This window comes from Miscanthus floridulus, chromosome 3, assembly GCF_019320115.1.
Source record: "Miscanthus floridulus cultivar M001 chromosome 3, ASM1932011v1, whole genome shotgun sequence".
Classification (NCBI taxonomy): Eukaryota; Viridiplantae; Streptophyta; class Magnoliopsida; order Poales; family Poaceae; genus Miscanthus; species Miscanthus floridulus.
In genome coordinates, this window is record NC_089582.1 from 93,725,643 (window position 1) to 93,797,731 (window position 72,089).

At 46.7% G+C, this 72,089-nt stretch overlaps 2 protein-coding genes and 1 pseudogene across 2 annotated transcripts; 2 read left to right on the forward strand and 1 right to left on the reverse strand.

Annotated features, from left to right (window-relative positions):
- Positions 1–10,522: 10,522 nt before the first annotated feature.
- On the forward strand, positions 10,523–11,939 carry LOC136546152 (uncharacterized). Its single transcript, XM_066538123.1, has 3 exons — positions 10,523–10,974; positions 11,097–11,215; positions 11,306–11,939. The coding sequence occupies exons 1-3, from the start codon at positions 10,677–10,679 to the stop codon at positions 11,426–11,428; spliced, it is 540 nt and encodes a 179-aa protein (XP_066394220.1). The 5' UTR covers positions 10,523–10,676; the 3' UTR covers positions 11,429–11,939.
- An 8,008-nt stretch (positions 11,940–19,947) lies between these two features.
- On the reverse strand, positions 19,948–23,300 carry LOC136546153 (zinc finger BED domain-containing protein RICESLEEPER 1-like; annotated as a pseudogene).
- A 41,160-nt stretch (positions 23,301–64,460) lies between these two features.
- LOC136544068 (uncharacterized) lies at positions 64,461–64,976 on the forward strand. The gene has a single exon (XM_066536343.1). The coding sequence runs from the start codon at positions 64,461–64,463 to the stop codon at positions 64,974–64,976; it is 516 nt and encodes a 171-aa protein (XP_066392440.1).
- Positions 64,977–72,089: the final 7,113 nt, after the last annotated feature.

Here is a 72,089-nt window from a genome sequence, read left to right on the forward strand (position 1 = left end):
GGTGAATCATGCAACCACTTATTATTGTTCAGATCAGAAAGTAACCCCTGTTTCGTTTCGACTTCCATTTTCTCAGGAAATTTGAGCTAAAAAAAGAATAAATGTCCTATTGAATGCAGAAATATCACAAGAGCAGTAGATCGACGTGCGCAGCAGCACAAGGATGTTGCCATCAGTTTGAAGTTTCAGCCACTTGTGCTCTCCTCGCAGAAGAGTACAAAAACGATTTCGCGCTCGTCTGGATCCTGCAAAGATGGCAACGCCACCGCCATGGCCGTTTCAGCGAAGAAAAGGCCTGGCCCCCCGGACCTGGGGAGAGAGAGAGGATAAGAGCCGTTGCCATCCATCTGGACATCTAGATAGATGGCTGTGTGTGTGAACCAAGCGCCCGAAATCTGCATGGAGTTGAGGCGCAACGGCAATGCTGATGGCAACTTGGTTTATCTCTATGCGGAAACCCGCAACAAACCGTGATGCTGCCAGATACGCATACGCAGGCACGCAGCAGGGGGCCTTGGCCTTGCTTCCAGAACAAAGCCTACAGCTACAGCTAGGTCAGCAGCTGCTCGTCAGGTAAGGGGGCACCGTAAAAAGGTCCACGGCCACGGTACAAAAGTCTCACAGTGCCTATGAACCACGCATCTGTCTCTTGATCTCGATTTGGTTTGGCTTACCCCCACAATCCTCGTGGACTTATTTACATACACCATCTAGAATTTCCTAGTGTTTAGTTTAGTCCACGGCACAAAATAAAGTCTCACAATGCCTGTAGATAAATCAACTGAAGCGAGCTGAGCTGCGTTCATGAAATTCTTAGTGTGTGCTGGGTGGGGTCTTACTTACTTACAAGATGGTATCCGTAGCCGTACATAAGGGAATTGACTGTTACTACTACAGACTCCAGCGTAGTGGATACATCACCTTTGTTAGTGATGAGCAATGGAAACTAATAACTTTCAGGATGTTGAGTTATGAGCAAAAATTCCACACTTTAGTTGTAGTTTATTAGTTCTGCTAGCACTTTGATGATGTCCTTCAAGTCCCTTCAACAGACATCTCGGGGTACGGTTAATTGATTAAACTTGTATGTCACAAAAGGTGTCTGAAAGTGATTCCCCAGTCAAACACTCTGATGGCTTCTCCTCCATGAGCAGACTTGCCATTTGCCGGGGCCAGGTTGTCAGTCACCGCTAAAAGGCGCCTGCAGCAGCGAGAGTCGATAGACAGGAAAACAAGAACTAGTGTTCCATGACAGCAGCCTCCTTTTTCCATGCCTCCTGAAACGATTCCCCTCGCCCCCCACCCACCCATCATTCCAATCCTACACACGGATAGGAATAGGATGGAGACAGACTGCATTGCAAAAGCCATCTTCCTTGCAACTGCAGTCCTTACTAGACTAGAAAGTGCCCGCAGGCTCTGCTGCCTCACTATTGTCCATCTATCCAGGAGACACTACACAAATAAAATTTGATCAAAGTTTGCATGCACGACACACATCGATGGAGAGGCAACTTTTGTCTCAGAGATTGCTTGTTGTTTGTCACACATGTGAGATGTGATCAGCTAGAGGAGAGTTGGAGCAAGCAACAGCTACGACTACTCATGGTCATGGCTTTGTTTCAAGTCGGCTGGCCGGCGGCCTTTCTCTCTTTCTTTCTTTGCTGGTCTTCTCATGTTCTCAATGATGCACTTCGTGCTTGCTGGTAGCACACCTCTCGCATGCTTTCCAACCTTTGCAACCTTTGTGTGTCTGTGGCTTGCTCCCCATGATTGCCCACATGAGAGGGCAATCCGTGGGACAACTGCACTTGGGCAGGATCTATGTCGGCTAATGAGACAAAGGCCCAACCACAAACCACACAAGATTGATGTGGCAATCCACTAGGGGCGGGGTAGCTAGCTGTGCTTCCTTGCACCTTGCAAGATTTATATATATGTTTGCTTCTTCTTGTCACAAGACAAGCATGCAAGTACACGGAAACAGATGAGAAACTTTAGTGGCTAACTAAATTGGATTGTGTGTACGTATGTCTAGGTATGGCATACACACAAGTAGGCCAAGTGTAGCAACTTCCGTTTAACAATCTGATTAAATACTTAGCTGCTGGTCCTAGTTGGAAGGTGAGATGAAGATCTCCCTTGGCCTGCATTGCTGTCTAGTGTATGTAAGGTGCAGCTGCTAGTTGATGTGTTAATAGGATACAGCAGGCGTCAAATAGCTTTCAAACTGTTAGCTTACCTGCTTGTCTTATTTTCGCTATTTCATCGTTATGTCACTTTCACAAAAATTGATTAATCCCTTCAATTTATATGTGGTAGTATATATTAGGGTCTATTGGGAACGCATGATCACCAAACAAGTTTCTGTGGGTGTATAATTTAGTGGCTATGTCATTTTACAGCTCGTTGCTGTCTTACATCATGGCATAATGGCCTTTCAAGTTCCAATCCTGACAGGCCTCTAGTATGACGAGGGAGAATCTTGAATTGCAATTAGACCTGGCAACTACATGCATAATCAATAGACTCCAACTTATGTCCCAATACATGACAGTCCTTGCATTATTACTTGCTGAATATATGTTATCCCATATATATATTGCATATATCCTTATCGTAATTTGGACAAGCATAAAAGGGATGCAGAGAAAAGAGGCCGGCTGATGGCACCAACTTGTCTTCAGCCAAAAGATGAGCTCAACATCATACGGAACAAGCTGCTTCTGTCATCCTAACCAACACCCAACAGTGCTTGTTGTGTCGTCTGTGATGATGCAAGGCCAAATGGCAGGTTAGGTATTGTTTGTCACTAGTGTTGAAGGTTTGAAGGCCGCGTTGGAGTTAGCTGTTGAGGGCACAAGAGCAAAGAAAAAGATTGGGAATGCCTTAGAAGACTGAAAATGCCATCGTTAGGCATGCAGGATTTGTCTCACAAAATAGTTTTATAATCAGAGGCGGATTTGGGTTAGGGCTATAGGGTTGCAGCTCCGGGGGCAACGCAAAAATTTTAGCAAGTGTATCCCAAAACAGCCCAAACAAATAGGCTTTCATCCCTACCCACACACCCACCATTGGCAAACCCTAGCGCCAGACTCTAGCTTGACTGTCTCGGCACCTCTAGCCCGCCCCGACACCCCCACAATACCCGACTGAGCGAGAGTGATGAGCTCCTTCTATCGCCCCTAAACCCCCGACTGAGCGATAGCTCTAGGTGCAAGGCTGAAGTCCCGTCTGTCGCCCTCGCCCCTCTGGTTTGAGCCTCCGCTTTTGTTCTCAACTTCTCCTAGTAGCCGTGAGAAAGGTTGCAATGACACCTTGGTCTTTGAGGTTTATTTAGAGTAAATAATTATAACGCTTGAATATGATTACACTCTTGAGGTTAGCACCGCTGCCCTATCTTAGATCCCACTTCATGCTCTAACATAAATCTAGAGTAGTGTGGTGTAGGTTGAAATGTTGCCGTATAGAATCTAAAATTTTAATAAAATATAAAAGATAAGTACTAGAGTTTAAACTTATTAACTTGAGCATAAAAAATGTAGCAACTAATAAGATCAAAACTTGGAAAATCTAAATCTAAATGCATGACATCATGATACATGTCCTGCTCAAAAGCCACCCTATTTAAGCTAAGATTTTAACTAATGCATGTACAAGAAAGAAACTATGGATGGATTAAAAAATATATAGACCAACAGTTGATAAGTTTATCGACAGCCTGTTCGCTGGTTGGTTTCTGGGCTGATAAGTCTGGCTGGTGCTGGTTTGTTGTGAGAGGAAAACACTGTATCATGACTGATAAGCCCTGGCTGAAACCAACAAGTGAACATGCTGCAAAACTAAAGAGAGATTATATAGTATTTATATGCATGTTGTGTTAGAAAATACACGAATGAGAAAAAAACTTGCAAATTAATAGATGTATTGCTTGGGTTGGTGGAGTAGTGCAGACCAATGCAAGCTGTGTAATAGTTGAACAACACTACTACCGAAAGTATTTTCTAAGACGGTAAAAAACTATTACCGGTGGCAGGCAGGCCGTCCACCTCTGCTTTGGCGACGCTGTAAATCAAGATTTACAGCAAAGAGCCCATCCATGAGGCCCCGCTGAGCCAATCAACGCGCCGCCGCCGCTCACTGGATTTGCGCGCGCGCCGCCGCCGCCGCTGCTCAGGTCCAAACCGCCACCGCCGAGCCTGTCATGGCCACCGCCGCCGTATCTAACTGCCTGTGCGTGTGAGAGAGGGTGTATCTGTTTATTTTGAGATCTGGACCTATTTAAGGTGTCCATCTATGTAAATAAATTTTGAGAGACGAGATAGATATATTTTGTAACCGCCTCTATTAATAAAATTAGTTCTCTCTTAAAATCTTTTTGTGTGTGTGTGTGTGTAAGTACATACTGACCATGCAATTGCACTGCCGCCTCGCTAGCTATTAGAAATCATAATTACCAAAATCCGGATTTTGTTTACCGCGGACGACCGTGCATGCTGATGATGTAAAAACGTCGCTGTTTTGTGATCGGAGGGAGTAAAATAAAGCTTGTGTTCCCGTGCTATCCCTTGCAGCAAGCGGAAGGAAGAAATGTCCTCGGCTGGCGCTCGCTGGCAAAAGCAAAAGCAAAAGCACCGCGGCCACACGGAGGGCCTCGTGAACGGCGTTCCGATCCGCTTCAATTCGGCGGCGCGGTTGGTTGCGTAGCGCGCCATGCACGCGTGCGTGTACAGGAATTTTGACCGCGCGCACGGGCGGCTGCTTCGGCCCTTCTCTTATAATCTGATTTCTTTGGCTTCTTTCTCCTATCAAAACAGTATTTTTTCCTCGTAATAAATTAGTTAAAATAGTATTTAGCTTCTTTTTCAACCGAAGCGAACGGAGCCTTCCTAGTGGTAGCCGACTCCCGACCTGCACGCTCGTGACATTGGATTTAATTGTTGATGACTACTGCTCTGTATATATTTCATAATTTTTCTTTTGGTGATGACGAAAGATGTGATGTGATATGACTTCATTATACTCTATATATGGCCCCGTTCAGCTTATCCCATATTCGGTTTGTTTTTTCAGCCGAAATAATGTTTTTCTCTCACAATAATTCAGGCGGAACAGTATTTTTCAGCTAGTTTTAGCCTCCGAACGGGGCCATAATCATCGAATCAAATCAATTTTGATCATCTTCAATACTGTATATAATTGTGCATTCGCTTGGCTTGTTTAGTTGACTTTGCGGTATGCTTTCTCGGTCGGTCGTATATATAGGCTACCCGCTCCCGATGAAGTGCTACATGCCAAAATCATGTGACACGAGTCGTTATCTTCTCCATTTGTCTAGACTGATTATACCCGTCCTTTATTTGCTTGATCCAATCCAGAGTTTTCTGCCAGATTAATACTAATATATATGAGTTAGTTTAAAAAAAATACTAATATGTGTTATATATTATAAGAAATACGAAAGCGAAAAGTGAAGGATCAATCAAACTTTATGTATATCGAGCTATTCGGCTGATGGTTTCTGCAGTTGATAAACCAGTTTTGTTGTGAGAGAAAAACACTTTACCATTGCTGATAAGCCGGGCTGATAAGTTCAAGCCATACATGTAGGCCCTGTAAATAACCATTAATCTATATATAGTATATGCTAACAGAATTAAGCCTAAGTAATAAGGACGACTAATAATGTACGCAATCACATCGTCTCAATTAATTTCCTGTGTTTGAAAAATGTTAATAAAGTAAGTTGGAATAGTATATTTCACCAGATGCCGGCCCTCGCGCGCGTCAAAATCCGCATCCCGTCAGGCAAAAAAAATACTGATCAATTGAGAAATTAATACTATATATATAGAATATATGTACTATATGTAGCGCTGATTATTTCTAGTGTATAATAATATCACGTAGTACGTCGACAGTTTGGTAGCGAGTCCTTGTACTATACCTACGTACGTGTCCGCCTTTCAATGTGCAAAAATACAACAAGTTTTGCAGTGATTGTATTGTGTATATACACATGGACGATTTCGCGCTAATCCGGCCAATTCGTCGATCGGCCGGACGGACATAAATAAACCACTTGACGATCAAGATCGACACATCTTCCTTGGTTTTCTAATCATTAGAGTACTAAGTCATGCAAGCGCTGCTAGTTAAATTAAAGCTCACATGATCCGCTAGATCTTTGCGCTAGATCTTTAGACACCCTTAATTTGGACGATGGATGCCATGATCCGCTAGATCTTTGCGCTACCTATATACTAATCCTTCGAAGCAAAGATAGTTAAGGAAAGCAAGAGAAGCACTGGGCGTATAGATTATCGTTAACAAATTGATGTTAAGTAGACTAATTAGTATGTGCAGATTCTCATCATAGTTTAATCAAACCAAGTCGGCCGTCGTAGATCATTTCTCGCTCTCAACATACAAGTGGTGCTGGTGGTGCTGCGCTACACAACAAATGCTATCCCTTTCTTTCTTTGGGGTCATGTGTGGGGTGGGAGGAGTGCTTTTATTACCTTCTCGCTTGCTCCATGTTGCTGGCATCATGGACCCGGGCGCGCATGAGCTACCTAGTCCTACTCATGAGTCAAAAAAAGCTCCAAATTTTCAACTCCATCCATCATTTTGTAGCTTTATTGTAGACCATCCAATCCAAGTGCTGCTTTATTTGCAATTCATGCATAACTTGAGACAATTTAATTTGCAAAAAAAAAAATATATAGAACAATTGGAGGTATAGTAGTTTGTCCCCCGAGCTAGCCAAGCACGCAACCCTTAGGCCCTATTTAGCAGAGCTCATAGAGCTGATTCTCTGCTGAAACCAGTAGCAGTTCTACCGAGAGAAGTGATTCTCTGAAATGAAGAGGCATGGAGCTGGAAAAATAGCTTCCTGATTCTGTGAAGTGATTCTCCATCGTAATTTTGAAAGTTTATGTTAAAGAATCAAAGAGAATCACTTTCAGCCACATAATCACTTCTCTCAAAGAATCAACTTTTACAGAGAAACACAGATAGAGCGCCACCAAACATGCCCTTAATAAGTTTTCGTGCCCACTTACAACTCTGTGAACCAAAAAAAAAATATATATATATATATATATATATATATATATATATATATATATATGGGAATATGGGCGATGTAAATGTATACGGCCTCTTTTTGGAATCAAAATTTTTTTTATGTGTGTTTTCCTATAAAAATAAATTAAATTCTATTATTTCCTGTAAAATTCCTGAATTTTAAAGGAGGCCAAAGAAAGACATGTTGTATTTCGTTAGAACAAGTCTTTGACCAATGCATGCATGATTGCAATCTTAGAGCAGCCATTTTGGCAACAACGTTGTATGCAAATGGCAATATTTGAGTTGTGTGCGGAGCAATGCATTCTTCTTGCAGGCATCAAGCAAGTTACACGAAGAGGCGCACACACAATTACACAAGGAGTTGTGTGGTCTGGGATTTTCGCACAAACATGAATGGAGCAATGCGTGCAGCAGTGGGCATGAACCAGCTGCCGTCTGCCGCATGCCTGCATCGCTCCAGAAAGTGGCTACTCTCATCCTCTCTGCCTCTGTCTGCATGCAAGTCGTTTCTTATACGCTTCAACTAAAGCCTCCGCGTGCCTGCAACCTACGGCCTCTACCTGACAAGAGAGAGGCCAGACAAGTTGCAGGTGGTATATCCATCTCCTGCACGTACGTACGTACGTACGTACGTACATGAATTATGAATACGTGTCTACACAAGCATCGTTCCGCCCTCGTGATTTCGCTACGAACCAAATGCGTACATGTACGCATACTTGTCTCTCGTTAAGCTATTCGCTTATGCTAAAATTTGTCTTATATTGATGTTTATACTGAAATAATTTTTAGAGAAAAATACTGCTCCATGCTGAAGAGTAGCTCAAGCGAATAGGTGATTGACTGGTGGTAGGCCCGCTGTACACATGCATCCTACATTTTCCCGGGTTCGGATAAAAAGCCAAAAAGGAGATCAATCAAAGAAGAGAAGGCTACGCGGCCTATGCATGCAACTGGATCATCATAAAACAAGAAGGAAGAATCGCAAAAATGTGTGACACAGCACAGTCACACCACGCGGTCACAGCAGGAGGACTCGTCGTGATGGAATGTTGTGAGAGAAAAACACTGCTTATGCTGGAATGGTGTGAGAGAAAAACATTGCTTTGGCTGAAAAAATAAGCCAAACATGTTGGAATTTAGTCCAGCCGAACACTCTGAATTCCGGCTTATTCGGCTTATTTTTCCAGCCGGAGCAATATTTTCCTCTCACAACATTCTAGTATAAACAATATTTTTTAGTATGAACAGTAAAAAATCTGTCAAGCCGAACACTCTCTTCAGCTCCCACTTGTATGCACATAACGCGGGGCCCGCGTGCAAGGACCTGAGACTGACTGCGGGGCCCGCCGCCGGTAGGTCACGTCACGGTGGTCACTCCCTTGCACCATCGGTCATGCTTCGTGCATGTGCTACAGCCATCAATGCCATGCATGGGTATGGCTCATCAATACGAACGATGGCTCGTGTCCAGCCGGCCACCAAACTGTACACGATACTTTTCCTTTATTTCTTTCGGTATATACTCAGTTTCAGCTGCTGGTACGAAGCTAGTACCTCTATATTCACTCATACCTTATTTGTGAAACAGAAACAAGGACGACAGGACCATACTGGCGACAGCTTAAATGAAAATAAAAAATGAATCTTGTTACAGAACTTTTAAAATAGTGATCCACATTAGCAATTGTCCTTTGACGGTTACCCACTAAATAGGCAGATACACGTTCGGCTTTGTTGGGATGTTGTCGGATTCGCATCAATCCACGTGTGTCGAAGTGGATTAGAGTGAAACTTAAACTAAATTACACTTCAACACTTGTGGATTGAAGTGAATCCAATAACATCCGAACAATGTCTTCAGAGGTGTCCTTACGTAGATATCCGAACAATGTCTTCAGAGGTGTCCTTACGTAGATATATCCTGAGATCAATATACAAGCCATCATTCGCTCTAAAACATCTACTTCTAACAAAGCTAAAACCGAAATGACACCGGTTCAGCTCCATTGAAATGGCGTCAGGCTTAGAAAAGATTAAAAGATGAATAATATTTTGTTACAAAATTATACAATGTCATCTCTGATTATATATGCCCATCTTCATGGGTTGACAATACCCAAACGGGCAGCCAATGATTGATCTTGCCTCATACGTTCTTCGTTCTTCCATGAGCTCTCACGTTCCTACCGTGGATGGAGTCCGGCTAGAATCATACACAACGTACATCAATAGAACCTTACCCAAGTCACTAAACTTAAATATGAGGAATGAATAAAAAAACATATATATAGCTCCAATAAAATCTCTATTAAAGCTTTTAAAATAGGGAGATCCTCAAATAATCCCGCTCGACTCTTGTTCGTGGGGTTCTCTATAAGGCCCCTATTTTTTTTTGTGTTGTTCGTTTTCTATTTAATTCCACGCATGCGCTCGCACATAATTGACACGCACGCAAAAGTAGAGATGTTAATTTGAGAACTAATATCAAAGTTGAGACCAAAAAAATCGCACCCTATAAAAGAGAATTCCTCAAATTTCAAGAGCCATGATCTGAGAGACGTTGCTGGAGTTGCTCGGTCCTCACATAAAACCCAACTCAAACTCTAACCTTATTGGAGACGACCTCACTAGGTTAGAGAAGTGAAGACAAGGTCAAAGCAACAAAATATTTTAGTTAGGGAAAGGATAAAACTGATTTTTTTTCTGTCCTTTTTGCGAAGGAGGGAAAGGATAAAAAGTTAAAAACGACTCTTAAGGTTCACAGAAAAAGAGAGCGAAACATATTTTTAGAGACATCAGGCAAGGATGATGAAAGGCCTTGCAGAAAAAGTAGAAAAGGGCGCCGGAAAGAAGAAAGGACGAGAATAAGCGTCAGCAATTTACTTTTTGCATATATAATAAATATATAAAAATGTGCAAGTGCGTTGTTGAAGTACGGTCACCGGCCAGGGAATACGGCAATGGCGAGCTCTCCGGCCGACCGTCTCCACCTGATGACCTTCGACGCTGACACATTGCTTGTCCAACATGCTAACACACAGCATCACTACTACTATTTCGTAATAACTTTAATATAATATAATATTATTATATCTAATCCAGTTAATAATCTACGACATCTATTCAGAAGTTGATAAAAAGTGACAAGACAACAACAAATCCTCCTTTCTTTGTCCTCGCTGCGCAAAAAAAAAAAAACAAATTCAGCTAACTGACGTGGCAGCAATTTCTAGGCTCTTGCATGAATTTCTACCCGAAACTTGAACGATTTTCCCGTGAATTTTTCTTGCAGTTTTGTCTGCCCAAGAATTACCGTGGCCGTAGTGGATTCAAATCCTCAACAGCCACCCGGACCCGGAACCCAAAACCCTCCAAGAGCAAAGCTCGTATCACCCACCCCTGCTCACATTTAACTCCCACCACCTCAAAAACTGCAAGCGCACGACCACCGTCTCCACTCTACACCACCATCACCGGTTCACCACCGCCTCCCTCTCCGCTCTCTTCCTCCCAACGACTCAAAGCGCCCACCACCAAACCAACGCTTCTGCAGCCTGCAGAGAGGGGCGCGGGCGGGCGCGATGGGCAACTGCCAGGCGGCAGAGGCGGCGGTGGTCATCATCCAGCACCCCGGCGGGAAGGTCGACCGCCTCTACTGGTCCACCACCGCCGCCGAGGTCATGCGGAACAACCCGGGACACTACGTTGCCCTCGTCATCCTCCGTGTTCCTGCCGATAACAAGCCCGCCGCCGCCGCCGCCGGGGACGCCGCGGCGTCTGCCGGCGGCGGTGGCGGGGCCAAGATCACCAGGGTCAAGCTGCTCAAGCCCAAGGACACGCTGCTCCTTGGCCAGGTCTACCGCCTCATCACCGCGCAAGGTTAGTTAGCACCCAGCTGTCCTGGGCATGGCCCATGGCGCGGTTCAATTTGTGCCTCGATTTCTTGTCTTCGGCTCCGGTAATCTTCAAATTCTCAATCCATGATTGTGCTCCGCGCGCAGAGGTGACGAAGGCGCTGCGGGCGAGGAAGAACGAGAAGATGCAGCGGTGCGAGGCCATCAGGCACCAGCACGAGCAGCTCCGGCGCGGCGACGGCGCGGACCAGAGCTCTTCCAACCAGGTCGGTCACCGATTCTCTGACACCATTTTTTTTCCTGCTGCAAGAAGCAGCAGTTACTGATTCTCGCCCCCACGCTGTCTGTCGCTTCAGGACGGGAGGCAGGACAAGGACCGGCACCGGGGAAGAGGCCGGCACTGGCAGCCGGCGCTGCAGAGCATCTCCGAGGCCGCGAGACAGAGCAGCAGCAGCTTCTCTGAATCCACCACCAGCTGAATGCTACTGACCGGACTCTGCCATCCGGCCGGCGCTCTCTTTCTTTCTTTCTTCTTTCTTTTTTTTGGGATTTCTGTTTGCTTGTTAGTAGTATAAAGTGCTTGAGCCTAGCCAGAAATGAAAAAAAAGAACTGTAAATCAGAGTGTCAGAGCAGGATCAATAGGAAGCTTGTTTCGTCTCTCATGTGATTTGGCATGGTGAAGCTGAAACTAGAACTGCGTATTCAGATCAATCGGGTGGTTTGCCAGCTGTAACTTCTCAGAGCATGAACACTGAGCAGAAAGAAAGAAAAAGGATGCAGTCCTTACTCTTCGATCCAGAAACTGAGTTCATGCTCTGAGAAAAAGGTTTAAGCACCGGACTCTTGTACCATACGGTATTATTAGTCTTCGCATCACTAGCAGAAACTGGGTTCAGATAACCTAGTGGTTTGGTAATTGTAACTTTGCAAAGCTTGAAGTCTGAGCACAAAGTGAAAAGGAAAAGAACACAAGTTTTACTATTCTCTCACTTCATTGTATCAATCTTTGGTCGACAGCAGAAATCATACAATCTGAGTATCTGACAGATAAACAAAACAAAAGAATTTCAATTTCAGACTGGAGATAAGTATATTTCGAAGCTGCTCGAGACTCGAGAGACATACCAAAACTGTAGCACAGACCATCATACATACATGTTGCAAATCTTGATTCTAGAGCACTGCTGGCGTCCAAATTACTCATAAACTAGGGACAGTACCATTCTTCATCTAGAATTCGCGATGTTCGAGGCGCCTTCGTTTTGAATTTCAGAATTAATCAGAGGCTTACCAGTTACCAGTGAGCGACTGACTGTCAGGTGCTAAGCACATGCTATTCAGTGTAAAATACTCGGCAGACGAGGGCAACACCACTGCTGCTGGTGATGAAGCAAGTGTTTAGGGGCGCTAAGCTCCATGAGACAACTTGGGGGAGACGCCGGCAGTGCCAGCCCGGACGGACGCCGTCCATGGTTGCCAGTGGAACTCCAGCCAGCCGCTGGCCGAGCCGAAACCGCCCGCGCACGTGTGGGCGTGTGGCGTGCTGCTGCCGCCCACCGCTGCGGTCTTGGGATTCAGTCCGGCTGTCCTGCAGCCTGCACGAGGGTCAGCTCAGCCTGCACTGCATTGGGAACAACTGAAACTGAGCTTCATATTGGTGGCTGGCTATACAGGGACCCAGATCCACATGCAACAGACAGTGCTTCATATTACGGAGGGCAGTGATCGTGTTCACTAAAGTGCAGTTGAGCATGCGAGTTCTGAGAGATGTTGGACAGAGATCAGACGCACCAAGATCGCCTCAGCATTTTATCGGTCCTCGCCTTTTAAGGTTTATTACGCGAGGCAATTACGGTATAATACAGCTGGGTGATTTGTGTGTCATGCACCTCTAGTGGTTCAGATCCAGATCTTAAGAGTATTGTGTTAATTTTCGTAGGACTCAATTGAGTCAAAATCCCAGTAATCAAAGATCCTAATACACGATCTACAGAGAAGCATAAAAGGGAGGAAAAGGGATAGGTAGAGTATGAAGTCGCAGACCATCGAAGGCCGTAGTGGTCGAAGCAGTCGGAGTGGTGGAAGCGCCGGCCGCGGCCTCGTTCGCGGATGCCATCTGCGCGCCGGCAGCGACGTTCGGTGGAGAGAGGAGGCGGTGCAGTGGCGTCCTTGGCGGCGGCGTGTGCGTCGGGGTGGCGTTGCCGGCGTCGGTGGTGCTTCCCGTCGCTAGCAGCGCCCCTTCTCAAGATCGGGTTAGGGTTAGGATGTCGGTGGGATGTCTAGCGGCGCGGTGAACCTCGTACTGCGAGCCTCGGCTCCCACCTTTCCTTTATAGCGCTGTGCGACGGGAGTCCACCAACCATGTAGGGTTGGGCGCCCCCGATCAGGACGCGAGAACAAGGCCCAAAGGTCGTTGGGCCTAATGGCGTGGGAGATCAATCCAACATTCTCCCCCTTAGATCTCTCATCACTTTCTTCGTTCTTTAATTCTTACTCAAAACTTTCGATTCATATTTTTCTTGCTTCCATCCTATTTCATCACAGATTAGTGCATAGAACTGTCCCGTCGTCACAGCAATTAGTGCCGTTAGACTAACAGCCACAATACACTTCTCCGTTTTGAAATGTAAACTTTCTTTGGGCCCTTCGTATGTTCGGAAATCATAGGCTTTCCCTTAAACCCATGCCGGCTACGTGTTCTCTGAACACGTTGGGTGGTAAGCCCTTTGTGAGTGGATCCGCGAGCATTTTCTCTGTACTTATATGCTCAAGATTTATTATATGATCCCGAACTTTATCTTTCACAACATAGTACTTTATGTCAATGTGTTTGGCAGCACCACTTGACCTATTGTTGTGAGCATACTGTACCGCTGGGTTGTTATCACAATATAACCTCAGTGGTTCATTTATATTATCAATCACTTTCAATCTGGGTATGAATTTCTTCAGCCAATTCACCTGCCCCGTTGCCTCATAGCATGCTACAAACTCGGCATACATTGTCGATGATGTAGTTACGGTTTGTTTGGAGCTTTTCCACGATATAGCCCCTCCTGCGAGAGTAAATACATACCCTGACATGGATTTTCTTTCTTCTCCCGCATAATCAGAATCTGAATAGCCCTCTATCTGCAGGGAATCAGATCTTCTATACGTAATCATGAGGCCTTTCGTACCCTGCAAATAACGCATGACTTTCTTCACTAATTTCCAATGTTCAATTCCTGGATTCTTTTGATATTTGCCAAGTAACCCGGTAACAAAAGCTAAGTCAGTGCGTGTACACACTTGAGCATATTGTAAACTTCCAACAGCTGAAGCATATGGTACCGCTTTCATTCGGTCAATTTCATATTGGTTCTTGGGACACTAATGTTCTCCAAATCTATCACCCTTGACTATAGGTGCAGGTGAAGGACTACACGCATGCATACTAAATTTCTTCAGGACTTTTTCTATGTATGCCTTTTGCGATAATCCTAGAACCCCCTTTCTTCTGTCTCGGTGAATCTCTATTCCCAAAACGAACGAGGCCTCACCGAGATCTTTCATATCAAAGTTTGAGGACAAGAATTTCTTCGTTTCCATTAGTAGATTGATATCACTACTAGCAAGCAAGATATCATCCACATACAAAACTAGGAATATGTACTTTCCATTCTTTAACTTTGCATAAACGCAATTGTCCTCAACATTTTCTTTAAACCCAAAACCTTTTATCGTTCTATCAAACTTCAAATACCACTGTCTTGAAGCTTGCTTCAATCCGTAGATTGATTTCTTCAGGCGGCATCCCATATTTTCCTTTCCTTTTACGACAAAACCTTTCGGTTGTACCATATAAACATTTTCTTCCAAATCCCCGTTTAGGAAAGCCGTCTTTACATCCATTTGATGTAACTCCAAATCATAGTGGGCTACAAGTGCTATTATAATTCTGAAGGAATCTTTACATGAGACTGGAGAAAACGTCTCATTGTAATCAATCCCTTCTCTTTGCGTGAAGTCTTTCGCCACAAGTCGCGCTTTAAATCTTTCTATATTCCCTTGGGAGTCATATTTCGTTTTGTAGACACATTTACAGCCTACTGTTTTGGCTCCTTTAGGAATATTTTCTAAGTCCCAAACTTTATTGGTACTCATTGATTTCAATTCATCTTCCATGGCCTTAAGCCACTTTGATGAGTGGTCGCTTCTCATGGCTTCTTCAAATGAGGTGGGATCATCCCTCATCTGAAATTCTTCTGTTTCATAAACTTTATAGTCATCAGTAATAACTGATCTTCTTATTCTTTGAGACCTCCTAGGTGCCTCTGGCACTTGTTCCACATTGGGCTGTTGTTGTTCTTCCTCATGTGCAACATTTGGTTCTATAGGTTCCTCAATGATAGGTTCCTCAAGGACTGGTTCCTCATGTTCATTCATTGTCGCCACAGGAGAACTTGTAACAGGTGTTGGCACTACAGTGTCCTGCACTGTTGGTGCAACAGCAGCATGTAGCGTGAAGAATGGTTCTTCAACCATCAGAGTGGGTACATGTACCCACTTTTCCTGTAGGCTGATTTCTCGTGCTACCATGCTCCCCCTGATCATGTTATCCTCCAAAAACACAGCGTGTCTTGTTTCTACAAACTTCGTATGTCTGTCAGGACAATAGAAACGATATCCTTTCGATCTTTCTGGATAGCCAATAAAATGACAGCTGACTGTCTTGGAGTATAACTTTCCTATGTTTGGGTTAAACACTTTTGCCTCGGCTGGACAGCCCCACACACGCAAATGGTTGAGTGAGGGTTCCCTTCCTGTCCACAATTCATATGGTGTTTTAGGCACCGACTTGCTTGGTACACGATTAAGTATATGAATGGCGGTTTTCAGCGCCTCCATCCATAAACTAATCGGTAATGTGGAGTAACTTATCATGCTTCTTACCATATCCATTAAGGTATGGTTACGTCTTTCAGCCACTCTATTTTGCTGAGGCTCCCCCGGTGTGGAGTACTGAGCAACTATGCCATTTTCCCGTAGGAACTTTGCAAACGGTCCAGGAATTTGGCCATATGGGGTATGTCGCCCATAGTACTCTCCATCTCGGTCTGATCGTACTATCTTGATTTTCTTATTGTGCTGATTTTCAACTTCAACTTTAAATATTTTGAATTTATCCAATGCTTCCAATCTTTCTTTAATTGGATAAATATTGCCATAACAAGAGTAGTCGTCTGTGAATGTTATAAACGAATCATAACCATCCACACTTTTCATAGGAAAAGAACCACATATGTCTGTATGGATTATTTCTAAAATTCCTGTGCTTCGTTTGACATCTTTCTTAATTTTCTTGACATACTTTCCTTTGATACAATCAACACGTTGTTCTAAATCTGAAAATTCTAAGTGCGGGAGAATTGATTCCTTAACCAATCGTTTTATTCTCCCCCTCGAAATATGGCCCAAGCGACAATGCCATAATTTCGAAGAGACATAATCAATTTTCTTCCGCTTCTTAGTTACATTCGCAGATGAGGAATCATTCACATTCTCATCACATACATTGTTCGCATTCTCAGCAAGAGATAATAAATAAAGCTTGTCTTGTCGAAAGGCAAGACCAACACATTTATTATAAACTAGTATCTTACACTTGCCACCACCAAAGTGGCAATCAATTCCATCATCATCAAGTTTCGAAACGCTTATCAAATTTCTATGCAAAGAGGGAACATAAAGTACTTCTTTAAGTCTAAGTACAAAACCATTATTCAATTCTAAAGAAAAAACTCCAATGGTTTCAACATTGGCTTGCACTCCATTGGCAACTTTAATCGTTCTTTCTCCTCTTTGCAAGGTTCTCGTCCCACTTAATCCCTGTAAGGAATTTGCAACATGAGTAGTTGCTCCTGAATCAACCCACCAAGTAGATTTATCATAACATAAATACAGGGATTCATCTATAAATGTAATAAATTCATCACCTTTCTTTAACAGAGATTTCAGGAAGTCTGGACAATCCCTCTTGTAGTGTCCCTTCTTGAAGCAGTGCTTGCACTGATCTTTTTCAGCTCCACCATACTGCTGATTCTCAGAATCCTGGGGTTTCTTTCCTTGTGAATTGGAGGAAGAGGCCTTATCCCACTTAGGTTTCCCTTGTGGTTTAGAATTCTTGCCATTAAAGTTCTTTCTTTTGTTGTCCTTCACAAAATGAGCGGATTCACCCTGTGAGTACTTTATCCTCTCTTCTTGAGCACACATTGAGATGAGTCTTTCTATGCCCCATCTTTTAGGCTGCATATTGTAATTCACAATGAATGTGTCATATTCTTTTGGCAAAGAAGCAAAAATCAAATGAATCAGGAAATCCTCCTCCTTCAAATTCATTTACTTTAGCTTAGATGCCGTAGTGTTCATCTTCAAAATATGCTCTCTTATGCTACCACCAGTGAATTTCTCATTCACAAGCTTCTTAATCAGTGAACTTGCTGTGGCCTTGGTAGACCTAGTAAACTGACTCTTGATTTTCTCAAGATATTCTTTGGCAGTAACACATTTAGGGATTGAGCCCCTTATCTGTTCTTCTATGGTGGCCTTGGCCACCAACAGGCACTTGCGGTTGGAGAGAGTCCATTGCCTATGTTCAAGGTCATATTTCATTCTTATTTCAGCATGATCACGCTTTCGAGCAGCGAAATCAACGTCAAATTCATTTTCACCTCCCACTGGGTCCTCTAGCTCAGTAGGACACGGTGAGGTGATGGAAAAATCGACCTCTCCCAACGCAAGTTCCAATTCATACTTCTCCCGCCACACACGGTGATTGGTCCCATTGAGTGTCGGGATGTTGGCAATGTTCACAATGCATTTGTCTCCTGAAATCACACCAGAGCAAGTAAGAAACATTTATACATAAAATTTCATGCTTTAACTCAACGTTGGTCAAATTAAAACTTATAATTCATCCATATAAACATTTTACATCACCGTTGGGCAGAAGTAAAATTAATGCATAATTTCTTATGAATCAAAATTATAATATTGTTATTAACAACGTTGGTCAGAAAATAACAACATCATAATCTCATAAAAAATTATCAGAAATTCATCACTTCTCTTAAAATTAAATTATCCCGTTGGTTTAAATTTAATCAAAAGAGAACAATAATTATCATGCACAGCGAAAACATTAATAATCTTTTCATATTATTATTTTTCTAGAAGCACTAAGTACTTTACTGTTTTCTGGCAAAATATCGTTGGATACAATTTGCACAGAAAATTATATCAAAATCATTCAAATTCATCAAAAATATGCATTAAAATTGCTCCTAGAAAAATAATAACAATTTTTTTTTCTTATCACTTCAGCCCAACGCGGCCCAGGACGGCAAAAAAACCGGCTCGGCCCAGTCCTCCGCGCGCGTGCAGGCCGCACCCAGGCCGCAACCTGGGCCTAGGCCGGCAAAGTCGCGCTGCCGCGCGCGCCCGCCTGGGTCAGCCGGCGGTCTAGTCGCGCTCCACCGTCGGATCAGATCGGACGGCCGAGCGTTCGTTTCGGTCGGATAAGAACTCCAACGCCGCGCGGGTGCCTCAAACCCTAGGTCATTCGGCCGCTGCTTCTCTCTCTCTTCTTCGCCGCTCTCTCCTCTCTCTACCTCATCTCTTCTCAGCGCAACAGCGACCGAGAGTGACGACGGCGAGCGAGCGTGCAGTGGGGCGGCCATAGCGCCGTCGCCGGCCCCCTCGCCGGCGCGCGTGCTCCCCAACACAGCACGCCGCCGTCGAGCGGCCTGGCCGCGGCGCTTCCTTGGCCGAGCCCGGCGAGCCAGCTCCCCGGCTCGGCTTCTTCTCCCGCGCCGGCGAAGGGACATCCCGACGCACGGCGAGGTAGACCTTCTTGTCCCTTCGGATTCGTTTTCTATCTTATTTCTTTTCTTTTTACTCGTTCACCCGAAAAGGGGATCTAGGGTTAGGGTTCGGTTGAGCCCGATTCATGTTTTTTTTTGTTTGATTCGAGTTCTCCAAGATTATCCCCTTTCCCCTCTTCGGATTTGGGTCTGCTTTTCTCTTCTCCGAACAAGGATTTAGATCTAGGGTTCGAAATCCGACCCTCCCCTTTTCCCCTTCTCTGATTTGATGTGGGGAATTAGGGTTAGGTCTTAGGGTTCGGCTTCGTGAGCCGAGGGCCCTATCTCTTCTCTGATCCGAATGGATCTGTTCTCTTTTCTTCTTTTACCCGGTTAGGGATACACAGAGGCACCTGGCTCCGATGCCATTGTTAATTTTCGTAGGACTCAATCGAGTCAAAATCCCAGTAATCAAAGATCCTAATACACGATCTACAGAGAGGCATAAAAGGGAGGAAAAGGGATAGGTAGAGTATGAAGTCGCAAACCATCGAAGGGCGTAGTGGTCGGAGCAGTCGGAGTGGTGGAAGCGCCGGCCGCGGCCTTGTTCACGGATGCCATCTGCGCGCCGGCAGCGACGTTCGGTGGAGAGAGGAGGCGGTGCAGTGGCATCCTTGGCGGCGGCGTGTACGTCGAGGTGGCGTTGCCGGCGTCGGTGGTGCTTCCCGTCGCTGGCAGCACCCCTTCTCAAGATCGGGTTAGGGTTAAGATGTCGGTGGGGTGTCTAGCGGCGCGGTGAACCTCGTACTGCGAGCCCCGACTCCCACCTTTCCTTTATAGCGCTGTGCGATGGGGGCTCACCAACCATGTAGGGTTGGGCGCCCCCGATCAGGGCGCGAGAACAAAGCCCAAAGGCCGTTGGGCCTAATGGCGTGGGAGATCAATCCAACATATTGGACTATTGGGTGGGGTTTTGTTTGATAATTTGGTCTGGTATCCATGCATCCCGTCCCGGCTCAATGATTCTGGAAGGGGCAAAAGCCTGATTAGCAGCGTGCGTGCGTGCTGCTAAAGGGCAAAGTGGTGTATCATTGTTCAAAGAAAGTCTGAATCTGAATCTGAATCTTTTTTTTTCTTTTCTGAACAGATCAAACTGTTGTGGCTGGAATTGGTAATCTAATACATTCCTGGCCCAAAGAGCCCATAACAAATCTGGAGAGGAGTAAGCGGATATCTGAACATAAAGTATCGGATACAATCATACAACATTGACAAGACGGTTCAGTATCTGAAACCCGTCACACGATATCCCATCTCATTGCTAACAGCACAGATTAGCAAATGGTAAATTAGGGAAGCAGCTTAGAACATTAGGAAGGACGAAGTCTTCGTTTTAAAGATCATCGGTTGACTCCTGGCTCGCACCTACCAAGACATGAGAACGCCCAACCGGTAGAAGAACATGATAGTATAAAATCAGGTAAGGAAAACAGAAAGTCTAGATCACAGGCCGTACCAGCTGTTGCAGCCAATCCTGAGTACAAACAAGCTCTTCAACCCATTGTTTACTACCGGACTCGGATATTGCTAGTGTTGCAGTTCTTGTTGCAGCCTTCCAGTCACTAATGCATGGTAGTGCCAACACATCGCGCGCCATCCGAGCAACCATGGGATAGTTCCTGCTGTGTTCCTTCCACCACTGGAGATCACTGGGTTTACCTGCTGCTCCTTTTAAACCAACGGGCTCACTTGTCGTGAGATGTGGTGCTTGCAAATACTGATCAAGTTCAGTCATCGGTCTCGCACTACACCGGTGCCAATGACGATCATACTCCACCAGCGTATCAACATCTACAACAGTTCCCTTGCTAGTTTTAGACCCAGAAGTGTTGTTAGGGTCTTCTGCCTGATCCAAATACTCATTGAAGAGGCTGGCCAATGTATCAAGCACATCGTTTTTTTCCAAACCAAAAAGCCAAACGGAGGACCTAATGCGCTCCAGGCGGTATTCAGGTTCCATGATCATAGGCATACAGCAATGGAAGAAGCAGATCTTCCAGCTTTCCTTGAACTTATTTTGCATCTTCTCCAGTATTTTGGAAAATGTGTCATCATCCTTGTAGCAGTAGATAAGAGATTCAAAATGCACATGCTGCTTCACATTCCGCAGCATGTTAAATAAATGAGCTGGAGTAGGGTATCTTTTGGTGGAGCCCACGTGTTTATGAAGACTGTCCAATTTATCACAAATCTTCCCTGCTGTCAACCAATCTTCTGATGACGGTGCATATCTGCAGTTGGGATACTGTACTGCTGCAGGAGTGCGACCGTTTGTACACTTAGAGAACTTTGACAGCTTCTCCAAGGTTTTCTCGAATTCATCCAGCCCCACCTGAATAACCTGGTCAACTAAATGAGTTGCATAACGTACCACAAACAAGCTCTGGTTGGCTGGTTGGCAGAAAGTGGATTCCGTTCCTGAAGGTTGGCTTTGACACTTGAAGCCACTGAATTATCAATGAATGCATCATCCAATATGATGCAGAAAACCTTGCCATTCACCATCGATATGATATCACTCAGCTCCTTTGCATTGCAGGAGGAATCCACGGCACGGAATGTGATGATCTTTTGCTGCTTTTCCCATTCACCATCGATGTAGTGAACTCTCAAGCACAAGAATGCCAAGACTGGGTCATAGTGCCACATATAGACACTCAAGCAAACACGACTGCGTAAGACTGTAAACTCCTGCATAAGCTTGGATTTTTCTTTCTGAAACAAGTTCAAAGTGTTCATCATCAGGTCGTCATGGGATGGCATCTTGACTAAAGGATTCAACCAAGTAACTAGCTCTCTAATCCATCTTGATCCACCATCTTTGGCAGGTGCCCATGCATGGCCAGTATCATGATAAGTTCTTCATGAGAAGCATTCTCATCCACCTGATGCTTTTGACTCGTGTCAGCAGGGATGCCGATCTGCTCAGCTGATGTGTTTTCCTTGTTAGATTGATTCCTCCAATTGTTTTCAGTGGAAATTCCAGGTAAAGCAAGATTCTTCTGCTCTGCAAGATCCTCATGAGGTCCATTCTGATCAACCTCTTGATTCATCCTAGTCATGGTGGTGGGAGTGTCAGGCAAGGCAAGCTCCTTCTGCGCAGGTGTGATGTCATCTTTGCCCACAAATTTCTTTTGGTTAGATGGCAAGAATGGGAGCTTCTTCTGTTTAGGATCAGAGCCAGCTGATACCGTGCCCTTCTGTGTAGATGGCAAAGATGTATGCTCCTGCATCTTTGCCCTCTTGAGAGTCGCAGGGATGCAACTGGCCAGGTGCTGTAGCAGGCTGCTAGTGCCATTGGTGCCACCGAAGACCTGGTGGCAGTGCATGCATTTAGCCTGCACGATCCTCCCTTCGGCAAAGGTGGGTATGAAGTCATCCCACACCTTGGACCGGAGCCTTTTGTTCAGATTTGTACCAGAGAACAGAGGGCTGGGGATGCTGCCAGTGCTCTCTTGTTCAACTAAGTCATTGGCAATGGCATCCATATCTTCTATGCCTAGGAAATAAAAGAAAAGACACAATATTAGTACAGGGAGCAATTTATCATAAGATTACAATATCTGAAATTTGTGGCAATGCAATGGAATAATTTTTTATTAAAGAGGTTAAGTTAACAAGCTTCTTTCTATAACCCTAGCCCCTAGGAATAACAACAGAAGAGAACTAGTGAATGCTAAAGACTAAATCTGATGTTCCGAAATGTCAGTAGAGCTTGTGAGTGTAAAACAACATGAAAGTTGAAGCAATAACACGAGTGCTGCTAATATTTCGTCCACAAGAAAGAAAAAGGTAAACAACATTGAAGAGGCAAGAAGAACATACTAGTTAATCATGTATTGGAACTACGTATCAGACTACAAAGTTATAGTTATCACTGCATATCAAAAAAAAAAAAAAAAACCGAGAGAGCCGTACCGTTCACCATTTTATGGCTTTCTTGTCGATGAAAATTCAGACTTTTCTCACTGTCACACTCTATCCACGCCTAGTTACCTTCAAAGTACAAACCAAGGAAACCAAATCATCCATCCTGATCTGCACAATCGCTTCCGAAGCAGATGATCAACCGCGAATCAACTGAAACCAAAGATATACGGAGATTAACAAGTCGAGGTGCAGTTGGTCTCCCCCTCCCTCCCCACAAAAAACAAACAAAACAGAGCATCAAGAAATAGGCGAAGGCGAAGCCCATACTGATCTTTGCAATCCCACGGGAAGGGGCGGATCAGCAAAGGGCTAGGGGCGCGGAGCTGGGTTCTCGGAAGCAGGGGAGACGGAGGGGGGGACGCAGCATCCTTCCTCTCGGTGTCGGCGGCGGAAGAGACGAGGCGGGAATGGAGGGAAGGGGAAAACCGGGAGCAGCCTTTCCTGCCGCTTTCTCCCGCTAAACTGCCCGCTGGCATGCTCGGCCGCTCGGCGCATTGCGGGATGGGCGGGCCTAAGATCGACTACAACAGCGAGAAGGCAAAACGGTGACCCATTCCAGGATTTAGGTTGTCCATAGCAAATGGGTCACCGACCCAAAAACTTCGTTTTCCAACAGCCACAAGGCAAAGAAGGAGCCCCCCGAGGTCCGCCCGTCTCCCTCCCCGCAGAGGTCCGCTCGTCTCCCTCCCCGCCTCTCTGCATGCGTCGCCCACTGCCTTGAGGGCCAACTCCGCCACGGGAAGGCATAGGAGGGGCTCGCTGGGGAAGAAGACCCGGGGCGGTCTTGCCTCCTTGCACCGGCCGCTCCACCTCGACGGCGAGGAGGAGGAGAGCGCGAGGCGCGCGAGGAGGCGACGCTTGCGGAGGCGGTGGCCGCTGCCGGCGCCGTCCACCCTCCACCGCCCACCACTGACTCCACCACATCACCGACGCCGCCGCTGCTCCCCCTCGCCGCGGCCCCGCTAGGCGAGGCCTCCCGGCGCGGGCAGCAGAGGCCGCCCTGGCGCAGTTCCGACGGTGCGGACGCGACCTCCCCCACGCCTCGTCGTAGTCGTCTGCGGAAGCACGTCATCGTCGTCGTCGGCTCCACCCCGATGCCTAGGCCCACCACTACCGGCGCAAGAGGATTGCGTCGTGGGGAAGAGACGACGCATCTTTGTGTTTCGGCTCAGCTCATACCCAAAATGGGTGTTCGGATTGCATACGCCGTTGGAGGCTGTTTTTTTTACCCAAAACACAGTGCGCTACCCAAAATGTGTTTGGGTCCTGCTTTGGCTACTCCGTTGGAGACAGTCTAAGCCCAGTGTATTTTGATTGGGGGGTGCTATAGGCTGGGCTCCCTGAGCCCAATGTTTATTGGGTTATTTGGATTTATGCTATTATAATTTTCGATGTTTGGAGAAACGTCATTACTATCCGTCTATTTTAAAGCATGCCATTATAATCCAAAATCGTCATAGAAGATCGTTTTTTATGACGAATATTTCTATTTTGTCATAGATCAGTGGTGATATCCTGCAACCCTCCCTTTCTATGACAAAATCAGGCATCATCATAAAAAACGTCATAGAAGAGCGTAGGGTTTCGTCATAGATCACTCGCGTGACTCATCTATGACGATCTCGTTTAAACCTATGATGAATAGGGCTTCGTCATTGAACTAATTACACATCTGTGACGGACAATATTTGATCTGTAACGAGTGGCTTCGTCATAGGTCTCCACACTGTACTTTCTCCATCCAATGTGTACCTATGGGACCTGTAGTTACTCATTCGTGATACTTGTAATTCGTCATAAAAGTCCCCGCTCGATCCTTTCTCTATGCGACGTGTACCTGTGGGACCCTTCTCCACCCGACGTATACCTATGGGACCTGCAGTTACTCATCCATGACACTTGCAATTCATCATAGAAGTCTCCGCTCGGTCCTTTCTCCATCCGACAAGTACCTACGGGACCCTTCAGCATCTGACCTGTGGGACCGGACGACTTACGTGTCACGTGTACCTGTGGAACCGTTCTCCATCTCCATCCGACCTGTGGGACCCGACGGACTTGTGGGACCCGACGACTTGCATGTCATGTGTACCTGTGGGATCATCTGACCTTTGGGACCCGACGGCCAGTGGGACCTTTCTCCATCTCCATCCGACCTGTGGGACCCGGCAGCTTGCATGTCAATTGTTTGCCGCCGGGGTTTAATAAATTAAAACTAAAAAAACATGAGACCTAGGAGTCAAACCCAGGACCTAGATCAAGGAATAGTCTATCTTCACCATTGTGCTAGGCGCCTGGTTGTGTTGATATGTCTTTGGAGTCCTAATAGTAGTATATTTCTCTGTGTGGATAGGTTGACTTATATATTGGATGTATCCCCCGCAAGTGGAAACAAATTTGTGCCCGTTAGACTTGCGGCGGTGGCGGCAATGGAGGATCCCTAGTGTGCTATGGTGGCTCAGGCATCCTTTTGGAGGCTTGGCGGTGGGTCTTCCCGATGGAGAGTGGCGGCATTGGCGTCCGTGTCTGCCGTGTGCCGTGGCAGAGGCGATAGATCCGATCTGCATGTCTCCTTTCTCGCCTTTTCCTGCCTTTACTGTTTTGGTCCTTGCTTGAACATGAGGTATACAAGAAACATTGTAGCGTTGCAGATCTGGTTAGGCCAATGCTGATGAAAAGAATTAGGAGGTGGCACTGGTTGGTTTTCTGCTGGTGTCTTGGTTTTCTGCATATGTTCAGTGTTCTTACTGTAAATGCCTGTGTGCAACTAGACCTATTAATTGTCAAGTGCTTGCTTGATTATACCTATCTGTCTAGGCAAACATATAGGCCCTTCGCTTCTGCCTTAAACTATTTTTGTCCTATGCTTGCTTGATTCTACATTTATGTTTCATATGCTCCAATGCCACCGGTGAGTCCTTATGGTATTTTGAACTTGTAACATATTTGAGGCCACATTTCTATGCCAATGGTGTCTACATGGCTGTTGGATGTATTAGGATGCTGCTCATATGTTTGCTTTTTGTGTCTTCTCCTTGTTGATAACCAAGTTATCCATTTAGTTCCAAACAAGAGGAAGGCATCAAAAGCAAATCAATGCTTTGTGTCCATCATTCGCATCACTGAGGCAAATAATGTTTAAGCTGAACATGTTGCTACTAATGCCAATGATGTTCACTACCACTTGTTCACTGACATTCTACTTGTGAAAACTGAGGAAGCTCAATTAATAGCTAAAATTGTAATGGTTATAGCTCCATTAACCGCTACTCTAGTTTACGTAATATATATCTATGTGGTGCTACTCTAAATTTATATGAGGTCGTACAATGAAAATTGTTAATGGTTGTTGAAGTTGCACTTTGGTATGAGTTGTGGACTTCACTGATGAATCTTTGTTAGATTATTTTCCTCTTCAGTGATCTCATTACTAAGGAAGCTCTCATCATACTGCACAATGACGAAATGGAGGAGGCCTCCAACAAGAGGAACGCACTGGCCAGCCTCATGGATGATGTCGTTTTTGAGATCCTCCGCCATCTCCCCGCCCGCTCATTGTTCTGCTACAAATGTGTCTATCACTCCTGGAAAACCTCATCTCGAACCCCAACAACCATAAGAAGCTGCCCTAGACTGTGGTCGACTTCTTCTACGACAGTGAGAATGACAATTGAAACTTCACTAGCGTCATCCATGGTGTACGCCCCTGCTCCTTGGAATTCTTTCCCTTCAACATTGATAATGTAGCTCTCTCAGATTACTAAAATGGCCGCATCCTATGCTAGTGCCTTAGGGCTGATGGATATAACTATGTCTTCTGTAATCCAATGACCCAGAAGTTTAAAATTCTATCGCCTAGCACCCATGATGTTGACCATGCTGTTGGTGAGTCTCGCTTGGTGTTCGATCCGATAGCCTCCTCGCACTTCCATATGATTGAATATGTGGATGTCAACACTATGTGCGCAGGTGTGGAGATCTACTCATCTCAAACAGCAGCATGGATATATAAGGAATCTAAATGGGGTGAGCATACTGATGTGATATTTTACAGACAACCAAGTATGTTTCTTAACAGTTGTCTACACATTATGGAGCACTCTAGGAGGTACTCTATGATATTTGCTGTGGATATGGAGAGAAACACATGGAGGAAAATTGATAGGCCAGATAGTCTTCACCACTCCATGCATCAAGCTCAGGGTCACTTGTGTTTATGTACTATTGATGGTCCCAATGATTCCAAGCTTTTAATCTGGATCCTTGAAGACCATGGTACTGATAATTGGACATTGAAGCATACGGTCACCACGCGGATCCTGTTTGGAAGGATTAATATTAGATTTAGTTTCCTAGATTTTGATGACGAGGACATAGTGATCACAGTTCATCCAAAATAGAATTTGATTTTCTTTGCTAGGGGGGATGGAATAATCATCGCATATAACATGGACCACAAAAAAGTTCATGTCATCCCTGTCCGCGTCTTTCGGTATGGTAGACGTACCATTAAAAAAGAGTTCATCTATAGACCATACTATCTTTCTTATGTTCCTTTGTTCTTGGATTCATTAGCAGAGCAGTAAATAAAGTTGCATTTGATGTATCTTTCTGTCATGGATTTTAAATGGACCAATGTTGTTTGCTTATCTATGGACATGTTAATTTCCTCAATGATGGATGTTGTCATTATTTCGGCTAAACTAGTATGCCTTCTTTGTTTTGTTTGCAAATTGAATTATTTGTTTGGTGAGCACTTGTGTTACGGTGGTGTTACAGCTCCCGTTGCTGTTTCATCCATTAATTCAGCTGTAGTACAATACTTATATTGATTTCTAATGTCATGGGTACATGGGGTATGCTGATGAGGGCACTCCAAAATACAAAAAATGATACTTCAAAAGCACTACAATGCACCCACCAAATTATACTACTAGGCTATGCTACTATTAAGTTAGCCAAACTTAAAATCATAAATGAAACAATAACAAGCATCATAGGAAGATGAGGAAAACTATGGAGGATACTGTCAGATGCATTCAAATATACAGAGGTCGGACTTTCTTACGTGTGCAATAACATTTCAACACCAATGACTCCTCTGCTCTGCATTAGACTGAGGCAAGACTTGCGGTCGGACTTTCTTACGTGTGCAATAACATTTCAACACCAATGGCTCCTCTACTCTGCATTACACTCAGGCGAGACTTGCTCCTCGCTGCAAGGTTCTTACAAGTTCAACAAAGATTGACAAAGACACTGAGGCAACAAAAAAACAAATAGAAACCAAACAACTTGAGCTACACCGCGTTCAACAGATTGTAAGTGCGAGACTTGCTCTTGGTGCTGAAATTATAATGGTTGTCACATGTACCTTCTTTAGATTTGTTTCCTTTAGGGAGCCACATAGGTATTCAAATTTACTGCGCACGCAAGAAAGTCCTAGCATCATAAATCTGATCAGGCCAGACACATCTCATGTTATAAATGGAAGCTTGTTTCATACGAGTACTTTCATTGAATCCCTAAAAGAAACAAATAAAATTGAAACAAAACAACAGAAAAGCAAAAGCAAAAACAATATTCTAGACTTGTTCAGATGAACTCCTCGCTGCATGGTTCTTTCAAGTTCAACAAATTTTTATCAAGGACACAAATTGGCTTCAATAGAGATCAAAGACACTCATGAATGTTTAGCATATTATAGGTCAGATCAAAGACAACTAGAAAGAAATCCATAGCGAAAAGCAACCAGCAGGGGCTACAAACCAGCTACAAAATTACCAAAGGACCTGAGCTACACCACGCTCAACAGAGTTTAACCCACCTAAGGCCTTGTTTGGATGCGCTTGTATTCATCTTGATCCACATGTGTTGAAGTGGATTGGAGTGGAATTAAACTAAATTCCATTTCATTCCACTTCAACACATGTGGATTGATGTGGATACACATGCATCCAAACAAGGCCTGATACAAAGTTCAACAAAAGTTAACACCAACATGCAAATAAGAGTTTACATATTTTGCAAGGGCGTCCCGCAGATTAAACTTATTCATGACTACTAATATTACTGATATGTCCCACAGATCAAAGGTCAAGGTTGGCATGTAGGATCTCATCCACATCCACCTTCGGTAAGACGACGTTGGCGGTCGGCTCAAAACTCTCGATCAGATCGGTGATGTCATCGTCCGTCGAACGCGACGGAAAACGCTGCTCCACCACTCCGAGGGTCATCGCTATGCTAATCTAAAGCTGGTCAGCAGCCAGCATCGTGGTAGCCCCCTGATGAATGGCTTCGGTCACCATGGCTCAAATTCGGGCCGACATGGCTTGGAGGTGCTCCTCTGCGGCCAACAGATTATCCACTTTTTCAATGGGGAAGGCCGTGTTACAGGCAGCTAGCACAAACATGTACTGGGTGTCAACCTGCGTGCTCAGTACCACAACAAGGTTCATCATGTGTTGGGCCTGCTGCTAGGCAACCACCAAGTCGCCTCGCGCCTAGGAGGATAGATTCTTGGAACCTTGAAGTGCGTTGCGCGCGGCGTCCAGCTCACCGCGCAGCGTCTCGGCGTTCAGCATGGTCGATGACAAATCCACTTGGACTTCACAATAATCCTTCAATAATTGATGGTACTCTATGTCGTCTGAGGATTCACGCTCTTCTAATGATTCCCCACTTTAGAACTAGGGGGTTGTGCGGGGACAGATGGGCTCGGCGGCGGCAAGCGGCGATGGGATGACTCTCTAGCACCACCAGGGGAAAACCCCATGACCTAGGATGGTGGTGCCATGGTGGAAGCGGTGCACAATGCAATCTAACTTCAAGCCCATATAGGATAAGGGGGAGAGTGATCTGATTGAGAAGGCAAAGGACTTTTACCGAACTGATAGGCGTAACATGGCACAGAATCATGGGTGGCTACCTCCATCAGTGGATGCCTCGCGGGGCCACTTTCCTAGCATGATCACAGACGAAGAACTAGGCACCGGGGAGAATAAGGCTTGAGACACCATCATGCCCATAAACACCTATTGAGATAGAGGTAAATTCCAAATACTAGTTAAATTAAGCAGGATGAACACAAATACTAGTGTGAGCATTGCCCGCATACTCTGGTTAAATGAAGATAAACAACATGAAGAGTGGTGATGATCCACCTCAAAAGGAGGAACTGGCGGGTTAGAGAGTAGGCCAACGAGAGATCCGTCTATCGGTGGAGGATTGTCGGCGTTGAAGGCCTCCGGGGACTCCACATCAATAGACAACCTCGTTCGCTCTGCCATGGTCCTAGCAGGAGGCATCGACGGTGCAATAGGGTGGAAGGCAAAAGCTTTGGGATGGAATTAGGATCTTTGGAGAGAGAAGGCAGCAGGTATAACCTTCCCTCTCACCCCTTGTCTCTGCTGTTATAGTTTAGGGTCCGTCGATCACCCCATGACCGTGACGTTTGCGTGGTTGGGCAGCAGGGCTTCACCCCGTCACGTCATTGCAACGGGCATGTTCAACAAATCTTATCAAATACACAAAAATAAGATGAGTTGGGTTCAACACATATCAAAGCCACTCATGACTACAACAACTACTAATACAAATGTTGTGATTGAGTGCACTCCGTAGGCAATAGTTTTACTCATAGCTCTGTACTGTATAGTGTCCGTTGAGATCAAATGTGCCGTATTCAGACTTTTTTACGAGCGTAGTAAAATATAAGAGTGAAGCGAATGCGTCAGGAAAGCTGGACACAAGAAGTGATTCAAGAAAATGAGCTTTTGACATGCTTGAGACTTGAATGCCTAGTGCAGTTGTGATAGGTCTTTTATGTACTTATTTGATTCTAATCCAAGAAGTCACAGCAGTCGATGGATAGACTGAAGGCGTGTCCGGCTTGGTCAGATTTACAATGCTTGGACCATCACAGGGACTCTAGGGCAAGGCAAGGTAAAGATTTTTTTCCAACCGGTGTGCTTTGCCTCGGGTGCTGTCCCACTCCCTCGGGAACCTCAACTAGTTGTACCGCAGAAGGTGTGTTCATCCAGGGATGTAGGAGTATTGACGTTCCCAAGTGTAAACTGATAAAAACAGAGCATGACTCCTCCATTTATGCCGATGAGACGCGTCAGTCTCGGCGCTAGTTTTTACTACATGTTAGCTCCTCCACTGATGCCCCAATAGTGTGTGCACTCCTTGCGTTTGTGACAACACCAGAAATAGAGAAAAAGAAAGCCCCCTCCACCACCATGAGAGGAGAACGAGAATAGAGACATACCAACAAGGATTCCTCAAGACTGTCAAGTTCTATAGTTGGCATGGCAGGGCTGCAAGAAGACATGGCAGGACCGAGCCAGAGTGACCTAGAGTGCATGAAGATCCTTCTTCCTAGATTGTATGCAGAAACATTGGTAAGTGCCCATTTTCTGTGTGCTAAATCCGATCTGCTGGGGTTTGCCAGAATGAACTTGTCCCTCTATCTGGCTATGTTGATTGTTGTGCATGCAGAAACTACCGGCTGCACTGGCCTAGGCCATCGAAGGTTGCCAAAAACTCAAGCTTTGTCTGAACAATGAGTAGAGCCTGGCCTAGTGGAAGGTGGAGGTGTTCCCCAACGGCAGCCACTTGTACCTCTGCCGAGGATGGAAGCACTTCGCCCGCTCCCTTGACATTGATTGAGGTGGAGGCAAGGGAGGCCACCGAGTGGGGCAACAGTAGGAGTCAAACAATGGGAGTGAGGCCAGGCTTTATACACACAAGGACGACAGGGCTAGAACATGCTTCTGACGCGAGCGCACCACGTTCATCATTACTAGTATCTGAGTAATGAATATTTTAGTCGGGTCAGACCTTCTGTCATCCGGTGAACTATAAAGTGTAGTCCTATCCAAGTAGTCATAGGCTCACAGTAGCCGAGGTGCAACAGCTAGCTAGAGATGGCCACATTATAAGGTTTCATAGGTTCTGATCGTCTGCACTCCCTCGGCTGTGTTTGAAGCTGTCGCTTCAGGATTCATGCTTGCAGCCACAGATGGTGCAGCTCCTGTTTGTAGCACATCTGATTAGGCAAAAGTTCTACTCATAGTTGTACAAGAGTTACATGTCCAGCCCGTTCAAATTTATGCTACTCGGACTATCAGGCGAGCATAAAGTTTACAAGAAATAGGTAAACATCATTTCATCTAATATACTAGAGAAAAAGTTCTGTACTTATTTCACTACAATCCAAGCAGTCACAATAGTCGAGGGGCAGACTAATTGCTACGACACTTTATACTGTCCTACGAGCTCAAATGCACAGCAGGCGGACTTTCTTGTGTTCACAATAAAAGTCAACAGCTATGGCTCATTCGTTCTGCATTAGATCGAGGCAAGATTTGTTCAGATGAACTCCTTGCTGCATGGTTCTTTCAAGTTCAACAAATTTCATCAAAGAAAATTTCAACATCTATACACCCGCGTCCTCCGATCAGAAAGGGCGAACACCATTAGTATATTTACTGATTAGAAAGAGAACCCGAAAGAAATCTATAGGCAAAAGCAACCAACTGGGGCTAGAAACAAGTTACCAAATAACCAAAGGAATTGAGCTACACCACGCTCAATAGAGTTTAATAGACCTAATATGAAGTTCAACAAAAGTTAACACAAACATGCATGCAAATAATTAAGACTTCACATACGGTCGTCCCATAGACCAAACCTAGTCATGACTTGTACTACTAATACATCCCACAAATCAACGGTCGAGGCAGTCATGTAGGATCTCATCCATGTTCACCTTCGCTAAGACAGCGTTGGTGGCCGGCTCGATGTGCTTGAACAGATCATCAATATAATCTTCATCTTTCGGTGCTGTTGGAAAAGCCTGCTATACCACCTAGACTTTCACCACTGTGCCAAACTCAAGCTAGGAAGCGACCAGCGCTGTGGTAGCCCCTTCACGGACAGCTCTAGAAGCCACAACCCAAATGCAGGCTGGTAGGGCTCGAAGGCACCCCTCTAGTGCAGTGACCGGATCATCCACTGTCTGTACCGGGAAGGCGACATCACAGGCAGCAGTAGCATCAAGAAGTAGGTTCTAGACCTCTACCTCAGCGGTCGCCTTCTCATCTCATGCCTGGGTGGATTCTTATTGGGCGACGCCAAGTGCGGTGTGCATGACCTTTATCTCATCGCACAGGTTGTCGACGTCTAGACTGACCCTTGAGTACATGTTTGTGACCTTGAGGTAGGCCTCCTCTAAGTTAAAGTATTCTTCATGGTCTAACGATGCATCACCATAAGACTGTCCGGGGTCAGATGGGATCGACAACGGCGTGTGGCGATGGGATGTCTCTTACACAATGCAAGCCAAGTTCAAGCCCATAGGATAAGGGGGAGATCAATCTGATTGAGAAGTCAACTGACTTACTGGACAGTCGGGAGCAGCATGGGACGAAATCGTCGTTGGTGGCTGCCCCCACCGGGGGATGGTTCCTAGGGCCACTTTCTGAGCATGACCGTGGACAAAGAACCCGACTCCAAGGCCAATGATCCTTAGGACGCCATCACACCCACGTCCACCTATTGGGAAAGTAGGCAATTTCCAAATACTAGTTAAATTAAGCAGCATGAACACAAATACTAGCATGAGCATTGCTTGCAAACTCTAGTTAATTTAATGAAGAGAAACAACATGAACAGCGGCACATGAAAAAAATCACCTTGTTAGGAGGAACTGGCGGCGGGTGTGAGACCACGTCGACAAGAGGTCCATCTGTTAGTGGAGGATGGCCAGTGCTAAAGGCCACTGGGGACTCCCCCCTACCATGATCCATTGTGTACTCTCCCATAACCTTCATCACCTATTGGTCTAGATCATCCTCGCAGATGGTGACCCTTGACTCGATTGTAGGGTCCATTGGGCCTTGGAACTCCCACCATTGGACCCAATGGCCAATGAAGGTATGGATCACCCTCATTCTCATCAGGCCCTGATCCTTCAGGTCCTTGATTGCATCTAACAAGTTGGGCACATGGTGCCTGTAGGCCTCCAGGGGTGGTAGTTCCTCCCATGACTCCGGGAGGTCACCACGCAGTCGGTCAGGAGAATAAGACAGCAGCGGTGGGCTCTCATTGGGGACGTAGAGCCACTACTTTTACCACCCTAAGTCTATGGAAGGGTAGCGGTCAAGGCTTAGGTACCTATCCTCCAATCTAGGGCAAAGTTGGATCAAGGTGCCCCATCCGTGGAAGATGGACCCCTTGGGCACTGAGCGAACCACCCGGAATAAAGACCGCCATAGCTCATAGTGGGCAGGGAGTCCTAGGAAGCCCTCATACAACATGATGAAGACGGAGAGGTGGAGGATCCCCTCTAGGGTCAAGTCATGGAGATGGAGCCCGTAGTAGTACAACAACCACTGGAGTAAGGGGTGTGCCGGCACCCTGAACGCAAAAAGAGTGGAAATGGGCGAAATAGATGACCTCATTCTCCTCCGGCCTCGGTTCCACTTCGGTTCTTGGCAGGACTCTCCACCCATCATGTTAGTGGCCTCTGGGATCACCATGTTCAGTCATAGCTGGTCGAACGCCTTGCGGTTGATGGATGACTTTGTCCACTACGTGGTCATGGCCCTCACAGGAGGTGTCGGTGGTGCAAAGGGCGCAGTAGGGTGAAGGGCAAAAGCTTTGGGATGGAAGGAGGAGATATAGGGAGGAAGGTAGATGATCACAGAAGGTAGCAGATAACCTTCCCTCTCGCGCCCTTGTGTCTTCTATAGTTTGGGGGCCGTGGAGCCACCCCGCGCCCCATGACCACTGACACATTTGCGTGGGCAGGCAGTTTGGCTTTGCCTTGTCACATCAATGCGATGGGCCATGAGACGACGTCCCTGGTGGAATTGCCTACTGACGCCACCCACGCGCGTGCACCTACGTGGGAATCCAGGAGCCTACAAGATGAAAATGGACGCCACACGACATTCATCAATACTATCCGGGTAGTCATGATTTCAAACCGCCGGCCCTACTATGATAAACCTTATCGCTCCACTAGTGTCTGGCTAGTGAAAATTTTAAAGGATCGTTCTATCTATAGGGTGTAGAATCATTTCAACAGTTGTGCATCCATCCTTTGACGGTTGCGATCAGCCCAAATTTGAATTCAACTACTCCCTCCAGCCCAAATCAATGAGTCAGATTATCAAATTGGACAAAATAAAAAAAACTTAATGTAATAAGAATCAACCGAAGTATATGAAGTATGAAAAAATAAAGGAAGATAAATATAGTTGGACCAACATAAAAACTTCACTATATTATAGAGAAAAGTACATTAAGTAGTTTTTCTCCAATCTCTAATGTCTAAAATAACTCATCTTACCAAGGGGACTCATGTCAGATGGTTGACAAATTTCATTAAGTCGATCAACATGAGTGAAGATGACATAATCTCCTCCCATAATCACAGTAACACTACCAAGTCTTTTCATTTGCTCGAAATTCCTAACACGGACAAAAATCTCACCACTATCATTGTCTTCGACAACTATACCAAAGCAATCTTTAGCAAGCATATAACGAACTACAGCTTCAACAACGATCCGTCGGGGCTATTGATGAACATGATGTCCCCAAGCAACAAGCACCCCTTGTATGGTACCTGGCGACACTCCTAGTTGCCAAAGCGCAAGCTTGCTGATGGAGTAAACATGGGTGTTGTGGTACAATGACATCTCTCTGTATACATACAGAACAAAAACACAAGGAAAAATCATTAGAAAAAACCACATATGAAACATTACACCTTGAACAAGCAAGAACCAACACAAAGCAACAGAATAATTGCCTAGGCCATATCTTATCCTCGATTGAGATCCTGACTAGAATAAAATGACAAAGAAACTAAAACTTACCTCAACAAGGATGATCACTGTTGTTCTATGGGCAACAACTGCTAACGAAGTTGTAACACTGCCTCCTTTCCTTGGCTAGCAACTTGCAAGTGATAAGTAAAAGTGACTAGGAGGATATTTATACTCGACATAGACGCTAACAAACGTTAGAAGACGTGAGTCCTCGTAGCGTTACTAATTAGTAATAAAATAGATTCATAATACGAGCAGTTAGAGTAGTAGTCAAGGGGTCAGCGCGTTTTCCTGCTCCGATTATGAGAAAAGTCCGACGCGTTAAATACACAGAGCCGCAGACTTTCTCGTTATCAGAGCAGGAAAACGTGTCAACCCCTTGACTACTACACTGGCAATTCGAGTAGTAACAACGATGAGCAATGGGAATGTACTTGAGCGATGGCATGTACAGCACTGACTGTGACTCCAGCGAGGAGAAGGACAATCCAGAGTACTGCAACTCGTCCAGTGATGAGTCTGGCGAGTCGGTGAATCACCAGAGCACTAGCGAGGAGGAGGATGCTTTTTTTCTCTTTCTCTAGAAACTCAAATCCGCTTAGAATCCATGACTTTTTTTAGGTTTGGAAATCCAATAACCCATTTAGTTATTTATGGAGGGTTTTCCATCCCTGACCCTGCCTTCCCCTTGCTTCCAAATTATAAGCCTTAGTTCAAATAGCCACAAATGCAGTCACACACATAAAAAATTAATCGACAGCTGCAGCGCAACATGCTATAGCGAGTAGGTTTTGTTTTTTTGGTATTGTTTACATGTCAAATTCATGTTTCTTTTAATTATTTATTTATTATCATCCTCTTTTAGTTTTATGTTTATTTATATTTGTCGACGAAATATGGTCGGCAGTCTACCTAGGGGTATGCCCAAGGTAGTAGATTATTGGCAGACAGATGCGCAAGCTACAAACAAGATGGTGACGCAAGACAGACACGAGGTTTTATCTAGGTTCGGCCACCGTGAAGGCGTAATACCTACGTCCTACGGCAGACAGATGCACAAGCTACAAACAAGATGGTGACGCAAGACAGACACGATGTTTTATCCAGGTTCGGCCGCCGTGAAGGCATAATACCTACGTCCTGTGTCTGATTGTATTGCTGTATGTCAATGAGAGATGTTTTTTGAGAGGGGTCCCCTACCCGCCTTATATAGTCTGGGGGGCAGGGTTATAGATCTAGAAACTAATCCTAACCAGTTACAATTGCCATAAGTGGCCGGATAAGGATTCCTATTCTAACCGACCAGGATCTTGCTTGATCTCCAAGTCTGCCTTGATTCCTTACGCGGGACTTCGAGCAAATTGGTCGGGCTACACGTCGTCTTCTAGTGGGCTAGACTCCCTGGTCTGAGCCGGCCCAAGCCTAGCCATAAGGGTATAGGGGTTAATACCCCCACAGCTAGTCCCTGAGTACCATGTATTATGTTGCGACACGCCGTTCGATCTTCTTTGACTAATGCGATCTATCTTCATGTCATCTCTAACTGGCTGAAACATTGACCAAGCAAATGTGCTAGTATTCTGGTCAGCACAGAGAGCAGTAGACTATGATTATAGCTGAAGATTCCAGTTGTCCGAAGAATGCATGGTGCTCTAAAGAAAAAAGAAAAAAAGATTTCTTTCCTGATCAAGTGTGCCCACTTGTATTTCTAAAAAGAAATGTAAGTGACCCTTGTACAATAGTAGTTATGGCCAACAGTCAGAGCGTAGGGGTCGATAAAATAAGCACATTCACCGCAAGGTGAAGTGTGCCCACTTAGTCCCCGAGCCTGGTAGTAGGTGACGTAGGCACGTGGTGCCAGGGTCTAAAAAGAATTCCCAATTAAGTTGAGAATCCAATCGTCATATAAGTGATACGAGATGCACCGGCAGGTGCATCGTACCAATGTAGTCCTTGAGCTTGCTGGAAGGCGAGGTATAAGCCTTGTAGCAAGGTCTAAGTGAGAATTCATAAATGCCTCTCAACTGTATGTGAGTACAAATCACATGTAGCCGAGGAGAGTGGTCTCCGAGCAATGGTCGGAGAGTGGTCAGGGCAGTCCCCGAGCACGAGAGTGGTCAGAACAGTCCCCGAGCACGATGGTCATCTAGACAGTTCCCGAGCATGATGGTGGTCTAGACAGTCCCCGAGCACAAGGATAGTCGCGATAGTCCCCGAGCATGAGGGTGGTCGGGACAATCCCCAAGCATAAAAAGTGTGGCAAAAAACCATATGCCACTTGTACTATTATTTTATGTATTTATTTATTTACTTGTTCTATCAAGTCCAATCTAACACGTCTGGTCAAAAAAGTAGAGGGTATAGCATGTCATACTATCTTTTTGTCTTGTCAAGCAAACAGTTGCGTGGCACCTGTTAGTAGGTGCGTCAGCGTGGGCCCTACCACACTGGCAACGAAAAGGCGCATATATTGGCGTAGATCTCGAGGCTAAGTAATGCTACAAATGTGAAAGTAACTGTCTGCGGTGCATGCGCACGTCCCCCAAGAATCCCTGGCAATGAAACGGTTTAACTCTTGGGTTAAATACGGTATATGATAGGCCAGTTACTATTTACTAAACCCCATCGCCATTCGCAACCGTAGCTTTCTTCTTCCTCTCGCCAACCCTAATACATCCGAAATCACCACCAATCAATCCGTCGCCATTTCCCCATTCACCAGTAAGGCTAGAGTCATGGCGAAAAGTGATGCGTAGAAGAAAGCAGGGGTCATGGCGAAGGAATGGTGGAAATCAAAAAGCAACGAGCAGACCATTGAAGACCTCGTCACCATGGGGGTACTCCACAATAAGGAGCTCGTAGGATGGCATGCGCCGGAGGGCGAGGGTTACCCCAATCCATAACCAGGTGAGATCGTGGTGTTCGAAGATTTCTTTAAATGGGGATTTGGGGTTCTAGTACATCCATTTCTTTAGGGGCTCTGTCTTTACTACGAGATTGGAATTTGTAATCTGCATCCCAACTTGATCCTCCTTGTCGCCACTTTTATACATCTCTACGAAGCATATGGTGGCTTCTAGCCCCATTTCGATTTTTTCCACCATCTTTTCTGTCTACAAAAGAAAGGAAGCGGTGGTTCGAAGATAGCTGGGGGTGTGTACCTCAACCTTCGTGATGGCATGAAAGCCTAGTACCTGCACTGCCCATGGAACATGTCACTCGACGACTGGTACAAGAAATGGTTCTACATCCACGAAGAGTCGAACACAATCACGCTATGTGATGTGGGCTACATTCCGGAGAAGAAGACAAGCTGGTCAGAGAAGCCGAAGCACCTAGAACAGATTCTAGAAATATTTGGAATGATCCTGTGGAAAAAACTGGATGGTCCGAGTGTGGTTGGGAGCTTCATCAGCCGATGGATCTAGCCCTGCTAGAGGAGGGTACATCCTGGCTATGAGTATCAAGGGAGCATGGACCCGACAAGGACGAGGCAGGAGGCGCTTGACAAAATCGAAGTCAAAGCCAGAATTGGCGAGCTATTTAACTTAGCCGATCCAAATTATGCCAGATTGAGCGACATCAAGCATGCTTTCAAGATTGCCTGACCTCCCCCAAAGGTAACTCGTCTTGCCTTGTACCCGTAGTCTTATATTGTGGTAGGATAAGTGGAAACTTACTATGTTCACTCCCTTTTGTTACCCAGGTTAATGGTCGGGATAGAGCGATAATGTTTGTGTCGCCACCCCTTGGAGTAGAGTGGCCACAAGGAGCTGATCCCACCACCTAGACCAACGTCGAGATCGAGGACGAGGACGTCGACTGGGTGGTGCTCAGAGCTAGAGAGGAGGCAGCGGCCAAAGCCGGTGGTAAGCGGTCGGCTACCCCCAAACAATCGAAGAAGAGATCAGTAACCACCCTGCTCATCGAGGGGGGGGAATATCAATGAGCCCGAGGGGGGCCCGGAGGAAAACCCAGCTAGCAAGCGTCGATAGGCAATTTTTGCTTGGTCGGACGATGACGCAGAGGAGGGAGAGGATGCAGACACCTTTTGACTTGTCCCTCGAAAAAGGAGGAGGCAACTAGAGTCGATGGAGCAAGGTGTCTCCTCCATGCCTGTGGGACCTACATCACCGACGGCGGTGAAGGATGCAGTCGGGTCGACCTCGAGAGTACCTAGGCAAGGAACGCGACCAGCAATGGGAGCAACAACTCAACCGAGCACGCCACCGACCACTGCAGCGCGAAGGACAAGCGGCAGAGGGGTCAAGCACCAAGGCCCAGCGATAGTGCTGGATGTAGAGGGAGACCTGGAGTCACCCGCACAGCACGTGGAGCAAGTACGAATGAGGAGACATGCCTTCTCCACATCATTCCGTGCTTCCAACATGTAAGTATTTGTAACCCTGTTGTAAGTTAGCAATTTGCATTGAATATGATTGCCTTCTGAACTTATTTTGGATGTACTAGCTCGGCGTCCATAGAAAGCCTAGACCAGCTAGCCGAAAGTGGCGTGGCGCTGCCAATAGGTACAGAGCAGACTACCCAATAGCTGACCATCAAGGAACCCATAGTAGAAGATCTATCGGGGCCTCAGCAAGCGAGCAGTTAGACAACAGTCCCTGAGTAGGTGGTCGAGGGACCAGACGAGCTAGGCACGAGTGCTCCGAGCACTAAACCTACTGAGGGCAACACCTCAGCGTCGAGGGTAACAGAGCAGACCGAGGAGCAGTGGCCGGAGGCAAGAGCACAGACCACATTTACCGACGCTGTAGCTCATGGGAAGGCTGTGTTGATCATGGATGCTACTGACGCCGGGCCAGCACTAGGACCCAAAGAAGAACCTGAAGAGGATGAGGTAGAGGAGGTCCTAGGCCATCCACAAGATAAGCAACAACATGTTTTTGTGTCGCATTGGCAGAACGACCAATAGGTTATCCATGAGGAAGTCCTGGAGGTCGAAGAGACTAAGAAAGTTGAACGGGCGGCGAAGCGGCTTATTACGAAAGTGCAGGTAAGCTTCGCTTCACCCGCTGATCTTGCTATCTAGTCATAGTTGTCTTACTTAGCTATCTGCACATGGGACTTAATGAAGACAGCAAGGTACTGCAAGAAATGCTTCGATCAGATCTAGGGGATCGCTGCAAGTAATAAGGAGCTGACGGCGGAGGTGGTCCGCTTGCGCCAGCGACTTGAAGCCGCCAATCATGAAAAGACAATGCAAGAGTCCTAGAACCAGAACCTGGTCATCTAGCTTAGTAATAAAGAGCGGGAAAGAATAAGTAAGTAGCCATTTTATCATACTGACTACTGATAAGTGCTATTGTGTTGTTGGTAGTAACAGCTGTGGTGTAGGCTTAGAAGCTGAAGTGATCCGTCTCTAAGAGGAGAACAATCGTGCGGTCGTGGAGTGTGATCGCCTGAATGGGAACAACAGAAAACTGGTGCAAGACCAGTTGCAGCTCTGGGTCCACACGACCAAGATGATAGAGGAACTGAAAGGTTAGTTGTCCAACCGCCTTTGCTCATTTTTGTTGCCTACCATAGTTTGGCATGGTCTTACGTCTTAACGGCGTGTGCGGTTTGCAGTTATAAAAATCAATGCAAAGAAGCATCTGGAGGCCATGATGAAAGACCATGATGGCTAGAAGGTGCAATGCCAAGAGATCACCAAGGACTGTGACACCTAGAAGAGCCAGTGCTAGGAATTGGCAAAGGGCATTTTGCCGATCCTTAACCTCATCGATTCGACGCTAGCAGAAGATGTGCCAAGGATGCCGCAGCTGGGATTGCTCGAGAGATGCCAGAGGGCATGGGGATGGTTCCAGGGGTTCATGAAGGAGGTAGGAGAGTACGCAGGCGCACATGTGCTAAGCATGGTACGTGCTCACTACCCCCTGATCAATCTCAAGCGCCTGGAGGCTAGATACCCGAAGGAGGTAGATCCAAACAAGGCCGAGGAGCTATGGATGACCTAGCTAGACTTGTCAGCAAAAATAATTGGCGATATTAACTTGTGTGGAGGTGCGACACCACCCGTACAAGGGGCGCCGTCAACAAGTCAGCTAGGAGTGCTGTCATCTTCAAGCCAACTGGCGAAGCCTACGGTCTCGACCAGCCAGGCGTCGGCAGGGCCATCTTCTTTAGCTCGATCGATGCCGGAGTCCCCTAGACCCGAGCACAATATCAGGCCCAACGAGCAGCAGGTGCTGCGTGCCCTGACCAGCCAATAGTGTAGGCTATAGCTATAGAAGAAGATGTAGTTGGGTTATTGTAAACTTGGACCTTGTCAGGCAAGCTTGTAATAACGTAACTGTATTTCAACATAAGCTTGTTTGTTTTGTAGAAAACGTGTTTAAGCTCGGATATCGTGTTGATGTAACTAAGTTAGAATGTGTTGGCGTTATGTTTAGTTGTACCAGTTTAGTCGACATGTCATCCTAAAAGGTTTGTATGGCCCTGGTTTGTCTTGCGGTCGGAGTATGAGGTGCGTAGCTTGTGCACACGTAGAAACACACAAGTCAAACCAGAGAGCACCTGCCGATCACCTGTAGCATAGAGAGCGGATCCCATGCACGCGTTGGGAGGAACCAGAGACAGGGCCTGCTCCAAGAACCCAAGAAGGAATGGTGGTCGGTTTTCACTGGTAGAGTTAGAATAACAATAGACTTCGAAGTGACACATTAGAGTGGTCGGAGAAATCATAATAGTTTTATTGAAATAAACCAAAAGTACAAGAGGGGTACATATCTTAGTAGCTAAGCATAGAAATGCCTAAGCTTATCGATGTGCCAGGAATTGGGTACGTCTGTGCCATCTAGGCGAGCTAGCCTGTAAGATGTAGGGTGTGTAACCTCCTTGATCATGAAGGGTCCTTTCCATGGGGTTGCGAGTTTATGGACATCAGCCTGATTCATCTTCCACTTCAGGACCAGGTCTCCGACCACGAAGAACCGCTCCTTGACGTTCTTGTTGTAGTACCCACACAAAACAACAAGGTATTTGGCTGTACATACGCAAGAATCGAGCCGCTTCTCTTCTGCACTATTCACTTCTAGCTCCCGCACTTCATTGGCCTTGTCTTCGTCGAAGTTCTCTACCAGTGCTGATCTAAAGGCTATATCTGCTGGGAGCATTGCCTCAGCGCCATAAACCATAAAGTATGGTGATACACCGGTATTGCGACTGGGCTGGGTTCTGAGACCCTAGACCATGGCTGGTAACTCTTTGAGCCATCTTCCAGGAGCTTTGTCATTCTCTCTATACATCCTCTTCTTAAGTGCATCCAAGATCATACCATTTGCCCGCTCGACCTGTCCATTAGCTCTAGGGTGTGCCACCGAGACGTATTTTACTACTATGCTCCTTTCATCACAGAAGTCCCAAAAAGCATTCCTGGTGACCTGAGTACCCAGATCAGTGATGATGCTGTTGGGTATGCTGAAGCAGTGGATGACCTGGTCGAGGAACATGATAGCCTTTTCTGAAGATGCCTTGACCAGGGGCATGTACTCTATCCACTTGGAGAATTTGTCGATCAGCACGAAGACGCATGTAAATTTCCCAGGGCCCAGTTTGAAAGGCCTGATCATATCTAGTCCCCAGCATGCAAAGGGCCAAGAGGCTGGTATAGTCTGAATCTCATGTGCTGGTACGTGGATTCTCTTGGCAAAGAACTGACAACCTTCACAATGGCGAACTAGCTTCTCTACATCGGCTATGGCTAACGGCCAATAGAACCCTGCTCAGAAAGCCTTGCCGACCAGCGTTCTCGATGCCACATGGTTGCCATAGGAGCCAGAGTGGATTTTGTCTAGGAGATGTTCACCATCCTCCTAGGTTATACACTTCGTCAAGATTTCCTCCTTCATGTTCTTGCGCCACAATTTGCCATCAACGAGCAGATACTTCTTACTGTGATGCATCAGGCGTTTGTTTTCTATCCGATCAGTGTAACCGCTACCATCTGTTAGGTACTTGATGAAAGGTACTCTCTAGTCGGGCTCCTTAGTGGTCGGAGGTGGTTTGGTGGTGTTTGACGCTGGAATTGTAGCCACCAATAGCTGGTCTGGAGGCTTGTCGACCGCAGGATCTTCTTCTTTGATAGAGGGCGTGAGCAGGTCTTGAACAAATATGCCATGTGGGACTTTGGCTCGGGATGATCCTAACTTTGACAGCGCATTTGCTGCTTGATTTTTGTCCTAGACCACATGTGTGTACTCGATGCCATAGAACTTGCCTTCTAGCTTTCTGATCGCTTTGCAGTATGCATCCATCTTTTCGCTGGTCGTATCCTAGTCCTTGTTGAGTTGGTTGATGATCAGAGCCAAGTCTCCATAGACATAGAGACACTTGACACCAAGCTTGACCACAATGCACAGACCATGTAGGCATGCTTCGTACTCGGCGACATTATTAGATGCCGGGAAATAAATCCTGAGGACATATCGGAGCTGCTCCTTGGATGGTGATACGAAACGGACTCCTACTCTTGTGCCATCAATGTTGAGAGAGCCGTCGAAGTACATCTTCCAATACTCGGTGGGCCCTTGAGAGGCAGGTGTGCTTAAGTCTATCCACTCGACGATGAAATCGACAAGTGCCTGAGACTTGATTATAGTACGGCTTGCAAATTCCAAGGAGAAAGGGCATAGCTCCATTGCCCATTTGACGATGCGCCCATTTGCATCCTTGTTGCGAATGATGTCTCCTAGAGGGTACTCAGTCATGACCACCATACGATATCTGTCAAAGTAGTGTTTCAACTTTTGGGATGTGATTAGTATGGCGTAGATAAGTTTCTGAATCTGTGGGTACCTAGTTTTGGATTCATTGAGCACCTCACTGATGAAATAAATTGGTCACTGTACCTTGTAGACATGGTCGGGCTCATCACGCTCTACTGCCATGGCAGTGGAGACCACTCGATTAGTTGCCGCGATGTAAAGCAGGAGGGTTTTGTCTTCTCTAGGAGCAGTGAGGACCAGAGGTGATGTAAGGAATTGTTTCAGCTATGTAAAGGCAGCGTCTGCTTCTTCCGACCACTCAAACTTCTCGGATGCTTTGAGCAGCTTGAAAAATGGTAGTCCTTTTTCACCTAATATTGTTATGAAACCACTGAGGGTAGCCATGCATCTGGTAAGCTTCTGAACATCCTTCACCTTTTTGGGCGGCTTCATGTCCAAGACAGCTTTTACTTTCTCTGGGTTAGGGCGTATGCCGTCGTGACTGACGACGTTGCCGAGCAGTATACCAGATGGAACACCAAAGATGTACTTCTTTGGGTTTAATTTCCATTGGAATGTGTTAAGGGCTGCAAAGGTACGTTCTAAGTTGTCGACAAGGGTGTATGCTTCCTTGGTTTTAACAACTACATCATCAACATAAGCCTCGATGAGGTCGTCTTTTATCTCATCTTTGAGGCAGGCCTATATGGCGCGTTGGTAGGTAGCCCCAGCGTTCTTGAGCCCAAACGACATGGTCGTGTAGCAATAGGCACCGAAGGGCATGATGAAGGATGTCTTGATCTGGTCGTCCTTTTTGAGAGCGATCTAGTGATAACCAGAGTAGCAATCGAGAAAGGAAAGCAGCTCGCAACCGACAGTTGAATCTATGACCTCGTCTATGCGAGGTAAGCCAAAGGGGTCTTTAGGGTAGTGTTTGTTGAGATCAGTGTAATCAACGCACATTCCCCATTCCTTATTCTTTTTGCATACAAGAACCGGGTTGGCTAACCACTCCGGATGATACACTTCTTTGATAAATCCGGCTGCTAAAAGCCATGTAACTTCTACCCTAATAGCCTCCTTCTTGTCACGAGTGAACCATCGTAACTTCTGCTTGATGTGTTTGGCCTTGCCATCGACATTTAAGGAGTGCTCAATCAAGTTCTAAGGTACATCGAGCATCTTAGCGGGTTTCCATGTGAACACACTCACGTTGCTCCTCAAGAACTTAATGAGCGCGTCTTCCTATTTAGGATCCAGGTTGGCCCCAATAAGGGCCGTTTTGCTAGGATCACTGTCGACCAGCTAGATCTCTTTATGCTCTTTGGACTTGATGTTTTTGCATGGGGCCTCAAGCTCTGGGATCTCTAGGTGGTCGGCTAGGGTCTGCTTGGCGTCGAGCATGGTCTCGGCCATGCGAATATATAGGTCGTGAGCCTCTGCTATTTTGAAGTTGTCATCCTCGCAGGTGTAAGCTGCGTATACGTTGCCCCTGAGAGTTAGAACCCCCTTCTCAGTAGGCATCTTGAGCACCAAATACCTGTAGTGAGGTATGGCCATGAACTTGGTGAGCGCTGGTTGGCCAAGGATAGCATGGTAGGTGCCTTTGAAGTCGGCGACCACGAAGTTGACGTAGTCGGTGTGGAAGTGGTCTGGGGTACCAAATTGCACAGGTAGCGTGATCTGCCCGAGAGGTGTGGAGCTCTGTCTAGGGAGAACGCCCCAGAACTGTGCCTCGTATGGCTTGAGATCAGCCTGGGTTATCTTTAGGGCTGGCAAACTATTCTTGAATAGTATATCAATGGAACTGCCATCGTCAATCAACACTCTATCAAACTGAACCTTGTTGATACAAGGATCGAGAACTAGAGGAAAATGCCCTGGCTTAGGTATTGCAGCCCATTGGTCCTTTCTGCTAAAGAAGATCTCACGGTGAGACCAAGGAGGGAGTCACGGATTGGCGATGAGGTTGTCGGCATTGGCCACGTTCAAGCAAGCGCGGGCGAGCAGTTTGCATTCTCGTTTGGTCTCGATGGACACTCTGCCCCCAATGATGGTGTGGACGTGGTCGGTTGGCTTGATGTACTTGTGATGGGGATCTACGTCTTCATCATCATTGTCCTCGTTACGCTGCTCCCCTATGTCGTTAGGCTTGTCGGATGTATCCGGAGCCTGTTGGCGCGTGTAGATAGATTTGAGAACATGACAATTCTCCATGGTATGGTTTGACTTGGGATGGAGCTGGCAGGGTCCTTTCAATGCTTTGGCATAGTCTTCTTCATAGTTGCGACGTCCGCCACCTTTTTTAATGGTGTTGACTTCACCGTCATCTTCCCGAGCACGCTTGCCCCTATAATCGTCACGACGATTATGCCGCTGATTATGCTGGTCACGGTGGTCGCAGGAATCGTTGCGCTGGTTACGGCGATCAAAATTGTCGTTCCAACCACGGTTGCCATGGTAGTCGTCGCGGTGTGGGGGGTGGTCGGAGCATGGAATCCTTACTGCTTCTTCGACGATTATCTTTTTAGCATCATCGGCATCCGCATATTTTTTAGTAGTGGCTAGGAGCGCTGTGACCAATTTAGGTCTTTTGCAGAGGAGCTTGTCCCTTAGGGCATCGTGGAAGCGGAGACCAGTGATGAAAGCTTCGATTGCCTCGTTGTTGGAGATTGACGGGACCTTGATGCGCATCTCTGAGAAGCGTCGGACGTACTCGCACAGTGGCTCATCTTTGCGATCTCGAATCCGCTGCAGATCATATTTGTTGCTGGGTTGTTCGCAAGTAGCAATGAAGTTGTCGATGAACGCTTGCTTGAGCTCTTGCCAAGAATCAAAGTAGTTCACCAGCAAGCTTACCAGCCATTGGTGGCCTGCATGGCCGACGGCGACTAGGAAGTAATTAGACATGACATGCTTGTCAGCCATGGCTGATCTGCACATGGTTTTGTAGAGCATGACCCATAACTCGAGGTTCTCCTTGCCATCATACTTCTGGAGTTTTTCGAGCTTGAAGTTTTTGGGCCATATGACTTGGCGAAGGTGAGGAGTAAACTACTTCAAACCCGGAGGGCCATGGGTAGTATCATATTTCGTACGGCGAAAGCTTTCATGGGATGCACGATCGTTGGCTCTTTGGTTAATGCGATCGCGCAGATTGCGTTCTCCGAGGGAATGGCAGAGATCGTTATTGCCATCACGGCGATCCCGATTGCCATCCTGGTTGACCCTACGACTGTGGTTACCATGGCGATTGTCACAGTTGTCTCGTTGATTATCGTCCCGGTTGTTGTGGCGGTTGTCATCCCGACCACCATCATGACCACTGTTTCTGCCTTGACGGTTGTCTGATGGGTCATTGTTGCGCGAGCCACGTTGGTTGGGTGACTATAGGCAACTTGAGTACTGGTGACTGCGGCTTGATTCGACTGAGACAGATGGAGCCCGGGCTTGGTTTGCAATCTCTGCGGTCTGGGCTATAGTAGCCGTCAGGTAGGCTTGTACATCATCACGAATCGCCTGGATTTCTAGGGTATTGGGTAGTCGTCGTATTGTCGCCATAGCAATAGCTACGTTGGTGCTTGGAGTCCTGAAGACCTGCTTTTCCCCTACCCTATCAAAGGCATTGTTGAGATCGCATTGTAACACCCCGGGTGTTTAAATATTAAAAACATGACATGTCATCATATGCATTGCAAGGCATTTGGCCACATTGCAAACTTTGATATGCATTCACTAAAACAAGTTTACATTTGTGTTATGAGTGTTAAATTGAATTGTTTGAATCAAGTCAAAATTTGGTTTGGATTTGAATTTTTCCAGAAAACCCTGATTTTCAGTATTTAAACCCTACCCTAAAAATCCATTTCAAAATCGAAGCACATTTTGGGGTTGAGCCTTAAAGCAAAAGTGTAGAGCTTGACAAGTTATACAAAGTTTGTTTTTGGAGTTTTTCAAGTTGTTTAGTAAAATTTGAAGTTATTTGAAAAGGCGAAATTCCTTAAATGTCCCCTATTTGAATTCAAAAGTTCATTTCTAAATATAGACCAAATTAGGAGTTGGTTCTAAAAGCAAAGTTGTAAAACTTTTGATTTTGAACAACTTTTGTTTCTGGAGATTTTTGAGTTATTATGAAAATTTGAGAGTAATTTGTGAATTTTGGCGAATGGCAATTTTGTAATTTCTGTGAACAGTGTTCACCGCCTAAGCTACATTGCCGGTGATCCTTCGGCTTGCTTCCAGTCGTGCGCGTGGCCATCTGGGTGTCGCGTTGGCGAGGGAAATGGCTTCGCCGTGGCTTCCTTGTGCTTCCTGGCCATCCTTTATAACCTGAGTCGCCGTCGTCGTTGCCGTTTCTTCCTCCTCTGTTTTCCCGTCGCCTTGCTCATCTCCGGCGAGCTCCCACCGTTGAACCAGTGCCTGTGCCATCGCAGCATAGTGCTCATTAGCTCCGCCTTATCCTTGCGCACCCAGCCAACCCACCAATTTAGTTTGATTTCGCCAGGAAACTGTTGTGCGTGCTCTTCTTCCTCGCGGCCGGCAGCGTCCCCATCGCGAGCACTTCGCCATGGCCAGAGCTCCACGGTGCGCCTCTGCCCCTGCTGAGTCTTGCTTCAGCTTCGCCATGATGCTGTGGTACTCTATGACCCATTGATTTCTCATTTTGACCACCATAGCCACCGGACCATCACCACCGACGACGGTCTGCTCCGCCGTGCTTGCTCGGAACGTCGACCCACCTCTCCGTTGCTCCTCCGGTCTTGGTCTTTGCTCTAACATATTCGGGGTGAGCTGCTGATACTTCTCATGCACTTAGTTCAATTGCTACCGGGCTCCTATTGCCGGCGTAGCACAGCCGTGCCATCACGTCCGCCATGGCCGACGTCAAGCTCATGCCTCGCTGTAATTGCTCTAGGTTGTGCCGTCAATCGATGCGGGGTAGTGTGGGGAGTGCTTTGGTGCTTTGGCCGTCGCCGTTGGTCTCACCGTCGATGAGATATCGTCGGTCAACGTAGTCGCCGGTGTGGTCAAACGCGCGAGGTTAGGGATGACAGGTAGTTCAAAATGAATTTCTGTTTTTTAGAGTTGAATGAATAGTGTCTGTTTTTGTTATTTTTGTGTAGATTTATTTAGAGCTCTAAAAATTATGAAAAGTTTTGTGTGACTCCTCTGTGATACATATTATCTTAAAAAAATATGAAATATTGTTTTTCAGCACTTTTTGAATGTGATAAAAATTTCTCAATTTATTAATAAATGGATTTCCATGATTTTTCTAGGCTTATTTAATTGTCCAAAAATTATGAAATTTGTTTTGCCACTTACTTATCATGTAATGAACATTTACTAAAATTTTGAGCTCAATTAGAATAAGTTGATTTATTTCATAATTTTGAATTAAATAATTAATTCATAAAAGCAAATAGGAACCTTTAATGATTTAGGTTTTGTTTGAAATTTTGGATTGAGTGATGACCTTGGGTCATTTGTTGATAATGATCCTTGGCAATTGATGTATGTGTTACGAAAAAGATTTAGTTTGTTTGACTTGCAACTATACCGCGAAGGAAAGTTGTATTCAAATTGTTAATTTTTGCATCCATCATCGAGCATCATGTTTTGTATTTCACATCATGTTAAACATGGCATTGTTATTATGTGTAGTGAACGAAGGTGAACACGTGGTAGTTAATCAAGTTGTTGAGGAGGTTAATCCGTCTGTTGAGGTCAGATCGAATACTTGTGAAACGTCGCAGGAACCGGACTTTTTCGTCAACGAAGGCAAGCCCCGGATGCATACAACCCTACCTTGTGTTTTACAAATTAATTTTGCTTTTGCTTTCCGTTACTGCATTAAGTGATTAGGAGTTAAGTAAGAGCCTAATTGGTGCATTACCACCCTTGTTATTCCATATTTACCATATTACCAGTTTTAAATTCGTATATGCCTAGTTTTGCTTAGCTATGCTTAGAATGATGAAAGTCGGGTGATTACCTACCACCTGCAAGTGTTAAATGGAACTTTGGTTACTTATGTTATCATGTGATATGGGAATGTGGAGTAATAAATCTAGACTGGGCGGACTCGGTGTGTGTGAGCCACAAGACATGGAGGTCTTGTGAGCGGGTTCTTTCCGCCTGTGTCGATTAAGGTCCGTACCGTTGTTGAATTGCATGAGGTGAGACTTTGTAGTACTAACCACATACTCCGGTAAGCCTTAACTTGGCGATTCTAGTACGAGAATGGCTACTCGCGCACTAGGAGTGGAGAGATGGCGGGAATAGCGTGTACCCATGTGGCCATGGGCTGGAATGGTGGAGTACTGTATTCTCGGGTGGCGCGGACCCATTCTTGTTTTAGAAGACCTGAGGGTAGGTTGGTATATGTAGGTCGAGGACCTGCATATGTCGTGTGGTCTGGAATTCCTAGCTGGGTTTTAATCAGTTCGAATCATCGTTGCTCCTCGGTTATGGAGACTCAACTCACTGTTCATCATCGTAGATTAATAACTAGAACTCGAATAAGGCTTGTGAAGGTGTTGGATATGAAGTTTCATGATCTCAACACGGATTGTGTCAGCTTTGTATATGATTTTATGAAGTTTTCTAGATAAAGAATTTTGTTAAAGAGCTTTTACGCAAAAGAACTTTGATTATTGTTAAAGCCATACCTTGAATCCCTAAGCCTGCATTCCTGAGTCTTTTCAGTTTTATTTCGGTTAAGTCTTGTTGAGTACTTTTGTACTCAGGGTTCATTGACCCTTGTTGCAGGTGAGCCTCATGAGCAGATCTGTTTTGGATCGTGCTGCATGACGGTTGTTCCTTGTGATGACGATGAGAAGTAAATGTGTGGCCCTTGGGCAGGGCAGTTTCACTGTGTGTTTTGTATTATATTATAATACCACTCCACTATTTCGTTTTGTAATAATCATCAAACTTTGTTATAAGGTTTGAAACTACTGTTTTGTAAAGTATATTATTGTAAGACTTCCACTGTTTTTACTCTGGTATTGATATTTGAATAAATGTTATAATACTGCAATGACTCTGTAATGTGATCCTGCTCAGAAATCGTGGATGATTCAGGGTTCCCCAAGGACACCCGACAGTCTTCTTAAGTTACCAAGAACATATGCACAGATGTTAAAGGTCGTCGGACAGTGACAGGTGTATGTGGGCCCTATAATTTAGGAGGTTCTGCCACACGCATGGCTGGAACCTTATGCGTCGTGCCTCCTCTTCTGCCTTGGCTTCGGCTTGTCTACGATTAAACTAGTCAATATTGCGTGCTTCGCGTGCTAGCCTTTCTTGTTTTGTGTCGCCAATTGCCGGTGGTTCATCATTACTGATGACATTGATCAAGTCTCCTCGCCTTGGTGGGAAAGATGGGAATCGTGGGAAACCCGGGGAGTGGTCTAGGATATCCAGATCATATTCAACTTCTTCATTATCACGACGCTGGAGCTCAGTGTGGACGGAGCCAATAGATGCGATGCTGGATGGGGAGCTTGAACCGCCCTCTTGAACTGTGTGGACCGACCCTTCTTGATACTCCTCGATCCGAACCATGTTGATGAAGTTGCGTGGCTTTAGCTGAGGTCGATGTATAGAACACAGATCCGAGCAGCGTTGTATATTATGTGTGTAGTTGGAAGCAGTGTTTCGTAGGACATAGGGCTAAGCCTGGTAGTTCTCCATCGAGGCTTCGCACTCGAAGAGCCAGAGACCCATCGTGGGGGCTGGCCGGCAACGAACGGAGCGCCCTTCAGGAGTAGACGTGACCACGAGATCCGTACCGAGTCGTGCAGGATGACTGGCCCGAGCTGGTCGGGTAGATCTGTTGTGGGGAGTGGTTACCTGCTCGGTAGGATGATTTTGAATCTAATCTACCAGAGCTAGGGTTTCAACAAGCTTGGTGCCGACCCAATCGATGGAGTCGAGTAGGTTAGTGTTGTCGATCTGCCTCCCTTTGTAGCGAGGAAGCGGACGACGGGTTGTCGACGTGGTTGAAGATGATGCTGGTGTGGCCAGAGCCATATCCAACATGGTCGGAGCCGTAGCTGATGCTGGTGAAGCAGTGGTCGACGCAGATTGGATCCGCGCCTCCTCCAGGGTCATGGCGATGAAGTTGTCGGAGCCAGTGGTCTAGGTGATCTGGCCGATGGTGAACGTGAGGCCATTCGGCGTAGCCATGGAACCGGGGATGATGACCATCTTGTTTGTCTAGAGAGCAGTACGCACACCCCCTACCTAGCATGCCACTGTCGATGAAATATGGTCAGCAGTCTACCTAGGGGTATGCCCAAGGTAGTAGATTATCGACAGACAGATGCGCAAGCTACAAACAAGATGGTGACGCAAGATAGACATGAGGTTTTATCCAGGTTCGGCCGCTGTGAAGGCGTAATACATACGTCCTGCGTCTGATTGTATTGTTGTATGTCAATGAGATGTTTTTTGAGAGGGGTCCCCTGCCCGCCTTATATAGTTTGGGGGCAGGGTTACAGATCTGGAAACTAATCCTAACCAGTTATAATTGCCATAAGTGGCCGGATAAGGATTCCTATTCTAACCGACCAGGATCTTACTTGATCTCCAAGTCTGCCTTGATTCCTTGCGCAGGACTCTGAGCAAATTGGCCGGGCCGCGCGTCGTCTTCTAGTGGGCCAGACCCCCTGGTCTGAGCCGGCCCAAGCCTAGCTGTAAGGGTATAGGGGTTAATACCCCCACAATATTATTATGAAAAAACCAAAAAGGCAACAACTAACTCATCGGATATATATATAGGTGCACATGAGAAAAAAATGAAAAGATGGATATTAGGTAAGTAACATTTTGTCATGATCATTTCCTATTAAAACATGGAATAAATTTCGGTCTTTGCTGAGCACCACGTCGAGCAGTCCCGCCAACATGCCCTAAACATTTAATTTTGCACCGCGCCGAGCAGTCCTGCCAACACGCACCGAAAATTAGATGTCTATCTTTTGCCCTCCGCGCAGAAAATAGGTTTACCACGCCATCGATTTTAGACAAGGGCATTTGTGGTAATGTGATGGCCACATAAAAGTGCAAAGAGTCACTGTCTCTGCCTCCATCTCCATTCTCCACCCGCACCGTCTCTCCTCTAGCTCCAAATCCTAGTCCCATGGCCTCCCTCTCCACTCTTCAGCCGCCCCCTCTGCCACCCTGCTCTAGACCCTAGGCGCCATTAGCACAGCAGCTCGACTAACCCTCGACTCTCCAGCTACTCCCTCTCTCATACATTTCTAAACCCTAGCCTCGATGATGGTACAATACAAATCTAGATCCCCTACCTCGGCACCTGCCATGACCGATCAGATCTAAACCCTAACCAGAGCCAGATCTGTTAACCATGCGTCAATGCTGGCCGCACTAGCTTTGTGACCCCGATGACAAGATCAGATCTGAACACGGACACAGAGGAAGAGGTACCCAAATTCCTTTTATGATGTGTGATCTACTATAGAGGCTGAACCAAGGATATGTAGATAGCGATGGGGTTACATATTTCCTATAGTTGTGTGTAGCTAACATGTGCTTTATTGGATTAATGACTTCCGTATAAGCTGTAGTTATGTACTAGTTAGGCATTTATTTGCATACTCTTGCCATGTTGTGTTGATATTCCGTAGAAGCTTTAGTTAATAAATGCCTTTGTAATCTAGAAAGATGGAAGAACTTGGAATATGTGTGGGCCCAAAACCTATGTCTCCAAAGGCAAAAAAGTAAAGCACAAAGGGTAGACATGGTAAAGATTTAGAATATATCCCTAAACAAGGGGAGGTAGTTGAGGGATTTGATGTTATAGATGAAACAGATTTAGATTTAGAAGATGAGCCAGTACCCCTAGCAATTGAGGTGGTTGTTCTATCTTGTATTTAGTTCAGAAGGGGGGTACATAGCAATGCAATGCTTTACTATTTGGATAGCAATGCAATTTGTACATGCTTGCTGCTTAAGTTTGTATCTCCAATTTTAGTGTCTAGGTCGAAGGAGCCATAGAGGAGGCTCTACCAGCAGGACAAAAGGTAGTGCTGCCATGAGTCCTGGGCAAAGGCACTCCAAGCGAGTGAATTCAACATGACCAGGTGAGTTTGCTCATGGAGTTTGTACTCGGAGGGCTGCCACTGGCAAAAGGGTGGAGGTATCAGTAGTAGGCAAACATAATTCTCCATCACCATGGATACCTGTACCCAAGGATCAATTCAAACTTCATGAATTAACTAGAGACATTTGTTGGGACAGCTCCCTACCTAGCCCTATTAGAGAGTGCCCATGGCCAGATGATGATAGCCATACCAAAGAGAAGACCTCTGAGCTACCTAGCCTTATGAGAGACTACCCATGGCCAGATGATGATAGCCATGCCGAAGAGGAGCCCTCTGAGCTACCTAGCCCTATGAGAGACTACCCACAGCCAGATAATCATAGCCATGCCAAAGAGGAGCCCTCTGAGCAAACTCCCATATCCACCCACTCGTAGAACAATGAAAGTTGCCTAGGTTGGTATTACCTTATAGATGTCTATCAATCAAGTTGCACTAGCTATTTGATATCCATGTTACTTTTCTAACAATCTGAATGTATGAAAACTTTGTAGTACCATTGCCAAGAAGTGCAAGGAAGCCGAGGCCTCAAACTCGTGGAATTTTGCTTGACAAAATGAGCAAATCAATGGGAGGATTGAGGATGCCCATCTCTGTTGTCGAGGAGAACAGAAGGCCACATGATCTAGTGCAAGCTGCTAAGTTTGCCTTAGAGACAGGTGTAGTAGTCAAGCATCAAATACCAATTTTGACACATTAGAAACATTACAAGAAGCCCTCCGGTGTCATCCATTACAAGAATTTTGTGGAGAGGCCAACTGTATGTATGGGTATCCTCTCTTGACATTCAACTATGCTTTGAGAAACTTTAACGGATTTACTTTTTATTCACACTACTGCATGCAGTCAAGGCTGGACATTGACAAGGCTCACTCACCAACACAAGAAGCTTGCTGGAATGTATTGCAGTGTGGGGTATGGCAGGCATGCTATAGGTTGAAGCAAACCTACTTCAATGGCATCCCTGCTAATCAGATCCGTACAACCTCTCCTATCCCTTGCATGAGCAATGCATAGTGGTGTGAACTTATCGAGACTTGGTCTAGTGCTAAGAACAAGGTGTGTGTGAACCCATCGATTTCCTATCAAATTTTGCTATGGTCTACTTGTGCTGTAGTCTAACACAAATGAAGTTATAGGAAACATCTGATACGAACAAGCAAAACTGTGCAAAAGTAAAGTACCACTAGTCTATAGGATCTCACTCCTATGTTGTCCGGCTGCAAACATTTGTAAGTGATGGTTTTGTTTTATTGTTACTCTTACCATTGTATATATATAAACAGAAACTCATGTGCAATGTGAACAGAAGGAGAACAAGAGGAAGGCCGCAGAACACGATCAAGGACTTGATGAACAATATGATGATCCAAGACTTGAACAACATGGTCGACCTGATGAAGATGTTAATGCTATGGAAGTCTTCAAGGACTTTCATACCAGTATGAAAAAGGGCATGAGCGATGCTGCAAGAGCAACGTTGTAAGTACCTTCATTTGCTTTTCTTGAAATCTACTAAACCCATTGCCATAAAAGAAGGAAACACAGCAGGAGCCTAATGTGGCAACATCATTTAATTTTGTAGTTGCAATTTTACACCATTCAATATAGTACCTGTACATTATGCTTATGTAATCTCTATCAACAGTAGGCTTGCACAAGACCTATGCATTGTGCTTATGTAATTTCTATCAGCAGCCGTCTAAGGAAGTCCTATGCATTACTTATTATGAATTAATCTCTTGGGTTTTTAGTTGAAGTCCTCTTCCACTATCTGTAACATAATGTTTTACTGATTGAATTTCACAGGAAGCTATGGAAGCTATGCAAGCTGAACCTATTGCTGATGGGTAGCAACTAATGACTAGTGCTAATGTTGTTTCCAAGGTTCTCTACCTCTACTAGGGCAAGCACCCCTCCCAGGCAAGCAGCAAAAATCTTTTTTTAAAGAATGCTGGTATCCTGAGAAGCTCCACCAGAGCAGAGACATCGGCGGAGATGACACTTCGGGAGCAGCTGGCCGGTAAACAAGAAAGTACATCTAAGCTCATCGAACTAGTGGATGAACTGAAGGTGAGGACAGAAAAGGCTAAAAGGGAGTTTGAGGAATTCAAGCAACAACAATAGGAGGAGTACAATAGGCTCAGTGAGCTAGTCTTGCGCTTAAGCTCTCCTGGTAATTAACTCTCTGTCTTTAACTCCTGTGGCTTGATGCGATGAACATTTGTGGTCTGTTGTGTGGACACATGTGATGGTTTGATGTTGTGATACTCTGTCAGTGGTTCGCTGCTGACCTGTGAAACGTTAAGTGTGGTTATTTGATTGCCAGGTTGAATTGTTATGTAGTCAATCTATGCAGTAGTGACGATCTTGAATTACTTCTATGATGAATTGAATGTACTCCATGCGATAGAACCAGAACAGGCCACGTGATCAAATAAAAATGCGACACGTGGAGGAACCAGTGCATGACACGTGAAATAGCTAGAGCACGACACGTGGGCTATTAAAAATCTGACATGTGGAAGGATGTCATCAAGCCACGTGGCTGAATAAAAATGCGAAACATGAACGGACAGTATCGTGACGCGTGGTCGAATAAGAAACGGCCACGTGGACCAATAAAAATATGCCACATGGTCCAATGAAGAAGTGACACATGATCCAATCGCAACATGACACGTGTGCCAATAGAAAACTAACATGTGGAACAACAGGAACATGACACATGGTCCAGTAAGAATCTAAAACGTGCAAGAACCAGAGATGGCCACGTTGTGCAATAAGAAGGTGACATGTACCCGAACCATCTCCAATGCAACCGGCTATAACATGTACATGTGGAAAGCATCTCCAACGGAAGCACCCACCAGCATGGTAGCCCCCTGCCACGCATGCCAAAATAGTTCTATGCTGTTCTGTTTTCGTTACAGATGAAGCCACTTCTATGACATTTTGTGAAAATCATCATAGAATTTCAAGTGTGACGTGACTTCTATGATGAACCAGTTTTCGTCATAAAACTAAAATTATGATGAATTTGGCTCATTCAGTGACGAAAGCTGATCTTCATAGAAGTGGATATTCCTACTAGTGCTCACTGGATTGCATAGCCTCCAATTATTACAATTGCCCATGAAGCTTCACCTCCATCTCCTGCTTGTAAACTTTATTCTTCTTGTTCTTGCTGAAGTTTGATTCCAATGCTCTCTTCTGGGACAAGACATGACTTGCTGACACCCTAGAAGCTTTCAAATACGTCTCCAATTTGCTCATCTCTAGCTCTGAGCTCTTGGCCTCCAATTCAGCATTCGTAGCCTCTAGTCCAGCCACCTGCTGAGCTGCAGTTGCCCGCTTCTTATCCACCATCACCATGATGTACTTCTCACCGTGCTCTCCAGCTTCTCTGTCGTCACCGCCGCCTCCTTGGCAGCCCTCTGCGCCTCGGCCTCCACCTACGCCCTGACGGCCACCGCCATCGTGGTAACCTTGCTCACCTCTGAAGGGTCATGGAACAGGCTAGACCTATGGTGGGCGACATTGATGGTCATTTGGAGGAAGGGCAGCGGACTGCCATAGGGCCTCCTCGATGGCGGGGCCGACGACCACTGGCTGTTGAAGCCACGCCTCGACCTCGGCCCCATTCTCGCACGCCACCTCTGCTGGGTGCGCCAGAGCGAGTCTAGCGCCACCGTGAGATACCTTGCCCGTGACTCACTCCTCCTTCACGGCCTTCATCAACCCCCGAGCCTTGAGCCACACCTAGCCTTCAACACCGCTTGCGAGTCGATCTCCTTCACCATCGCCGATACCAACCTTGGTACCGTACCATGTGGAATTTGGGAAAGTCTAGAATAGTCTATTGCTACATTTGATCTCATCTACAGCTGATAATAATCATTCTTTCAAATAAAGACAAAAGCATTGGGGAAGCTAACGTTTTTTAGCTTATTTGCGACAACTTAACTAATGCCCTTTTCTGTGTTTTTGTCATTAGGAACATAACTTTTGTATTTCTGCAAGTAACTGCGGGGCTAAGGAAATTCTCAAAGTTGGGAATATGGGCCAAAAATAATGGTATTACAAGAAGAAAAATGGTTAAAATGTTTCCATTAATGATTCGACTCTATTATCACAACAGATCACTTGTTCTAAAAAAATCCCCAAAGACAAGATGATGGTAAGTAATGTCCTTTCATGTACAATTTCTGCACTAAGTTTTTTGTCCTTTGATTTGAGATTAAGATAAGTTGTTGACTCTTGTTGCAATGGTGTAATCGATTTCTTCATTTTTTGTATTGTTTTTCCGGCTCCTATGTAGTTGTTACTGTGAAATATGCCTTAAGATGCGTTATTGTCTTAAGTTAGGTAACAAGTATCATACAAAATTTATAGATTTGACTGCTTTGAAGAGAAAGTTAGGAGAAGCATGCTTATATTCTGTTAAAGGAAGTGAAACTAAACAGATTCTCAACTATTTGATATGTAATGGGGTGCCCATGAAAATTAAAAAGATCCTAAGGCTGCTAAGGCATTCAGAAGTCTACCAAGTGTTCACCCATAGATATAGAGCCGAAGAGCTATTTAAACATGCAGTTATGTCATGGCTGTTAGTTTTAAAAGGAAGTACTTTTATTTAAACATTCATGATAACATTGATGGCACAGCTTACAGTCCACAAGGAAAAATCCACATGGATGCTTTTGATAGTTTTATAATTCCAAGAATTGATACAGGTACGTGATCTAAATTTAGTTATTATATTATTATGATACTAGTCTAAATATTCCCTGCGCCTTTTTATTATGAGGCTAAAATTTTGGCTAATTCAATTGGTTGTTGATCTTCTAGGTTAATAAGGTCAACCATGGAAAGAAAGCCACTAAATCAACGACTACAACAACATCATAGCCTCCCTAAGGTTATAAGCGGCTAATTTTAGCCAAAGTTCAAAAAGACGTTACTAGGCACTCACCTAGGCGCGCTTATGCGCTGGGCGGAGCGGTGCCGCCTCGCCTATGGGGGTAGGCGGAGGGATAGGCGATGTCCCTCCAGATCCAGAGGCGCATTGCATGAGGGATGGTGCTGCGCCGCTAGATTCGTTGTCGCGCGGTCTCCTTGTCCTCCCTCCACTTTTGGTCCTGTCCTCGCCCTTCCCGCGCGGCACGACAGCGATGACCCTGGGCGAGAGCTGCTCGAGCGTCCCAAGGAGGCCTGTGGAGGGACACGGCGGTGGGAGCACCTCCACCTCCACCGCCGAGGAGGAAGAGAGGCTCCAGAGGAGGCGGGAGCGCGGCGGAGGTAGCTCATCAGGCGACGGGGAGCGGCTAGAGCACGGCAGTGTGGCCGTGGGAGACGGAGGGAAGGGAAACGAGAGCCCACGAGAGACAGAGAGAGATGTGCTCAGGATTCAGGATGGCTTACAAGATAAGGATGATAGGGCGGTTTTATGATTTGGTCCCTTACTTTTGTAAGAACTCCTAGTAACTTCCTTACTCTGATTCTCTTAACTGATTTCTTACATTCTGCCCCATAGAAGTACTTTTTTATCACAAGAAACTATTAGATATACTTTTATTTGTCATTTCTCCTCTCATAACCTCCTCGCTGGTACTGTAGCAACAATAATTACACACACATGTCAGTGTTTAATTCATAGTTAGTCACTTACATATACATAGTATATAGATTTGTATATAGTTAGTCTCTTATTTCTTCTTTTACTTAAGGTAATTTAAGGTAATATATATGTATGTGTATAAAAATTAAAATGCCTAGAAAAATGTCTTGAAACGCCTAGGCTAGCCTAGGCTCTAGGCTATGGGTCAGCGCCTAGAAACCGCCTAGCGCCTTCTTGAACTTTGATTTTAGCGAAGTGGTCTATTTTGTTCATAAGAGACTAAAACTAGGAAAACGATTATTTCCCAAGGCAGTGGTACTAAGAGAAAATACTGAGAGCTAAATGAGTGTGAGGCTAGACTCATCCCCCACCTTCCACCTCTCCCTCTTTTATAATGAAGGTAGAGGGGTTGTTTTAATTATTTCTTCTGGTGGGCTTGTATTTTACAAAAGAGCCTCTAGAAGCTACAAATGTGCCCTAAACATTATCTTACAAGCCCCCAACTTGTGTAACTGTGCCTTGGAAACACTAATGGGGTCCCTAACATATAATACACCCCCAATGGTAGCCCCTTAGCTATTTAGTTTTGATTGAAAGTACAAAATCCAATAGCTGAATACAACTAAGTGTGGCCCAATTACAACTTAATTCCGACATGTACCTCTCGTCTATACAGAGACAGTCTATGGATCATTTTATCTTTAGCTAGTTTTTGGCTAGCCTCCATGACCTTGTGTCGGGTTCATAAACCCGGGGTCCCCAATGGACCCGCTTTCCTACAAAACAAAAACCCAGCCCAACAGGTGGCGCAGTGACAGCACGCGCCTAGGCCAGCCCAGATACATAATGACATGCCAAGACAACGATCCGGTCCCCGACTAGAAGGCCTAGCCAAGGTGGGACCATAGTCTGACTCTGACCCCCTTCTCCGACTGAGGATATGCTGGACCTCTGCTCGTTGCTCTTTCCCAACCGACACGGTTGGGACTGACTGGGAACGACAAACCAGGGACGCCCGCTCAGTGTGGGTCCAAGGAGCAGGCAGAGCAGATAAGATAAGGCACTCAAGTCAACTGCAATACCGAGGACTGTACTCTACCATGCCCTGCACACCTATAGGACGGTGCCATCGAGGCATGTTAGGCGAACACGGTGGAGCCTGCTAGATGTGTCTAAACATAAATAGTATTATGGGCGACGATGGCCATCCCGTACCCGATGGTGTGGGCAACAAGACTAGGCAGCACATGTATACACACTCTCTCTTTTTCTCTGACTTGTAAGGCCATCCCCTTCAACTATAAAAGGGGATGAGCTCTCTCCTAAAGCCCCCCCGAAGACTAGTCGACTCGACAGCTCAATAGCTCTAGGACTCGACAGTTACACAGTCTACATGCTCTCAACAACTGATAAGCTCGGACACACAGAGTATAAGTTCCAATACCTAGCGCATGTTTGAGCATCCATCACTCTCTTCCACTCGGTTCAGAGTCCGACCGGGCCTCTAACACCCCCTACTCATTCCTTACTCATTTGTAACCCCATAGCAAACTTCAAGCACCTGGTCTTAGGAATAAACTCACCGACCGACCTCAACTGGACGTAGGGCCTGTTGCCTGAACCAGTATAAATCCTGTGTCATTGAGTGCTAGGCCACATCCGATCACAATGCACGACAAAACTATAAATATTTACTTGTTGGTCACTTTTCGCACCGATAGTTGGCACCATCCGTGGGGAGGACACCATGCGTTCACACTTTTGGTCATCGAATGGCCCACCTTTCCACCATCTTTGGCATGGCAGGCTCGAGCGATACGATTTGCTTTGGCTCGCTGGAGTTTCCCATGCTCCCACTTGCTAGGATGTAGGCTCCTCCCGTCTTTGTGCCACTCCAGACCTTCCTCTTCTGGAGTCCAGACTTTGTCGCTAACCAACTTGGCGTACTCCACCTCCACGAGGAAGCGCTTGTCTCGGTGCCCACTGGAGGAGGAGCGCCCTCCACTGGCCCCGGGCCACTCGACGACCTCAACGTTGAGACACCCATGCTTCGACTCGAGCCCATACTGGGCTCAAACCCCACGGTGAGTGATGTACATATTGTTCTTTACTCACTATTTAACACCTTCTGCTGACTCTCTAGAGAGACCCCGTTGTCCCCCATTGAGACCATTGTGCGATCGGTTCCCCTATGGCTTCACGTCCCCTGTGGACGTGTGTGCATGGGGACTCCGAAGGATGCTGACACTGCCCCCTCTCATGTCTGAGTTCATGGGGATGGCAGGACGCTCCTACCTCCTTCCACGACCTCATCGATGATGAGGTCAAAAGCGATGGCCCCAGCGTCGTCGACATCATGGCACCTGGCCACCCTCTATGCTAGGAGTGTGCTATGGTGAACACCCCAGGACAATCATCGGAGGTAGTGGAGTCTCCATAGACTCACACCTCTCTGGACCCCCATGCATAGGCCCTGGTACATGCGCAGTAGCATGGCGAGGAGTTACGACAAAGGCCGCAGAGCCAGCCACTATGTGCGCCGGAGTGCCCGGCGCATCACGCTGGGCCACATGTGTAGAACCTAATGAGCGGCGCTCAGGGTCATGCCCATTAGGTCCAGCATAACATACAAGATGGAGGGGATGACCCCCTTTGTTTGCTCGGGCTAGCTAGAACATCCCTGCTACTGCGATGCTTCTACGTGGCCTCCCTGAGCCTACCGACCCCTAGGAACAGGCAATACACCGGAACCTCCAGGCACTGGTGGAGACCACCGCCATTCAGCAGGCGGAGACCTCTGTGTCACAACACCGGCTCGCGGCCTCTTGCCCAACCAGGGGACTGGGGTTGCACCAGTCGAATCGCTCCACCCACTCACCATAGCAGTTGCCGGGCATGGAGCAGGAAGCCAGGCTACACTGTAGCCCAACCCGGTGCCCACTCCACACCAACCACCTATGCATGAATGGCTTGGGCCAAACCATGATGCTTGTAGTGTCATCAGCAATCGACACCATACTTGGCATGATGATAACGCCCATCAAATGGCGGCGAGAGCAGGTGGCACGAGCCCCAGCCTAACCATCGAGGATTGTGAGAACACGCACCCTAGACATGGTGTCTGACCAAATGATCGGAGCCCTAGCCCGGATGGCCCAGGGCCACGGGCCTTTGGTCGTCGCATCTAGAAAGCGTCGTTTCCACAATGCTTCTGACCACCCACCAACATTGCTAGGTACACCGGGGAGACGAACCCAGGTATATGGCTCGAAGACTTCTGGCTCGCCTACCGAGCCAGAGGAGTGGATGATGACTACTTCATCATCTAGTACCTCCCCATCTGCGTGGGGAAGCATGTTCGAGAATGGCTCGAATTCCTTCTGCCCGACAACATCCACGACTGGGTGGATCTTAAGAGGGTCTTCATTGGAAATTTCTAGGGGACGTATGTCCATCCTGGGAATTCCTAGGACCTCAAGAGCTGCCAACAGGAGCCTAATGAGTCCCTATGGGATTACATCCATAGGTTCTCAAAGCAGTGCAACTCCCTTCCTGATGTCATCGATGCGGACATCATCAGCGCGTTCCTCTCTAGGACAACATGCGAGTCCTTGATCCACAAGCTCGGCTGTGTGAAGCCCCGTACCACCCGCGACCTGCTCGACATCGCCATGAACCACACCTCTAGTGAGGAGGTGGTCGGGGTGGTCTTCAACGGCGGTCGAGACAGGGGCAAGGCCAAGTGCAAGGACCAAGGGGAGTGCCCCTCCACACAAAAGGTCAAGAAGAACATGAAGGATCGGCGCCGACTGGCCAACCTAGCTTTGGTCGCTGTGGTCATTCGAGCGGGTAAGTAGCCCCAGCAGGGCCAGCCTGAACACTTTGACAAGCTCATGAAGAGTCCATGCACCAACCACGCCTATCCCGTCAAACATCTCTATAAGAACCGCGAGCTCCTCAAGCGCTTCTTGCGGCAAGCCGCCAAGCCAAAGGAACAGAAAGGCAAGGAGGAGGAGGCCATGAAAGGAGGTGCGGTGGGCAAGGATGAAGATGGCTTCCCCGACCCCGAGGAATGCCTCATGATCTTTGGGGGATCTAACGCTATCCACTCCAAGCGCCAGCACAAGGTATGTTATAGAGAGGCATGCGCTGCCAAGTCGGCCATCCCCGCTTTCCTTAGCTAGTCAGACTCCCTGATCACTTTTGATCAAAGAGACCATCCTTCCCACATCGCCCGACCGGGTCGCTACCTGCTCATCGTCGACCCCATCATCCATAAGAAGCGCCTCACCAAGGTGCTAATGGATGAAGGCAGTGGCCTCAACATTCTCTACGTCAATACCCTCGACGCCATGCGCATCCCCTGGTCGGAGCTCCGCTCAGTGAGCTCTCCCTTCCACGACATCATCCTAGGGGTGCGGGCGTATCCATTCGGGCAGATTGACCTGCCTATCACATTTGGCGACCGCGCCAATTTCCGCTCAGAGGTCCTAGCCTTTGAGGTAGTGGACTTTCTAGGGTCCTACCACGCCATCTTGGGGCAGCCATGCTACGCCAAGTTCATGGCGATCCCCAACTACACCTACCTCAAGCTAAAGATGCTAGGGCTAAACGGCATCAGCACCATAGGTAGTACCTTCTCGCACCCCTACACGTGCAACCACGAGCATTACGAGCTCACCACTGCCGTCATCAACTCCGCCGAGCTCCCAAAGCTTAGGAATTCAGTTACTCCAGCAGTCCCTGACTGCAACGGGCCAACCTCCTCGAGTGCCTTCCATCCGACTGAGGAAACCAAGGTGGTGGAGATCGACCCCACCGACCCGACCAAGATGGTACGGATTGGGACCAAGCTCCTGGCCAAATAGGAAAGCGAGCTTGCTGACTTCCTACGCACAAATCATGATGTCTTCGCGTGGAAGCCTTCTGACATGTTGGGCATACCAAGGGAGGTCACTGAGCATGCACTACGCATCGTCCCGAGCTCAAAGCCCGCCAAGCAACGCCTGTGTCGCTTTGATGATGAAAGGCATAGGGCCATAGGCGAGGAGATCGTCAAACTTATGGCAGCTAGATTCCTCAAAGAGATATACCACTCCGACTGGCTAGCTAATCATGTTCTTGTGAAAAAGAAGAATGGGAAGGTGGAGAATGTGTGTTGACTATACTAGCCTCAACAAGGCATGCCCAAAGGATCACTTCCCTTTACCACGCATAGATTAGATAGTCGACTCCACCTCACGGTGTGAAATCCTCTCCTTCCTAGATGCCTACTCAGGCTACCACCAGATCATGATGAAAGAGTCTAACTAGGTCATGACTTTATTCATCACCCCATATGGTTCATACTATTACATAACCATGCCTTTCAGTCTGAAGAACGCTGGCATCACCTATCAATGGTGCATGCAGCGATGCTTCACTGACCAAATCAACCCACCCGACCAACCTGACCAAGTCAAGCGGCCGAAACCAACAATTGCTGTCTATGTAGATGACGTAGTGGTGAAAACGGCTCAAGCTAGCGACTTGATCGCAAACTTGGCCACAACATTCGCGAACCTCTGAAGGTTCAGCGTCAAATTGAATCTCGAAAAATGTGTTTTTAGGGTTCCAAAGGGGAAGCTGCTCAGATACATCATGTCCAAGCACGGCATCAAAGCCAACCCCAAAAAAATCATGGCCATCTCCTACATGGGCCTGATACACAACATCAAGGGTGTACAGAGGCTCACTGGCTGTTTGGCCGCCTTGAGCTGATTCATCTCTTGACTAGGCAAACAAGGGATACCTCTCTACAAACTTCTCAAGAAGATAGACGCATTTGTCTAGACAAAGGAGGCAACGTCGGCACTAATCGTTGTTGCTCTAGAACAGGGAGAATTCCTCCTCTACGTCGCGGCAAGCAACCACATTGTGAGCGTCGCCCTCATCGTCGAGAGGGAGGACCGGGACAACCCCTAAAGGTCCAACGATAGGTGTACTTCATCGCTGAGGTACTCACCGATGCCAAAGTTCGCTACCCCTAGGTTCAGAAGCTTCTGTACGCCATGCTGATGGTGACCCAGAAGCTCATGCACTACTTCACCGACCACGAGGTCATGGTCATCACCTCATACCCACTCGAGGAGGTCATCCGTAACAGCGACATCGTTGGCCGAATCTCCAAGTGGGATCTTGAGCTCATGGGCCACAACATCAGTCTAGTTCCTGACCCCGAACATCACCCACGAGTACTGGACGATGTACTCCCAACCCCTAGAGTGGTTCTGATATCCCCGAATGGGAGCAGGCTCTGCTACGCGATACGTCTCCATTTTTTAGCCTCAAACAATGCCGTAGAGTACGAGGCCCTCATCAATGGACTACGCATCGCCGTCAAGCTCGGCACCACGTGGCTGTATGTCTGTGGTGACTTAGAGTTGGTCATCGACCAAGTCATGAAGGAGTCCTCCTGCAAGAGCCCGGCGATGTTGTAGTGATGCAACCGATCTGGCCGACTAGAGAACACCACTGCTCGCCTACCTCCTCAAGGTGGTTCTCCCACCAGAAAGAACTAAAGCGCGACGAATCGCTTGATGCGCCAAGACGTTCACCGCCATTAGTAATGAACTTTACAAGCGAAGTCCGTTGGGAGTGCTCATGAAGTGCATCATGATCGACCAAGGGAAACAGCTTCTCGAAATCCATGCCAGAATCTATGCACATCATGCGGCCCCAAGGTCACTGGTTGGGAAAGCCTTTTGCCAAGGTTTTTACTAGCCCACTATGCTATGAGATGCAGAGGAGGTGGTCTGTAGGTGTGAAGGATGCCAGTTCTATGCTTAGCAAACTCACCTACTGACGCAGGAGCTTCAGACCATCCCCATCACCTGGCCATTCACAGTTTGGGGCCTCGACATGGTCGGACCCCTCAAAAAGGCCCTGGGTGGCTTCACTCACCTACTCATGGCAGTGGACAAGTTCACCAAGTGGATAGAGGTCAAGCCCATCACCAATATCCGCTCAGAAGAGGCGATCAAGTTCCTCCTCGACATCATCTATTGGTTTAGTGTCCCTAACTATATCATCACCGACCACAAAACAAACTTCACCAAGAAGAAGTTGCTAGACTTCTATGATGAATACGACATCAGGATCGATTGGGCCTTGGCCGGACACCCACATACTAATGGTCAGGTCGAGCGGGCCAATGGCATGGTCCTCCAAGGACTCAAGCCCCGCATCTTTGACTGCCTCAAAAAGTATGTTGGGCGATGGGTTGTAGAGGTCCCATAAATCCTCTAGAGCCTAAGAATGACCCCAAACTAGTCCACAGGGTTCACCCCATTCTTCCTCGCATATGGAGCCGAAGTAGTATTGCCCTCCGACCTTGTTCATGGCACCCCAAGAGTAAAGGCCTTCGACCGAGACCAAGTCGTGGAGGCTCAGTAGGACACGGTCGACCTACTCGAGGAGGCTCGTGAGACGACCGTCATCCACTCTATTTGTTACCAGCAAACTCTCCGTAGGTACCATGAAAGAAAAATTAGGGGGAGGATCCTCGAGGTCAGTGATCTTGTACTCTAGAGGACCTAGTCAACCAAGGAGAAACATAAGCTCTCTCTAGCATGGGAAGGACCCTACACGATGACCGAGGTGATCTAACTAGGCATCTACTGACTGAAGGACAACAATGATAATGTTCTCACCAACACATGGAACATCGCTCAGGGGCTCCACGGAGGTGCGATACCACCCTCTTTTTTACTATCACATAGTAACACTTTTCACCCAAACAAAAGGGCATTTTGTTCCTTTGATTACCCTACGTAACTTGCGCTTTTAGCCTCCCAACCGATCACACCCCACCACGACCTTCGGTTATGAGCAGCTGAGCCTCGCGGGACACACCAGGTTCTTAAGGTTGCAACCTACGGGTCAACGGACAGGTGCGAAAAAGAAGGGACAAAAACAAAGCTATGCAAGGATAAAAACAAGGGCAGACATGACAAGCTTCCCCTCATAAGTGATTTCATCACAAAAACGAACTTAAAATATTCACGAATGTAAAACTGTTCACACAGGGGCTCCCCCATGAATTCATCTTTTACATAAAATGACTATTTCTACTCTGACTCTATTATGCCCCCCCGGTGGCATCGGCTGACGGTACGGTTGACGGGGACGAAGACAACTCAGTTGTGGTCGGGACAACGGTGCTTAGCTCGGCTGTGGTCGGGATGACATTTGGCTCGGTTGGGGTGGGACGACGCTCACCTCCAACCCAACCTCTACTGCCTCTATAAGCTAGAAGACATCTTCTCGGTGCATGTCTACGGCCACAGTCGAATGGTGAGCCTCCATCACCCACTGCACGGTGACCTGCTCAGTGACCATCTATGCATACGGCACTAAACTCTCCCCTAGTGCATGGATTTCATCTGTGCTCCACCCATCAGCGTATCCTCTATAGATGGTCACGAAGTCTAGATTGGGGTAGTGGGTCACCACCGAGGTCAGCACCCCCGACGTCCCATAGAACATTCCATTGGAGATGAGTGCTCGAACTTTATTTGGGACCTCTGCTAGCTAGACGGCAGGCATACTGGTGCTCAATCCCGACCCGAACACCTCGAAGATGACCACCTGTGCAATATTGTGAAGCTGGTTGAGCTCTCCCTTGAGAACACATCGCTCCTCAAGGGACTAGGCTAGTGCCTCCGCGCTCTGACTGACCACCGCTTTGACCGTCTCCAGCTCTTGCTCCAAAGAGCCAAACTTTCCACCTAGTTCTAGAAATGGACGACAAATTCAGGAGCAAAGGAAAGAAAAATTCTAGGCATCAATCGAGGGTAGAATAGGTACATACCAAGGTGGGCGCTTTTAGAATGGAGATCCCTTCCTCTTGCTAGGTCACCGTCTTGAGCAGTGGAGCGTTCGACTCCTCTACCCCGAGCATCTACCCCCAGAGCGCGAGCACTTCTTGCTTGACGTCTGACTAGGCCTTTCGCTCTACCTCTAGAGCCTCTAAGGACTTCTGGAGCGCCACCTTAGTCTCTACCAAGTGGGCCTTCATCACGTTGAGTTCTCGCTCAGCAGCGTCGCCCACTCCACCACACGTAGCTTCACCGCTCGTGCTCCCATCACCTCGACCACCTAGTCTTGGGACTCATGGCAGATAGACTCTAGCTAGTGCCTGAGCTCATCGACCCACCGTAATGCCACTGCTTCTTGCTCCATCCAACCATGCTCCTCCTGAAGAAATCAGGACTTATGGATCGACATCATCTCTAGGTCCTACGAGACAAGAAGCAGGCGTGCTGAGACAACCATTTAAAAGCTAAGAAATCAAAGACAACACCAAGAACATAGAAAACTTACCTCTACAACACATGGCAGGTCGACAGTCATGGCCTAATGGATGAGCTCAACCCTCTCCAAGGCCTCCTTGAGCCTCACCTTGGTAAGGGTGAGATCGGACTCCATCGACAGTCCTCTCTCCCCGAGTAGGTGCCAGAGCTTCACATCCTCCTCATCACGAAGGACGAACCAGGCCTTTCTCGGCTCGTCGGGGTAAGGCCACATAGCTCGCGGGTCACCCCCAACCCGTTGGAAGATCTAGCCATCATAGTACCATGCGACGACTAGATCATCACCAACTCCTACGATGGTGGGATGGCTGGTGGCTCCACCCCAGTGTCTTCCTCGTCGTCGAAGGGGATGTCCACCGCCAGGACTCCATGGCTTGCCAGCGGCTGCTCTACCTCTAGCCTGGCCATGGCTCCACCGGACCACTCTAGCTCTGACCAGGCGGGCGAACCGTGTGCTCCTCCACCGACTGAGACAGGGAGCCCAGTTTCCCTCCTGTCCGCCTCTGCGACTGGCGGGGGAGGGACCGCAAGAGTCACCTCCGACCAAGCCTCTGCCGTCACCACGGGGATCACTGCCATCATGGCCACCGTCGTGCTCATGACTTGTTGGGAAGATGCAACCCCCATTAAGGAAGGTCATGCCACCACCAGCCTGCTTCCCCCTCGCTCATTGCAACCTGCAGTAGGATGGGTCTCCGGAGACTCTTCTCGCACGAGAAGTGGGGAGATCCCTAGTCCTACCAGCTCATGGCCATTACAAAAAAGGGCACACGCATAGGTTAGTCACACCCAAAAAACTCAACTATGAGGGTGAAGGGAAGCATGAATACATACCCTAGACAAAAGTGGTAGAACCTTGAAACTCTGACCGGGTGACGACGAGCTAACCGGACAAGATCACTCAGGGGTCACAGTTTGTGCCCCCTTGGACTGACCAAGGGTAGGGATGACATAGCCAGTGTAACACCCTAGGTGTTAGGCTTGCATATTTGCACTTGCATTGCATGAGCATAAGTATCAATCATTCCTATATGAGCTTTCACATATGAAACATGCAATTGAAACATGTGAAACATGCCTTGTATTCTATGTTACCCCTATGTGTATACTTATGATCATGTGTGATTGAGTGCAAGTGGTGATGTTTGGTCACTAAAGCACCTTAGCTACACTTAGGATGCTTAATGGAACAATGTTCATGTGGATCACTTTAACTAATTAAGCTCCTAAGTGATGACATGCTTAGTTTGACCTTGGATTTACATGTGGTCAATGTATGAAATGATTGTGGAACCTTAGGGGTGCCCTAAACATGTTTAGAATGTCACTAGGAACAACTTTGGTATTCATAACTAAGGCTAGTTTGGTCTCTAAGTCATACCTATAGTGTTAAGTACCAATTTCATGTGGTATGTTTGACTAAAGTTGAACTGCACTTTAGAAACTTTGCATGGATGTGCACCCTAAATCAAAGTTGTAGTACTTGAGTAGTGTAGCAACTTTTATTTTTGGGTCATAGGCTAATTCAGCTCCTAACATGCTTGAATTTGGATCACAAAAATCATTGCAATGCTGTTTTTCAAACTTACAAAAATTTTCTAAGTCTAACTGGGTTTCACAATTTGATGTAGCCTACTTTGGATTGATGTAACTCTTAAACCTTTGCAAATTAGCTAATTCTTTCTAAAGCAAGTTTGTAGCCCTCACATAGATCTCCAATTGTTATTAAGGTTATTTGTGCTAACTCACCATGGTTTAGGATTTAGGAGGGGGAGAAATACCGCTGTCAGTCGACCGATGCTAAGCCTGATGGCCTTCGCGTTCAGGCTATCATGGCCGACCGCCGTCAGGCCGAGCACGCTAAGTGGAAGCTGGACATTGGTGTTGCCCCCATCGGTTAGGCCATCATGGCCACCTCGACGCAGCATGTCTGCTGGTTCAATTACTCGCCTCGTCCGCATCCACTCGCCTCGTCCGCGCCACTCCAAGCCACGCGCTGCGCCACTGCCATTGCCGCCAAGAGCTCGCCATCGCATAGCTCCTCCGCCAGCCAGCCATTGTGCAATTTCTCCCACACATAGACACGCCTTGCGCTGCTCTACTCTCTCAAACCATTTGCCATCGTGTTCGTGACCAGGTGAGGGCCTATTGGCCATTCCCGCCACCGCCGCCATGAATGGACCCTCGCTGGAACTTGAGCTCACTGTGGCCCGAGCTAACCACCATGCATCTGTGCTTCTTTTCCTTCGCCTCATCTTCCCCATGCCTTGTAGTTGCTCTAACCCTACCTCACCGAACCTCTACCCCTCTGACATCACTGGCATGTGAGCCTCGCCGAAGTGAACTCCGCTGCCGCACCGACATGCCCGCGGCCAGGCTTCCCTAGAGCACTCACTAACCCTAGTTTAGCATTGGTAGTATCGCCTAAGCACCGTTATGCTGTAGCATCTCTCGCCTAGACCTACTATGGCGGAAGACGGCCAGCGCAGCACCGCTGTGCTGCCATGGCTGGTGACAAGCCAGCTCCGGTGTGTCCCTGTGCGAGCCGCCTACCTCTATCGACGTGGGAGAGAGAGAGGATCATCACGGTGGTGTCGGTGTCGCCGGAGAGTTCACCATCGGTGAGCT

What these genes read in the sequence shown, in the direction of transcription:
- LOC136546152 (XM_066538123.1), top strand. Translation starts at nt 10,677, where the DNA reads ATGGGCAACTGCCAGGCGGCAGAGGCGGCGGTGGTCATCATCCAGCAC. An exon ending in CCGCCTCATCACCGCGCAAG is followed by an intron (nt 10,975 to 11,096) that starts GTTAGTTAGCAC and finishes CTCCGCGCGCAG; the next exon opens with AGGTGACGAAGGCGCTGCGG. An exon ending in ACCAGAGCTCTTCCAACCAG is followed by an intron (nt 11,216 to 11,305) that starts GTCGGTCACCGA and finishes CTGTCGCTTCAG; the next exon opens with GACGGGAGGCAGGACAAGGA.
- LOC136544068 (XM_066536343.1), top strand. Translation starts at nt 64,461, where the DNA reads ATGCGCATCCCCTGGTCGGAGCTCCGCTCAGTGAGCTCTCCCTTCCAC.